A 65,872-nucleotide genomic window follows, 5' to 3' on the forward strand; every position below is an offset into this window, starting at 1 on the left:
ATCCATTATGAAGTGGACTTGTTATATACATTACCGGTAATTCAACTCGCATCAGTATACCCTTCTAGTACAGTTGGATACTCACACTAGAATAAGCCAACTTCTAAGGTTCTTTTGAGGTACACAAGAACTCTCCCAACTACCTTCTAATGTTCTACGTCGAGATTACTTGTAAATTGACTGAGTTTAGTTACTACATATGTGATATCAGGTCTAGTACAAAGCATAGAATACATCAAACTTCCTACTGTACTAATATACTCAAATTGTGCAACTGCTCTACCAGAATTTTCTACCAACTTTATATTAGAGTCATATGGTGTGTTATATTCTTTAAATCCTAAATGCTTAAATTTCTCAAGTATGCTCTCAATATAATGTGATTGGCTTAATGCATAACCCCTACTATGCTTTTTAACTTTTATTCCCAATATGGTATCTACTTCTCTTAAATCTTTCATCTTGAAGACAGAGGATAAGTAGTTTTTATTTTCACTTATGCCAACTATATTAGTACCAACAATAAGCATGTCATCAACATAAAGACATACAATCACTGGTGACTTGTTGTTACCCGTTAAATCCAACACTAATGTTTTCAATTTAGGTCAAGTTACCATTACTAGTGACTAAGTAAAGGGTTTTAGTCTCATCTCTTTAATTTTCATTGTTACTGATTCTCTAGGCAAACCTTTGGTAAGAGGATCAGCCAAGTTTTTACTTGACCCCACACAAGTTATAATAATGATTCCATCTAGAATCAGTTGTCTAACAAATCTATGTCTCAGACTTATATGTTTGGAATTACCATTGTAGGTACCACTATAGGCTCTTGACAGAGTTGCTTCACTAGCAGTATATGGGGTTAAGAAGGCTAAAGAGTTGTGCATCAATAGGCTGGTCATTGATGGAGATTCAAAAACTGTGATAAAATGGTTACAGAAATGGGAAGGGGTGGCATGACAGTTGAAGAATGATTTTAGAATATTTAAATGGATATCAAGGAACATGTCAATTCAGATGGGATGGGTAAGGAGATTTGCCAACAGTTTGGCAGATAGCTTAGAAAAGCAAGGGGTTCAAAGAACATATATGTTTTGGGCACATTTGTAATTATGTACTGGGTCAGCTTACTATGTTGATTTCTTTTGTAACTTATTGTTGTATCCTAAAATATTTTAATAAATAAAAGTTTGAAAGTTATTTATCAAACAAAAAAAGATAGAGTTGCTTCACTATTATAGTAGACGGAAATTGGAATCATAGGACTTGGCCAAAGTTTTATATTCAATAATAAATTCCTAATCCATTCAACATTTTTTTCAATAGCTACTAAGGCTATGAATTCAGATTCTATGGTCGAGTGAGATATACAAGTTTGTCTCTTGAATGCTCAAGAGATCACACCCCCATTAAAGACAAAAATCCATCTAGAAGTCGATTTGTTATCTCTATTACTGGTAATTCAACTTGCATCCATTACCAGTACTGCATATGCGAAATTAAGTCTATCAGAATTACTCAAGTTGTGCAGTTGCTCTACTAGTTTTATACTAGAGCCATATGGTGTGCTATATTTTTTAAATTCTAAATTCTTAAATTTCTTAAGTATTCTCTCAATATAATGTGATTGGATTAATGCATAACCCCTACTATATTTTTTAACTTTTATTCCCAATATAGTATCTACTTCTCCTAAATCTTTTTTTCATGCCATTGTTTGGGTGTTTGCTTTAAACCATACAATGACTTAACTAGTTTACAGACTTTCTTCTCATTTTCAAGAAGGACAAGTTGTTCCATGTAGACCTTTTCATTTAAATCATCATTTAAAGTGTCTCATTGTGCCGCACACATGCGTGCATGCGCGTTGCGTGGTAGCAAGCCTCTATACTCTCTTAGATTTCTAAGGAGTGTAAATAAGCTCCCATTTAAAAACTCAACAAATTAAGTTATTTTTTGATGTGGGACAAGTTAAAAGCTGGTTTTAATAAGAGAAAAAACTATTTTTCAAGACATGTGTGCAAGTGTGTTTTTTATATAATCGATCATCAATATCCCCATTAGATTTTAATCTCATCATTTTGTAAGCAAGATAAATTCACTAAGCACAACCAAAGAAAAATACAACATAACAGAAAACCAAACTTAAAAGCTCTCCTCAGGATTAAGACGTATCAAGGATTTGAGGAATCAAAAAAGAGAGTTTTCTTGTCTACTAGCTGTATTAACCAGAGAGTAAGCCATTCTGTTTTCAGTTCCTTTTATAAGAAACTAGTAAAAAATGAGAGGTCCTATCTGATTCCATCGATTAAGCCTTGAATGCTTCAATTTGCTGATAGGTGGTTGTGCCTTAAAAGGTTGACCGTCTAGGTTGAATCAGAGAAGACAGACAACTACAATGGTGAAATCGAGATCATGGAGCTTTTTCACCCTCTTAGCGTTTGCCCAGCATTCAACGTATGATCGGTGAAGCCGTCGTGCATGGTTCTCATGTATTTTTATCATGAGTGTAGATAACAAACCCGATACCTACATTTTTTTTGTGATTGGATCTTAGCCTCCATCGACAAAAATTTTGCTTCATAGTTATCTGATGGTACATTCCTGGGGACTCCATTTGTATTGTGTGGATTACATTTTTATGCCTACTACAGAAGTAGAGACCCCTGTATATGTCCAGGGGTGTCAACTGGACCGGGTTTTGTTCAATCCGATCCAATCCAATGCGAGTCCATTACAAATGGACCAAGTCCAATCCAATCCAATGAATCTTTTGGACCGTCCAATTCAATATATGGACCACCCGTTCTGTTCAAATTTGTTTAATTTATATTAATTCTAACCCAAACCTGATCCTTTAACACCTATATTCCTATTTTTCATTAATGGACCAGATATTGGTTCAATCCAACCCAATCCAATATAAATTTATTACGGATGGACCAAGTCCAATCCAATCCAATATAAATTCTCGTTGGGTAGTTGCAGGGGACCAGGGACCAGGGACCCTTTGCTTCCTTTCTATGTAACTACTGTTAAACAGAGAAAGAATCAACAAAGTTGCTATTCACCCAAAAGAAAAGTTAAACGGAGAAAGACATCACGTTCTGACTTCCAATGATAAAGACATGAAGTGGAAGCTGGAAACTGGAAAACAATCTGCTTTTCATGCAACTTATTATTGAATAGAATAGTGGTAGGCCAATGGGGACCGACTGTTATCTTGGTGTACCCTGCCATCCCAAGTGTCTAAAACATTCTCCAGAATTGCTGCACCAAGCTCCTTTGGTGAGGAATTTCCTGACCAATCCAATCCATTCACCATTCATGTAGCTAACCAATTTCCTGACCAGTCCAATGCATTCACCATTTATCATTGAATAAATGACATGATTAAGAAACCATGTTGCTTCACTTCAAGCTCTTCTGAAAATGCTGACAATGATATGGTAAACTTCATGGATTCTTTGTTCTCTCTCTTAATATGCTCTTAGTGCTTTATACATTAAAACTACAAAATGCATGCGGTTGATCTTGAATAACTTTTTCAATAAAATACACCTCACCTATGACAAAAATCAAATGTGCATTTCACTTAAAGGTTGTTAGGATGAATTTAGTTCCTGCATGATTAAATTCTGACCATCAAATACTTTCTTCAGTGAGGAAAATCTTTTCTCTTAGGTTGTGTTTGGTTTGATAGAAAATAAGAAGGAAACAAAATGCATAGGGAAAGCCGAAAATTCACTTACATGAGCTGAGAAATTGACTTTCCGGTGAAGCTATTTTTTGTAGCTTCTCTGTAGCAGCAGCTCAATCAATCAACACTGAAGCCATCCCAAATGGGCCCTCACAAAATGGAGATTGGCTTCCGTCAGGGCAAGCCCGTGCCTACACCGTTCCAACTGCCTTTTTCAACCTTGCATTGGGAATATCTCCCCATGAAATAAAGCACAGAAGTACGGAGATATTCTCAATGCAAGGCTATAAAGGCTGCTCGAACAGTACAGTATCAAAAAAGAATTCTTCTTGTGATCAGCATCCAACCAACAAAGAGAATAAAGAGCAATAGCATCAGACTAACGCTACCTCTTCTAATATTGGACTACAATTCAGAATATAAAAACTAGCTTCGACCACAATAACCTTTCTACTTTTGGATCGGTAAATAAGAATCTGAATTGACTTTGATTGGATCATGCAACAGAAGTTGACCATTCTCTTTCTCAATGTAGCTTAAGATAGCTTCAGGTTCTAAACAAGATGCATTTGGGTCCCTTCAGATGAGATTGAATAGTGGGGATAAGATCAAATTGTACTTGTTTAAATTCAACTAATAATTAATTACAAAAATATTGTTAAAATATAATCTCCTTTTGATCAGATCAAGAAATATAATTATAAATAAAATATAAATTAAGTATAAAACCCTTGGAAATGGCAAATATTACAGGTGCATACTGCTGATGCCAAACAAAATGCCATTTGGCATTAAGCAAAATAATAAGTAAAATATGTAGCCTTATAATCTAGCTCCATGCAAGCAAAATCATACCTCCAAGGTTGCATAAAAGGGGTGCCAAATTCACTTGGTGAATCATCTAGACATGCCAAATCTCGACATTTCAGGGCATCAAATGAAGAATGGCTACAGCATCTTGTTGGATCTCAGAGGAACAAGTGATTATGTTCTAGCTCCATTTTGATACATATTGTGCCCCTTATTTCTACTGTTTACCCGTATTCTCCTTTCCCCCTTCAGTTGTAGAGGGATTCTTATACGACTGCAGTGACTGGATAGAAAGCTCAGCATTCTAAGGCACCCTAAGGTAAATGCATGTGCCTCATCAACAGCTCCAATGACTGAACCAATACCCATATTAAAAGTTGGTCAACTTCTCGCTTGATGGGTCCATCAGTCAAGAAGTCCATAGCTAGGCTAATAGCTACTATACAAACTAGTTTTTCATCCAAAGCCCAACTGGATAAACAAAGTGAATGTTGGATATCTTGTAATCTCTGAATATAAACATGGATCCTGTATTCTGTGGTTCAAGGTTCAGCCATCAAGGAACCAGAACATCATATAGATCCACCTCTCTCAGTGTTCAAACAACACAGAAAGCTACATTCTTAAATTTATGTACCCTGCAAATAACCAAATCATTCTCCATTCACTAAGTCTGTATCACAGTATTTTCTTAATAACCAAAGAAAATCCCAGTATTTGTTCAGCATATGGTCAGTAGGCCTAATCCTGTCCCACTTCCCTGTACAGAATATTGCATAAGCATCAGCTGCATACCTGTAAGAAAAGGAAAAAAACATAAATAACTATATTGGTTTTCCTGGCAGTGGGAAAACAAGTAAAATAGGTAGAAGTGGGAACTCTCCGAGTGATGAAGTGAGGGAGAATTCAATGCAATCATGGGCTAAAGGAATACAAAAAAAAAATATAAAAGATAAAGATATAACCCCATAAAATTCAAATAAATCTAGAAAGAGCTTACTTCCCAACACCATGCAACTGGGTCACATGTGTCCAGCCTTCCTCTAAATACTCCTTAGAGAATCGTTGAATCATGATTGCCCTTTTCTTCTGCAATCCTAGAGTCTGAATCACGTTTTCTATTGCTTCAGTAGCAACCAATGTTGCAGCCTTTGCATCAGGACACAGTGCAAAGAGATCTGATATTACTCTTCTAGCCTAAAAATATACTCCCTTTATTAGATGAAGATAATGGTGTAACTAGATTAATAAGAGCAATGAAGATAATGGTGTCACTAGATTAATAAGAGCAATGAAGATAATAGTGTAACTGGATTAATAAGAGCATATAATAAATAATTAGGTTCAACCATAATGGTGCCACACATTAGGGAATTAGTATCATAGAGGTACCTACAAGTGATGGTACATAAACATGAACCAAATTTTGTCCTATATTCATTAGCCTAGTTAATTATGATCACAATGATAATGAATGGAATGATAAAACTTGGGGTGATCCTGAAGAAGCTATAGTATTAGGAATATCATGGGCACATAAAAAGGTTTCCGCTTGTTAAACAAAAGCATACTCCGTATATATGTAAACACATGGAAACATAGACAGATATGCAACTTGAGAAAATGTAGTTTAACAAGAAATAATACACAAGTTATGGCCTTAAAGGTAAATAAGAGGCTGACGACCATTTCAATGGTCCAAGAAAAGAAATGAAGTAAATATTGGAATCATTTCAGAATTATTTTTCATTGATTAATCATATAAAGATACCCTGCGGTGTGATATTTTACTTGAGCACCCAACCACCCTGTCTATAACACCATATTTGACTGACATTATTCAATCACACCCACTGTAAGAAACCACCAGCTTCTTTTATGATGCTCACAAGTTAACATAGGGCAATTAGTTCAGTTATTGATAAAAAAAAGCATAGGGCTAATAACAGCCCTTCAAGCAGCCTACAGGGGCTACTACCATTCCTTCCAACAGATCAAAAATAAAGGCAACATATCCATTGCATAGCCACTACACTGGATGGCAGATGAAAGAAATCCAAAAATAGAGGATGGCAGCAAACATGGGTAGAATATTGATCAACAAATGCTGAACTTTCACCAATCACTGTGAAAACACTTCCTAGACCTCAAACATAATATTCTAGAACAGAAACCTAAACTACCACAACAGGTGTAAAGCCCCAACCAAAAAGCAACAACCAGACATATACAAAACTGCATTTCCTTGAGCTTTGATAAGAAATCATAGAAAAAAATCATGATGAAATGTGTGCAAGATCCCATAAATAGTCTTCCATCAAGCTCTAGAAACCTCTTTTTTTTTCATGATTCCCAGTTATACAGGTCTGATATCATCTAAATATCTAACCTCCATGATTACACTAATCTACAACATCTTCAAGCAGAAAGAGAAAAGCGGGGTTCCTTCCCTGCTATGATGCCAAGGAGAAACTAAAGGTAAAAGAACTGATATAAATCAAGAAACAGAGATATGATATTATGGGGAGATGAGGAATGTGTCAATTAATACCATATTCCCATGTTTTATTACTTAAGAGAAACAGTTAAAAGAATAATAATGCCCCTGCTCCACTACAACTCAAAAACACCATGTGGAATAGACCCAATACATCAGATAACAAAAATCAAAAGATAATATATCCTCAGTCAAACATTGGCAATATCAAGAGCAATGTTTTAAAACACGGAGGCATGACACGAGGCATTCCACTACCTAGAGGAGTGAGGTGCAGTTCAGAATGCAAGAGGCGTAAGCCTCCCAAACACAAGCCTCCTTAAGAGGAGGGGGATTAGGAGGGGGATGAAGAGAAAGGGGGGATCTCATTTTTTCTTTATTTTTAATAAAAATCTTTTATATTAAGAAGAATAAAGATGCATAACATTAGTTGAAAGGGGGGGTCTTGTTGAAGCGGAATGGAGCAAGACCCCCCTAACTCAAAAAAAACAAATTGGGCTGCATCGAAAAGGGGGCGGGGTCTGGGGGGCAAAGCCCCCCAGCCAAAGGGGCAGGGGGCAAACCACTTTCTTTCCCCTTATCTTTCTTCCCTTCCCTTTCCTTTTCTCTTTTTTTCTTCTCTTTCTTTTTATTTCCCTTCCCTTTCTTTTCCTTTCCTTTTTTTTTCTTTTTTCGTTTTATTTTCTGTCTTTTTATATAAGATGTGCATGAAAAAATCGCATGAGGTGTACGCCTCAGAGGTGTCAGCACCTCTGGCATACGCCTCAGGGCATTTTGGGAGCGCCTTGCCTGGAGGCGTGCCTCCAGGCGTACGCCTCCCACGCTCCCACACCTTTTAAAACACTGATCAAGAGTACGCCAAAATCTAAGAATCTTTCAATGTCTTTTTTTTTTTTTTTGATCAATAACAGTGAAATTTTATTAAGAATCTTTCAATGTCTTCAAAATCTGGATAAACCATTAACCTGTCCAAAATGAGGTTTTCTCTTCAAATATTCTTTCATTTCTTTGTCTTCAAATTCCCCAATATATAGAAAAGCAATAAAGAGGATAGTACTTCAAAAGATTTTTGCAAGGCCACAATTCTAAAGAAATTCATGAGGATCATCATAATGGCATAAAGAAAAAGAGTTACCAAATAAAACAGTCCTACATTGGATGAGTATTATCAAAGATTTGCTTCATTCTTGTCACTCATTAAACCGAAGCTGGTTATCCTAAAAGATCTACTCTTCAAAAGATTGGTAGTCAGAATTTCCAATAACCTTGATCAGTCTATGTTATCCCAAGTACATCCAACCTGAAAATGATATTACAAAATTCCCGATTGGTGTATTATAGAAAGATTTCACTGTTCTAGTGCACTCCTTCCACAATCTAGCATCCAGAGATGAAGTATATATCTTGGATGACCAATCTTCTGAACAGATTGACATACTCCTTAGCTTCTCTATTCATGAATGATATTCTGAAAATCAGGCAACATACAACCTGTTAATTTCTGATTTCAAAAGGTGAAGTATATATATATTGTGCTTCCTCCACATCTTTTTCAGGTTTTGTGAATGGATCTGTAATGGAAATTTTCAGAACCTCTAGGGAATTGCACAAGGGGACCCATTTTCTTCATTGTTGTCTATGCTGGTTGTGGAATTCTTGAGTGGGTTAATTATTAAAGGAGAAGAGTTGGATCCCATTTAAGATCTTCGGATGAATTTGGAGGGTCCAGTTATTTCTCATTTGCATTATGCTGATTAATACATTGGTTTTTCTGAATGCATCAGTATCAGGAAGCCTTAAATTTAAATGGGTGGTTCTATAATATTCTGATGTCATTTCAGGGTTCAAGGTGAACCTTGTTAGAGTGTGATAATCAGAAATAGATGATATTGATAGTTGATAATATATGCCTAAGAAGTTTGGGGTGGACACCAAAATTGCTAGTTACTTTCTACAAAGGTTGGAGAGAGGCCTAAGAAGTTTGGCATTGCCAGATTAAGGGATTGTTTGGGGGGGGGGGGGGGGGGAGAGCACCAAGCCCTATGGAAAACTTGTAGAAAAGTGATGTGCTTACATATGATTGTATAGTCTTGTATGGGGAGCACCAGGTATTTGTAAAATGGGAATATGCTTAAAAATATCATTGTATAGTCACGTTAGAGCTGTTCTATCACCCTCCTCATCCCATACTCGACAAAGGAGTTTTTCACGCTACTACATTAATAAAATAACATTTCTTTTTCTGATAAAGAAATATATTCTTTCATTTCTATCACAAGCAAAAGATCTATGCTTTCCATGTATAGTGACTATCTGACTGAGCATTAAAGAAAACCATTTATGATATACATTGGTGATTGAGAGAGAGGATCTGTTTGGGTCCCACTTGAACCAATTTTACATGGCAGAGTGATGATTCAGACAAAAATAAAGATAAAGGCCTTTTAAGGAACTTATCTGAGTCACTAGAAGTTCCATCTGTTTAAAACCATATCCATTGTTAAAATATTGGCACTTAAATCATTTTTACTACTACTCAAGTCCGTTTTGGTCTACCCCTAGCCCTTTTATCCCCTTCAACTTGCAGCATAAGTTATTCACCTTGTCCCTGAGTGGAATAACTTGAAAATTTTCTTTTCTGTGTAGACAAAAACTAGTTGTTTTAAATACTCCAGTACAATCGACAAGTAACATATAAACTTTGTATTTCCAATGACAAGATTGAGGCTTTCCAACCAAGCTAACCACAGCATCATTTAAATTTTAAGATAAAGGTTTATCATTTAAGGATGACAAATAAGAGCACCGACTGGACAATTTAGAAAAATGGGAAAAGAAAAACAAGGGTTACCTGTACACCGGATGTGCGATTAAGGAGCATGCATATCACAACTACCCTCCAAGGATCATGGGCATGCTCTTCTTGGAGAAGTTTAAAATGCGACCGTGGAGGTTTCCATGTGTTATCTGGAGTTTTCCTTTTGTATGCTTCATCCAGTCTCTGGGAAGCAGAAAGGCTAAGTGGATTCTTGGATTTCTTCTCATCATCCGACCAGTCACTCTCTTCTTCTTTGGGAGCATCATGGAAGTAAGGAGAAACCACTGCCACCTTAGAACAAATCTTCTTACGCAGCTTTGGCGTTCTAATTTTCAAATCCTCCATATCCTTCGTCCCTGTTTCTTGCATCCCTGAGGTTTGGAAGTAAGGGGAAACCACTTCAACTCCTTTGTTTGCTCTGTTCTGACTCTTTTCTCCTTTCGAATTCCTCTTTGATGGAGAATCTTCAACTATTCCCATATTCTCCTCCAGTTGCACCCTTTCTGCTTTCGCTGTAGCATGGGAATCAGGGGGAAACATTGTTACCCTCACTGCCTCAGTAGAGACATTCTCATCAACCATCCAGTTACTACTACTCCTTGTTGAGTCAATCTCTTCCTCCTCGTCAAGTTTGCTGTCTTCTCCAGCAGGTGAAGTTGGAGAGTACTGAAATTTGCGCAGAGGATGACACACTCTCCTCCTCCTGTAGGCAGAATCTTCTATTTTATCCACCTCCTCCTCCAATTGCAATTCTTCCACCTTCACAGTTCTATAAGAATCGGATGAAGACACCTCAACTCCCTCAATCTGATTATGCAAATTCTGTTCCCCCACCCTATCCTTGCTCCTCTTACCTTGTTTCTCATCAAGCTTTCCATCTTTTCTAACCTTAGAATCTATCGACAAGCACTGGGAATTGCAAAGAACTTCATCGATCTCCATCTCCTTTCCTTTATTGGCCTTCTGGAAATAGGACGAAACCACCCGCCCTCCTTTTCTCCTCTTCTTCTTCTTCTTCTCCTGTTTCTCATCATCACTGCTTCTCCTCCTTCTCCGGGAACCAGATTTTTCTCCCTCGAGGGCCACTGCCTCTTTCCCATTCTCCTCGACTTCTTCAACGGTCTCATCAAGGCAGGAGACCTTGTTTTTTGAATGATTCTCGTCATCCGTCGGAGAACCCAACAACCGCGCCTTGGGATTTTCTAGCTTCTCAGGCGTTGACGTCTCGAAATCAAGGGAAGCCAATGACGAAGATTGTTGAGGCGGTGGCACCGTCTGCTGCGATTTCTGTCTCTTCCTCCTCTTCTTCATGTTCTGGTTCAATTCTCTGCTTTCTTCTTCTCTTTCTAATTCTACCACTTCAACGACCGTTTGGCTTTTTTCGCGTTCGTGAGAATCGGCCGATGAAATCCTCCCGCGACGGCGTCGTTTCCTCTTCTTCCCGGTTGAAGGCTGCTACTGGTTCATTGATTCTCCCTTCTCCGTCTGCTCTTCCATATTTCGTCCGTCCGGTTGCTCCGCGGATTAACAAAACTAAAGAGCCCAGTTATGCTACTCAGACATCGGTCCTCACACGGACCTCACTATGTATCAGCCACACATCACAAAATGTATCAGCCATTGTAGCCCGGCCCGAAAATTTTTCGCTCTGTGATGTACCAGCCGCACTGTATTGGGAACATCTTCTATCAATAAAATATAGGAGTACGGAAGATGTTCCCGATGTGCGGCTAGTAGATGCTGTGAGGTCGATGTGAGGAGCGCTCTATGAGAAAAGATCATCCTAATTCAATTATAAAAAATAAAAAATGTCTTGATAAAAGGTGAGTCAGGTGACCATTTGTAGCCTGGCCCAAAAAATTTTTAAGCTTGGGCCTCAAAATTTGAAACCCTAAAACCTAATAAAAATACCTGAGGTGGATTGAACTCTAAATTTCTCTTCTATATTCACATTTATCACACTAGCTTCTCACTTTATTTAACCTATGAGTTAGACTCTTTGTCTCCTTTGCCGATCACAAAAATAAATAAAGAGAAAAATAAAGAGAAAAAGAAAAAAAGGAAAAAAAAAGATTATTTCTTTTTCTCTTCTTATCTTTCTTAAATTTCTTGTTTATCCTATTTTATTTTAATATTGCATTTATTTTTATCTTTATTCGACTATTCTTGTTGACCAATCTGGTTTTAGTTGGGCATTTAGTTTGGCTCTTTTTTTCATTGTTAGGAAATGCGCACATGGAAATTTTAGATGATGATAATAGTAATGATGTGTCCAAATTTTCTTTATTTTTTTATATTTCTATGTATATAAAAATAATTCTTGTTTTTCAACACAGTTTTGTTTAATATATGAAAATATGATATTACAGATGTAGTCAAATGTTTTCTACAATATTTCTATAGTTTTCACAAATCTTTTTTGTATTTTTATCTTCTTTTATTTATATTATTTAATTATGACATCAAGTGTTTACATATTTGACCCAACAAGTTAAACTATTGGCCCACTATCAAATAGGTAAACAATTTCATTTTCCGATTGGTTTTAAATTTTGTATTTCATTATCATCAATATAAACAGTTCTTGTTCATCACACTTATTTTTCTTTAACATGATTAATAGAAAATATTAGAGACATGCTTAAATTTTGTTGTCTTTATTTCTATTTTAAGTTTTATTATTTAACTATCACATCATGGTTTGATCCATTTGACCCAAACATTTGAATTACACCACCATTTGGACTGAATAATAGTTCCGTTTTTTGGTCAATCTTAAAAACGTGTGTTTTATATTGTCAAAAGTACTTGATATAGATCTAATTAGTAAAATTTATTGGTGAGAAAAATCTCTTAAATATAGGATTTAATGAATAGTGGTAGTGGCCACAAGCCCATTTGTACTTTTAATATATACTAGCAAGTAAATCCATGCAAAATGCATGGTCTTGAATAGATATTTGATTAAGTTTGGGTTAAAAATTTTGGGTTTTAATATCAGTTTGGTCTAGGCTAGGTTCCATATTTAAGGTTGGACTGGCTCTTTACCTGAGCCAAACCCATCTAATTTATACCCCTTCTTCATTAAGAGAGTCAAAAGGGCCAGGCCAATGGAGATTAAGAGGAAATAAAAGAAGGGATTTAATGGGGGAGGAGAGATGTTATAAACATTAGCTATTGGGGGAAGAGGTTAAGAATGATTTATTAGAGAGTAATGATGGGTTTTATTAGAAAAAAAAGACCTAAGAGGTTTTCTATTGTTTCTTACATTTTTAGTAATTTAATTAAAAACAGATAACCACATGTGTGACAATTGAGAGGAATAGGAGGGTGTGAGCTTTTTTTTCTTTTGTTTTGTTTTTTTTTTTTTTTGTATCTTCTGAAGGAGATCACCCAACACCGGGATTTGATCCCAGGTCTCCACTACGACCAACAGGAGACCTTACCAACTAGCTGGTTGGCACCTTAGAGAGTGTGAGCTTTGTGGCTAGAAGACCCTTTCCACTTTCTAATAGATATAGATTAATGTAAGTTTACTTTGAAACATTTTTTAAGCACCCCACTTTGCAACTTATTGCTGCCCCCCCCCCCTCCCCTTTCCAGATAATATTGCTTTGTTTTTGCTGCTTTTAAGATTTTTTCAAAATGAAATATTTTATCTATTAGTTCTGCCACTTTTGTAACAAAAACTTTATGCAAATGGCAAGAAAAATAAAGATTATATCATAAAAAAAGCAAAAATATAGTTCAAATATTTCTGCGTGAAAAATTTTCACCCATTTTAAACAAATTGAGCCTTAAGAAATAAAAGAAATATAAATCCCTTCACTCTGCCTACCACTTGGCTAGAGATATGTTCACCAGTCCTTTTCTATGTTTTTTTTTTCTTTGCTAGGCGTTCACCAATCAATTTAGGAACCCAAATGTCAATGGTGGTTATGTGAACCGGAGAGGGCAATCTTCACCGATGATGGTGTGCTAAGATCCTTTAATCTGGATCATCCAAATGATATGCCAACTGATTGATCAAGGCCTTGTGAAGATGGTGGAGGATTTCCCAGAAAGTTAATGAAATGCATTGTGTAGTACACTTAAAGAGCTTTTAGATAAGGTTGGTTAATCATGACTGAACTGGTATATGTTTCAAGATAAGTTTGAGTATAAGCAGACATGATACTTCAACTACAATTACAGTGATTTCATGTTTGCTTAGTTTAGGATTAGACATTGAAGTTATCTGATTCTCTAATACCTGCACTGATTTTAACAAACAAACAAACAAAATGGGATTTGGAAGGTCAGTGCTGGTGGAGCTACCATAATGAAAAAGGATGTCAGTATGACCTCAACCTCAATGATATTTCTAGGATTTGCAATTGAAACAAATCCAGTTTAATTTCTATGATCAACATACTGAGCTAGAACCATTGGCTTTTACAGGAATAGACTTAAAGCTACACTTGGACATGGGTGGAAGTAGTAAGAAATGATTTAGGCGCTAATAGTTTAACAGTGGATATGACCATAAACAGAACGAATGGTGAAAAGGGATTCATGGAGTCAACCCTATATAGTTGGAATAAGGCTTGGATGATGTTGATGAGACTTGCACCACACTAGCTTTAGGGGTAAATGTCTTTATGAATCCCACCTGGGATATGGTGATTCTAACCAACTATTCCTTGAAAGGCGAACAAAATAGTGCCAATCATCTGAGGACCATATGATTACATCCATCTATAGGATCAATGTATGAAATAAATGGTGTTCAGAATTTCGCCACAAAATGATGGATTGTACTTGTCAGCATTGATATATTATGTATTTGAGTGCAATTCCATGTACAAATACACCATTTAAAGGATCTCAATGCTATAAAACTTTGAACTTTGAAGGAGACTGATGTTAACTAGGAGTTTATACTGAGAAAATAGCAAATCAAACTGAGCTAATAATTAAGATTTAAGAGCACACTATAATGTAAGAACAGTTGGGTGAAAGTTCGATGATTACAATTAAATGCTTCAAAAGCTCTCATTGAATTTACAACACATTGACATTTGAGTGCAAGAGTAGAGAAAATTACAGGGTAGGAACCCTTTCAGCTGATCCAGAAATAACAGTGAGCAAGTTGTTGCCAAAAGGATCACTAAGGTGGGCTGCCAGGTTCTCAACTGGACCTTGGCCTGTAACATAAGCCTGAAAGTAGAAACCAAGCATGGCAAACATTGCAAGTCTTCCGTTCTTAATCTCCTTAACTTTCAAAATTGCTGCCTGGTCAGGATCTTCTGCGAGCCCCAATGGATCAAATGGACCACCTGGATGAAGCTTGTCCTCCAAATTCTAGAGAAAAGGAAACACAGAAATACCACCTTAGTTGTAAATTGTAATTAATTTTATAACTACCATAAACATTTGAAGTCATACCATGATAAACTACTCTTGAGATGTTCTAGAGTTCAAAAATCCCCCAATTAACACAAATTTACATGGAAAATTCCACATAATACCGGATACGTATTTTCAGTATTATCTATTATGTTTTTGCCTTCTGTAATTCAAGGTTTTTCTTCATTGTTCCTTCTTTTCCTTCTTCTGCTCCAGCTTTCTTTCAAAGAAAAGGAAAGAGAATTCTGCTTTCAAATTCTCATTATGTCTGAGACATGGTTTGGAATAGTTGATAGTGCAAGACTCGCTAAGAAAAAATAATTCTTAGTTGTAATAATAATGGCAGCAGAAGAAGCAGAAAAATTACAATAAGAACAAGAACAAGGCTTGCATACCAGGCCATTGATGATTCTGTAGTATTCTGCACCCCCAACAAGAATAACTTCAGCAATGACAGCAACAACAAGGTTAATGGGGATGTTCTTCCCAAAGTAATTCAGAGTGTTCCCATCAAGAAGTAGAGCTCCTGTCTGTATAAATGTTCATAGGAAAGAACCTCATAAGTAAAGATTATTAACTTGTCAAAAGATTTTATGTCTAGAGATAGTTACATCTATATCGGTGGAAGAAAACCCCACCAGCCAGACAGTGAGGAAGGCACGTCCACAATAAACAATTAAAAGATCAAAGTCTTCCCTATTTTATAAATCAGTTCAGGGTAAACCGAACCAATTCACACTTTACCCTAAATACTCAATGCCACATGAGGGATGGAGGAACTAATAGGAAATGCTTGGGTTGCCTCTCTACCGATCTCATGTAGTTTAAGATGTTGATTCTGGGCTAAGTAGACTTTCTTCTTAGATGGATAGTACTATTGAGTTTCATAGAGGACAGACAGCTAAATGTATATGGTTTGGAACAGGAAAATAGTGGTAAACATGAGAACATACATGAAATTCCTGGTATGAACAATGAAAGGATTAAGGTAGAGATGCAACTTGAGCAGGCTCAGGCTGAGCATTTTTCAAATTTGGAAAATCTTCAAATCGGATAACCAAGTTGCACTTGTAGGTCAGTGGGGTTGACACAAACTAAATATGGTTTAATAATGCTTAATTCAGGTCCTATAATGATTCTAGTAATTGAGTTATAAGCCCAACCACCTGAAATGTAAAAATAAAAATGTAGGTCTATACTTCTAACATGCTTTGGTGATGCTTAATTAAACATTCATCCATACCACAAAAGAGATAAATATTCTATATCAAAGGAGTTCACTTAATGTACAGTTGAGTACCTTGAACCAAACAGCTTCAGGACCACAATTGGCACCAAACTTGTTGAAGGCCTCTGGAATGATGAAGCCTGCAGCTCCAAGCATGGCCCACCGGGCATGAATGAGTTCATATGCCTGATATCTGCAATGAAACCACAATTCTCACACATGAGTTTACCATACTGGGTTTCACTCAGGGACCATTGCTTGGTTCAATGATAAACTGTCATTTTTTTGAGTTCACACAATATTTTGTTTTCAAAGTTTGGTTCATTGGTTCTTATTATTCATGACAAAGATATTAAATTTTGTCAAAGTTTTTAAAGCCTTAAGAGTTAATCCCAATTTCGACTGTCATCAAAACAAAATATTAGTACAGTTTTGTATATTCAGGTATTGCTCTAAAAAGTAAAGGTCTGTGAACATTTGGGCAAAGATAGCAGAGAAAATAGGATTTAGACATATAAGAGGAAAACTACAAAATAAAACAGATGAAATAGTAATTTTTTTTGAACTAACAGATATTTTTTTGTTCCATTTCAAATGTAAAAATTCCATAAAAGTTTCAAAAAAGATAGTTGTTTTTGTTTTTGAGGAGGCCAAAATATATCTGAAAAACAAATTTGAAAACAACCTCTCTCTTTCTCTCTCCCCCTTACAATAAAAGTTGAGGACTCAAGAAAAGTTATAGGTTGCATTTTCTTCTCTGTAAAATGGAGGAAAATTTTTTCAGAATGAAATACTTAGGCCATGCTTTTGCCCCTTTTACAATGAAAACTCTGTATTCCTTTCCATTTGCATCAAAGAAATTAGAAGGAACACGAGAGGAGACAAACAGAACCAAATCAAAGAAAGATCAGCATTTAGACTTACTTGGCGAAGTCCTCAGGTTTCTTGCTCAGACCAAAGGGATCATAACCATAACTGCAATCACATAAACAGAACCCCAAAACATTACAAGCCTTAGCCACATGAACATGCTAAAAAAACACCCTGATCTTATGGCTCAAGTTAGCTCTTCTTACTCTCCGGGTACTTCTCCGGTGAGGTATTCAGGGATTTCTGATCTGTCCAAGAGACCGTCCGGCAAGAAAATTCTTCTGTCAGGACCTGAAATCAGATCACCCACATTGTCACTGTAAGAATAGAAGAAGAACCCCTCCTAAAAAGGAATTAACCAAGAGCACTATGCAGTCCTATCCGATGGTCGGAGTACTCACCATACCACTTGGCGAGTTCATCGTTGATGGGAGCGGCGGCAGCGGGCTTAGGCTTGGGTGGTGGGGGAGCCGCCTTCTTCCTTGAGAAGAGTGCGACAGTCTTGAAGGTAGTTGGGCTGGAAGCCGAGGGTGCAGGCCGGGCAGCACCAGTGAAGTTTAGAGGGTTGCCGAGCATTTCCTTGACGCCCAGAGAGGCGGACGCCGTGGACGCTGCGAGGGATGCCATTTGGTCTTGAGTGGTTGGCCGGAAAAGTTGGATTTTCCGGTGAGGTGGTGACAAGTGGAACGTGTGGAAGGAGAGAGGGTGAGGGAGGGATACTAAATGCTTGGTCGGGTGGATGTGAGTGTGCCAAGTGGGATGGTAATTGGTTGGTTCCTGGGATGCGCAATCTGAAGTTTTGATCTGATAGGGTGGGATTTGATGACGTGGTAGATGATGGTGCTGACGTGGATACTTCCTAACCACTTGATTCCTTCTATTTGGATAAAATGTCCCATCCCATGATCCATCTCTGTTTTTCTCATCCTAAACAAATGACGGAAATACCCTCCTGCTCAAAACTGTCAGTGTCAGGACGGTGAGCTCAGAGCTGGTGCAAAATTTGTTTGGGCCTACAAGCTGGGCCCTAGGATTTCTTGAATCGGACCATTGGGTTGGATCCATACCTACAAATTCCAAGTTTTTTTTGTTTTTGGTATTGGACAAATTCCAAGTTGGACCCTAATTACACATAGTATAAATATTAGGGCTGTAAACAGATCCAATCGAATCCAATATAGTTTGGAGTAGGGGTGATCATGGGCTGTGCTTTGCATTTATGATAAGGGCTAAAGCTTAGTCCTGGGTCCGGCTCGGCCCGGGGTTCCGGGCCTGTAACATAAGCCCTAGCCCAAGTCTACACGGGCCAGGGCCGGGCCGGGCCTGATTCCGGGCCAATGTCTTTCATTATAAAACATTATATACTTATAAAATTTTATATTAAATGACATAACATGTATATAAACTTTTATTTTATATATTATATAATATAAAATTTTACATATGATATAAATTATACATGTCATGTTATAATATTTATACATTATACACAAAATGTGTAAGTTTAAATATATATGGGCCGGGCCGAGCCAAGGCCGAGCTTGAAGTATTAAGCCCAAGCCCAACCCTAAAATTTGCGGGCCTGATATGGGCCCGGGCCCAGGCCAGGTCTGAACGCAAAACCTAAGCCCAAGCCCGAAATTTCCAAGACGGGCTTGTGTGGGCCAGGCTGAAATGATCACCCCTAGTTTGGAGTCTGGATCTCCTGCCCATAAGAACTCTACCCTCGTCTACCCACATAACATTGCAACCACAAATGTAAAACATCTCATCCTCCTACATAATATTATGCACGAGGAGATGTTCCCAATGCACGGGGGTAGTGTGTTATAGGTAAGGTTCAAAGTATCATTACGTATCAGCCCGTATCGGCCGATATGTATCATTCTATGGCCCTTTCGATATGCCCCTACAGTGGGTGTATCGGGGGTTTGACCAGTTCAGGGGATGGAGGGGTCCTAGACTGGCTCCCTTGAACTAGTTTTGAAAAAAAAAGGTAAAAAAACAAGTATTGAAACGCCCGATACACCCCTACCGGCGTATTGGGCATATCGATATTTTGAACCTTGGTTATAGGTAGACGTGGATATAGTTCTTGTGGACAGAAGATCCAAAGTCTATAGTTTGATTCATTTATATTTGAATTTGAATTGAATCTTATCCATCAGATTTATATTGGATTAAATATTTAAAAATCCAATTGGGATTGTAAATTTGTAATTAGATATTGCACACAATAAATAAATTAAATTAAAAATTATCAAAATTGTATATTAATAAAATGAACTAAAATTGAGAATGACGGTTCAGCCCAAGGTCAGAATTCATAGGCACAAGATACAGTTGGGGTAGGTGCCAGCTTGGAATTGATGCCAATTCACGGGTGGACATTGATGGATAGGGTGGGAGTAATTAACCTTTTGAAATGTTATAGATCTGCAGTGAAAATCAGAATTCTGCAATGGGCCTGTCTGCACTTCTCCATTTTTGCTTCAAGAATTAAAATTGACTTTGATATTATATTTCATTAACAAAATAAATTGAAATATAGTGAAATATTGAGGGTTAAGGTCAACGCTAGCCCAATCCAAGGTTCTATCATTCATCCAATCCAAACTTGACCTCAAGTTGGGCTGGGCTGGGCTCAACCTGAGTTCTTTACCTTTTCCTATTTTCTTATAATCTCAAAGTGTCTCAAATTCTCTTAATCTTTAATTAAGAGATTTAAATTAAACTTTTATGACTATATATTGACCATATTTTTTATTGGTATTTGTTTGTTTGATATTTTTATTGATTATTTTAGAAGAAAAGTGAATAAAAAATATTTCAAATGATTAGAGTCTATTATAAGTTATAATAAAATCTTCTATAAAAATCTAGACTTATGGAAAAGAAACCATTAATGATAACTTGTCATAGAGTTAAGCTTAAGAGTTAAAGACAAATTGATATGTATACTACACATGTACAATCAAGGTTCAAAGTATCGTTACGTATCGGCCGATACGTATCGTTCTAGGACCCTTCCGATACGCCTCTACAGTGGGTGTATCGGGGGTCTGACCGGTTCAGGAGATGGAGGGGTCCTAGACCGTCTCCCCTGAACCAGTTTTAAAAAAAAAAGGTAAAAAAACAAGTATCGAAACGCCTGATACGCCCCTACCGGTGTATCGGGCGTATCAATATTTTGAACCTTGTGAACAATAGCAATAATAGAATCGGGTTTGGATTGGGCTGGATTGCCTAAAGGCCAGCCCTAACCCAACTCGAAGTAAAGTTAAATTGGGAAAACTCAACCCCAACCCTAACCTGATCATCAATCCAATTTTTTTGGGTTGGATTCAGGTTAATCCAGCCCAAGTTGCAGTCCTTATTTGTTCGTGTAGATATTTTAAACCTTGCTTGGACAGTTAGACGCAAAATCGTAAAATTAATATAACTTTCTGAGGTAAACTGAATTCTAAATTTCTCTGTAAGTAAATAAACAAACCTCCAAAACTTCGCCTAAATAAACTCATCTTGCAACACCGATTTGGGTAGAAAGAAGAGATGCATCAGAGTGGCAATCAGCACAATGGTTTTCAAAATCGGACCAGACTGGACAATTGGACCGGAAAAACCAGGAACCAGTCTGATGACCGGTTCTGTTTTAGCGCAGAACCATTATTTTGCCAAAAAATATTGATTTAGTCAGCAAACCGTTGACCCGGGCAGTCAAACCATTCAATAGTTTGGCCATTTTTTTAATTTTTTGTCAGAACGGGCCATTCATTTGGTTCAAACAGTCGGACCATTCGACCTGAAAACCGAACCCTGACTGGTTCGTTGTCCGATTCAGTTTTAAAAACCTTGATCAACACTAAAACTTTTGCCAAACTTTCACTATCATAAATCGTAATCGATGTTGATCAAAAAAATATAACTCAAATTATATTATCACAATTAAGAACTATTAATTAGTTTTATAAGGGTCATCACCCAATTAAGAACTATTAATTAGTTTATTGAAAGTAGCATTATTTTCGTCTTTTACACAAAGTAACAGCTGTGAAGCTCAAAGCCACGTTATTACCGGTGACTAGACAATAACCCCTAAAGGATTAATTATTTCTTTATATTTCAATTAATAACATTATAAATAAGCTATAGGAAATTAAGTAGCTTTTGCAGCCAGCAGCAACAATAATAGAACTTTGAAATAAAAACAGGAAAAATAATTGTATATTTGTATATACGTATTTGTGCTTTATCAATAAAAGTACCATATTTTTTTCTTTCGGGAAAGTGGCTCTCAAAACTCGCATCTCTTTCAACGCCCCCCACACCCCCTCAAAAAAAAAAAAAGAAAGAAAACAAAAAAGAAAAAATACTAGTAGTAATAATAGAATTCATTTTTGTAAACAATTATAGTAAATATGAAAAATCAATTATAAGTTGGACTTGAGTAGTCATTTGATACCATTATTTAGTTTTTTTTTTCAAATTTCGGTTTTTGGGGACTTTTTTATGCATATTTTTTATTAAATAAGAGAGGGGTCCCAAAAAGCCAAGACACCTGTAAATAGGTGTATCATATTGAAATTTTGAACTTTGAGAAGAAATAGGGGTTTGGAATCTGAAACTGTTTGGGTAGGCTGGATCAAAGTTCAAAGTATCGATACAATACGTGTTTCGGCCGTATCGTATCATTTTTTTTTGCTTTTTTTTCAAACTTTGATTATTTGGAAAGCTTATGTTTTTTATTATTAAAAAATTGGAGGTCTGAAACACCTGGAAACAGGCGTTTTGAATCGTATCATTTTTAAAAGATACGATACGATAAACCCATATCGAATGGATACCTCCCCCCCACCCCCCACCCCCCACCCCTTTGGAAATCAGAATCTATTCTAACTGATTCCAAATTTCCGATTCCCATCTGAACCAAACAGACGGGGAATAGATCATTCTAATTCTGATTCCAATTGATTGATTCTGATTACAACTCTGACTGTGAACCAAACAGACCCTTAATTCTTAAGGGTGGGCTCTAATACCTAATCGGCTAATCCAATAGTCCAACTCATATGCACTTTAATTTTCATAGGCAACCAATTCACACAACCTAAGAGCTCCTAGAAGATGGCACTAGTAGAGACCATAAACATGCAAAAAGAATGATATAAATAAATAAAGGCATGAACAGGAAATATGCTATTAAACACGTTGATCTGCTAATATCATTCACTGAAATGATAAGTATCATATGATTCAACATCTGAGACAGAACTATCTCTCATCTTCTCCACTTATCTATCTCTTTTGAAGTTGCTCTAATTAGCTTCTTGGTATTTATGACCACCTCATCAATGAGAGCACTGATCTCGTCCCTGGAACCAAAAAAAAAAAAAGAATAAAGAACTAACTTAGAAGTTCTTTGCTAGCTATGCAACCTGGATCTAATAATATCAGAATGGTGAAGCTGTGATAAAGCATAATAAACTTGAATAGTGGTGGATGATTAGTTATGGTTCTCAAAATATCATGGGATATTAACACAACATGATTTATTATGAAATGAAGCTTTGATCTGATGCTCCACCTTCACAGTTTCCAATGACGAAACTAACCAAAGAGATAATCATTAGCTATCCGTCTCAAATTCCATTAGGTGGATCAAAGAATATGATAAAATGTATTTAGAAGATGTAGAATAGATAACCATTAGAAATGTTCAATTGTATAACTGGTAGACATAACAAATTATCTGCTTGAACCAACTGATGGTGGGCTCAGTTGGTAAGTTCTCTGGCTAGTTGTAGCTGAGTCTTAGTCTGTAGTACCCATGAAGCAAAAATCCAAAGAAAAGAAACCTGTGATTGCTTGAAAGGGTCCTTAGATTTGCAATTACAAGATCACCTGATATCAGCTCTCTTAGCTGACCCCATATGGTTGGGACAAGGCTTAGATGATGATGATGATGATGATGATGATGACCCTGTGAGTTCTCTATTAAGTGTTCTCCAGTTTAGAAATACTAGATTCTAAAACTCATTGTCATATTACCAATATATAATAGGTTCTATTTGGGGTGCTAGAATTCGTCAAACCTATCATTGTTGATACAAATTACAAATAATACATGTACTAGTATTAGAAACCCAACTCTAGAATTTCCGTTCTATTCCTGTTTTTTTTTTTTTATCTTCTTCCTTTCATTTGGATGAAAAGAAGTCATTAGAAAAGAAAAACAAAGATGTGGAGAATAAAAAGAGCAGGATGTAATTAGAATCCAACATATTGTAAATAGATACTTACTGAGGGAGATTTCCAGATCCATGAAAAAGCTTCCCTACATTTGTATATCTTCGGTTCTCATCATATGCAATACCCTTCCCAATTCCATAACCAAATCCTAATCCAACCCCACATCCAGCACCAAACCCAAACCCCAACTGTAGCCCTGGAAATCCAGGACCAATGCCTGCACCTGCAGTAGAAAGGAAAGCTCAACTCAGCATCCTCGCTAATTTCATAGAACAGAATAGCAGAAGAGGAAAAACCAGCAAGTTTTAAGGCAAGAAGAACAAATAAAGTACAACGAATTCCAAAAGCATGAGGTGCAACTTAAGGCACCACTCTGAAAAGGACTAAAATACCTTATTAATGTAGGAGACAAATGGTCAGGTATGGAATTTTTTGAAATTCCCGTGTATTTTATATCATTAAGCAGTAGGGGTATTTTTATATTTCAGAAGGTTGTCTGGTTGAGCATAATAGTTTGATTTGTTTAATCATAGTTTGGTTGTGTTTAAAATTTCAGAGCTTTTGGTTAAGTAGTCCAGGAGTAATATTCTGTGTTGGAGTATGGATAGTAGATTTGTAATTGAGTTGTCATAATTTAGTGAGGAGTTTGAACCTTGTAAGTGTGTGTCTATTGCTGCAAAAACGTGGATTATGATATTTAAGTGATTCTTTTCGGTTTTGCATATTATGCCTCTGGTGAGTGATCCCCATATTACAGTAATTCTAAGCTCCCCATTGAGTGATTTGAGGTTCTCTCTCTATCTTCGTTGTAGCTATACAAACAAGCATTACAGCCATCCACAACCTAAAAGTTATAACCAAAAGAGATCATTCAAGACAGAAAATGCATGTTCAATGGGAAGCATTAGACCAAGAAAAATAAAATTGAACTTTGATGGGTGTTGTTTAGGCAATCTGGGACCCTTTGGCATTTGAGGTCAGAGATGATAAGAAACATAGGTTTCTAACTTTCTATCACTCATTGGTGTAGGTATCTCACTAAAAGCACGAATTATTAGCTCTAATGCAGTGACTAAAATTGGCTTCAACAGAAGGCCAAAACAGATTTACAGGATGAAAGAGACTACCAAGTGATCATAAAGTGCTGTTAATGGAGAAAGTGCCTTCGTGTATAAGGTATTTGATGAGGAAAGGGCTGGGTTTGTACATTGAATTCCTCATTCAGAGGGGGTCCCCAGAATACCACATAGTATAGTAGACTCTGGCAGGATCAGGTGTTGCCAAGGATCTTCTGTTATAGGGTAAACCAGGGCCATGGGAGAGTAGTAATGAATTGACATATAAAGAAAAAGGAGGCTCAGATATATGATGTTTCTTTTGTATCCTGCCATCCATCCTTCCTCTGAAGAGTATGGAGCTACTTATTTTTTTATCAGCAAAAGAGATTTCATTTATAAATTCAAAAAGATGATTACATGTACTTTAGCTACTCTGCAGTCCAGAGTATAGCAATATACAATTTGTCCCAGATTACAAGGATCATCATCTCTCTGTTTTAAAACAGCCAGCTACAGTTTTGCCCAAAATAGAGTAGACCCATCAACTCCCTGTTTTGCTAGAGTACCTGCCAATCCATTTTCTGTCCTTTTAACCCACCCAAATGTAGAGTTAAGACTCTTAGCAAGAAGGTCAATCTCCCCGAATGCAAATCAATACTTCCAGGGTGCTGAGTTTACTAGCTTAGCCCAAGAGATGACCAATAGTGAGTCCCCTTCCACTTCCAACTATCTAGCTTCTAATTGTACTGCTAATTTCAAACCTCGTAATAGTGCCATTATTAGGGGTGCAAGTCGGGCAGGTTGGGCCGAGTTTATGGTAACCAGAGCCCAGCCCTAAAATTTGGGCTTAAGGCCCGAGCCCGAGGTCAAGCCCAAATTTTCAAATCTGAGCACAGCCCGCACTGTAATTTGATGCACTTGGGTTGAGCTTGGGCCCAGGCCGGGCTCGAGTTGGTCAATGAACTCACTCTAAAATTATACATATATAAATGTATTTATGCAAATATGTATAAATATATTTGTGTATATATGTAAATATGTATAAAAATGTTATATATACAAATATGTATGTATATATATATATATGTAAATATGTATGCAACATTTACATATATACACATGTATGTATAGATGTATATAGTTGGGCCAGGCTCGGGCCAGGTTCGAGCTACCTAAGGGCCGAAAAATAAAAAAGCCGGACTTCTTGGGCCCGAGCCCAGCCTGTGTAAAATTTTGGGCTGGACCTGCCCAAGTTGCACCCCTAGCCATTATCTTTGCCTGAACCGAGTCATTGTACCCAATTGGTCCTAAGAACAAAGCCACAACTTCTCCATGATGATTTCTAAAGACTCCCCCTATTCCTACCCTCCCAGGGTTACCAAAGTAGCTACCATCAAAGTTCAGCTTCAATTTATTTGGCTCTGGAGGTTTCAATCCATCTTGATAATTTTTTAAGCATTTCCATTTGTGCAACTTCCTTCCATTTTTTTATTATTTCATTTATTGAGGCATCTTTGAAGATATCAACAACTTATCTGATTTTTATGGTTTCAATTACTTCCTCCTTAGGTCCGCTCTTCTCATTGAAAATCCTATGATTTCTTTATTTCCAAATCGTCCATATCACAGCTGTTGTTGTTACTCTCCATAAGCACTTTGCCCTTTTTTCTGTTGCCGCAAGAAGTTGGAGCTGAATAAGCTGATCATATCTTGTGGGGGATCCCATTTGCAACCAAAGAGTGACGAGAAGTATTCCCAAATGCAAGACACAAAAGACCAAGAGATTAGTAAATGAGGAAGGGTCTCACCACTAGCCAAACAAAGGATACAAACGTGAGGAGAGAGGCATTTAACTAGCCTTCTTTTCTATAGCATGTCGCAGGTGTTAACCTTTCCAAGGAACATTTCCCAATAAAGAGTTTGCACTTTAGGGGGATTGGTTTACACCAAATTTCTTTCACCAGAAATTCTCTCCCACAGGTTCTGAGAGGGTAAGAATGTTGAAAAAGGAAGCACAAGAGAAGAGGCCACCAAGGAGGGAGACCAAACTCTACCATCCACAGAGTTTTGATCCAAGAAGACCTTTACCAATTTTGAAAGTAGGAGAACAAGGGATTCACATTCATTATCCCTTAAACCCCTTCTAAAACTAAAGTCCTAGTTTAAACCAAGCCCTAAGGGTAAGCCAAACCTGACAACAAGCTCAACCTTATAGTTTGATGAAGCATAAAGTACAGGGAATTGCAGTTTAAGGGGTAATTCCCCCAGCCAGAGGTCTTCCCAGAAAAAAGACTTTGTTTCCACACCCCACATCACAACGGATAAAATTAAGAAATGTTGGAAGTACCTCAAAATTTTCTTTCTAAGGGGAGTTTGAAGCTACTTGAGGTGCCAGTTTTGTGTCCCAGCCATTATCCGCTACATCATGGATGCTTCCAATGACCTTATGCCACAACCTTTCTCCTTCTAGGGGAAATCTTCAAAGCCATTTTCCTAGGAGAGTTGTATTTCTCTTAACCAGATTCCTTAAGCCTAATCCTTAATCCTTAGCTTTATACACTTGTTCCCATTTTACTAGATGATCTTTCTTTTCATCTCCCAGCTCCCATAAGAAATTTCTCATTATTTTTTTTCTAATTGCCTTGAAATTTTTACCAAAATTCTAAAGGTGGACAGGTAATAATAGGTGGGTAAGTTGGCTAGAGTGGATCTGATCAAGGTGATTCTTCTCCCCATAGAGATGTATAGAGCTATGGCTCATGGAGTTTTTTGAGTTACTTTGGCTTCAATCCCTGATAGAGGAATTAGGTGTTGAGTATGACAGACCACTAATGTTGTGTTGTGACAATTAGGCTGCCATTAACATTGCCTATAATCCTGTGCAACACGATAGAACTAAACACATTGAAGTTGACAGGCATTTCATTAGAGAAAAAGAGTGGCTTTTGGAGAAGTTTGGATATCTTTCATTGCATCTGAAGAACAGTTAGCTGGCATTCTTACCAAAGGAATCTCCAAGGCCAAGACATCATGATACAAGCAAGTTGGGCATGATTGACATAATTCTGTCCTGGGTCAGCTTCTATGCTGATTTCTTTGCAACTTCTTGTTGTATCCTAAAGCATCTTAATTAATGAAAATTTTCAGAGTTATTGATAAAAAAAAGAGGGGGAGTGTAGAGAAGATGGGTCGAATGGCCCATAGCCCATAGTTGTTATTTCTTTTTTATTCTTCTGTTCTGTTCTGTTAATGGGCCTTCTCTTATGGGCCTGTTAACATCAGTTTTATTTTGTTTAATTAGTTGGCCACCCAATTAAGGGCTTACTTGTAATTTCTGAAAATTAGTGATTAATTTTTTAATGAAAGGATTAGGGGAAGGAGGGATAGTACGAACAACTCTACTCCTCACCCTTCTCACAACTGGACTCTTCTTCTTCTTCTTCTTCTTGCTGCTGCTATCACCTTTGTTTTTTTTCCTTCTTTTAATCAATTTTCTTATTCTTTTGGGACTGTTTTTCTTCTGTGAGAAAATAGGGAGAGAAAGAAAAGAGAAAATACCTGGAATCACTCAGGGTGTCTAGAATCACTCTAAGGCATTAGGAATTACTCACCATAGCTAGCATAAGCTGAAGAAACTCAATAAACTTCATTGCCTTTTCTGTAAAAGGTCCATACATATTTATAGACTCTAAACTCATAATAATCCTAGGAGTCAAACTATTGGACTCATAACAGTCTTAGGAGTCAAACTGTTAGACTCAAAAATCCTAGTAGGACTCAAACTAAGTTGTCATATCCTATTTCAATTCAAAGAAGACTCAATAACTCTAATCCTACTTATGCAATGACTCTAAAATTTTAAACATAAACAAACTATAAATAGAAAACTGAACCCTATTATTAGGCCTGTAAACGGATCAAATTCGAAGAATCAGGCTAGATTCAAATTCGAAACTGATTATAAAGAACAATATTCGAATTCGAATTCGATTTGATATCCGTCGGATATCGAATGTTTCAATTCAAATTCAAATCCGATTATTAAATCGAATATTCAATTCGATTCAAATTCAACCGACATGAGGCCTAGAATCCTAAATGACTGAGTTTGCAAAGAAAAAAAAGTGATTCCCTTGAGAAAAGAGGCAGGGGATTGATGGCGGCAGTCATGGGTTCCTGGCGATGGGCCAAGTGTGAGTATGTGATGGCGGAAATCGTGGGTTCCCAGCAGTGCAAATGCGATGGTAGTGACTAGTGAGCAATGTTGGTCGGTGATGCTGGACTATTACAGCACAATGGCCAGTGATGTTGGACGGTTGAGGGCCTTGAGGCGTTGAGCTTGAGCTTGAGCTTGAGTAGCGGCGAAGGAGATGGCGTTGAGCTTGAGATTGAGATATGGCCGGTGACCAGTGCTCGACCGCTATCACCGACATTGCTGGTAGTGATGGTGGTTGCTTGGGCGGCGGGTCATTGTCTCACTGAGGCTTTAAGAGAATAGAGATAGAGGAAAGATGACTAGATGAGCGATAACGGCATCCGACAAAGGGCTGGTGGTTGCTTGGAGGACGATGAGGGGCGGTGTCCGACGACGATGAAGGGAGTGGCGGAGGGTTAGGGTTTTGAAACTTGGGAGAGAGAGCTAGAGAGGTAAGGTTCGACTTCAACAAAAGACTAAAAAGAATGAAAGAATTCGGTTTTCGAACTCATTTCTCATTTTCTTTTTTCTTCTTTTTTTAACCTTTATATTATATTATATATATATATAATCGGTTCGGATATTTATCGGATCAGATCAATGTATATCCAATGCCGATCTGATAATTCATTCGGTAAAAAAATAATATCCGAATTCGATTCAATTATACCGAATCTCGGATTCGAATTCAGATTTTCGAATACCGTTTACAGGACTACCTATTATTGGACCCTACAGAAAAATTATAAAATGGCAAAATATCCTTGGTGTTCAATTCAGTCCAAATCCCAAGTACCATCACTATGCCATATCAGGACCTGTTGTAAGGCCTTCTTCTTTCTAGGATAAGTCTTCAAGGGTGCTGATCCATTCCTATCACTCCCCTCTTTTAAATCCACTCCCAAGCTTACCAGTTCTCTCTCTTTCCCCCTCCCACTTTGATTCTTCTTGTCTCCTTGAATGATAGGTCTCTTTTTTCTATTGTAAATTTTTCTCTGTTGTCCACTGCCTCCTTCCAAGTCTTGATTCGTTCTCTTTTTTTTCCCCCTCTCTCTCCTCCCCCACTCCTATTTCTTTCTCCTCCCTTGTCTTGCTATCTTCTTCCAAAGGTTTTTATTTTTGAAAGGTAAAATGAAAATTTTATTAAAAATAAAAAGAACAAGCTGAATACAAGCACCTTCTAGGTGTTAAGATAACACCTGCCCAACAAACAACAAACAACAAAACAAGAGCTCAAAACTCAAAAGCAAGAGGGAACAACAGAAAGTCCCGAACACAACATTTTAAAAGTCTTCTTCAAGAAAATCATCTTGTCCATTTCCTTCCTCATTCCATGCCTCTCCTCCTTCCCCAATAGCAATCTTCCTTAATCTCTCTTCCCTCTTGTTTTTTTTTTTCAAATGCTTCAAAAGACCTTCTAGGAAACTCCTCTCCGCACCAAAAAAACAGACCTAAGCTCTTGCCCACCTTAACATCCCTATCAACCAAACATTTAATCTCCGCTTCCCCCCCTTCTCACCTACAATGGCTGAAGAAGACACAAGCGAGTTTTCCTCACTAGCTCGATCGCCCCTTTCCTTCTTATCCTCAGTCTTTGACCTCGGATCCAAACCTTCCTCAGAAGCCAACATCCTCTGCAGCTTCACTCCTAGATCTTGACCTTTAACTCCCCGAAGCTCAATAATCTTCATTTTCGAAACTTTACCTTTTGAACATACCTCAGTAGTATTCAAGTAAGCAATGATTTCTAAAACTCTTGATCGAGCCTCATCATTCTTCCTATTACCTATCATTGTTGATAGCTCCAACTTGCCAGTTTCACTTCCTCCTTAAGTTTGATCACTTTACTCCTCCGCCCTCCACCTCCACTAACATTATTATGCTTTGACTCTATGCCACTTCCAAAAAAGAATTTTGGCTTGGATCTGAAACCTCCAACCCTTGATTGAGGTTGTATTATTGCAATTTCACCTCCTCAGTAATCTCCAATAGTCCTTTCGTCTCAGCATTCAAATAGGCCTCACTCTCCACGGATCTTGAGCCAATCACAACAGATTCTTTTCCCCCTAACGTCACCGAACAATCTACCTGGTTGACACTACCACCTTCCTTGTCTTCAGCTTTTGCGATCTTCAAAACTTTACCCCACTAAAAATAAGATCCAGATATTGTCTCATAGGCGATGACGTGATCTGAATCACAGATAAACCTACCTAACCTTGGTTGATATTGCATTCTTGAGAGAACACACCTTCTTCAAGTGTTTCCTTGCCTCTTAGCTTCTAATCAACTATTTGTAAGGTGAACTTCCCAATTTGCCTTGCTTCGTCGCCGTTAAATGATATGACCTTTCAACCTCCCTCATATCTTACAACCAGCTAGATACAGCATTCGTTGTTTTCTTTTGACTTTTTACCTTCTCTCCATCTCTCTATTTTTTCCAACCATTTGGGTTCACCCTTATGTTACCCAAAAAACCTTTTAGCACTTGTAGCCACTTGCGTCAGTTCTAATTTTTAAAGCTCTTACTAAATTTCTTGAGTCGGTGGTCCCCACCGCTCTCTTCCTTCTTTTTAAAACCTACTAACATCTGTTTTTAAATTCCTTCCCTCCTTTCATTACCCGACCCTTGGTCTTCTACCTCCTTTAAATTATCCTCCTCCACATGGATATCTACCATCTATCCACTCAATCTCAAACCTTCCACATGACCCTCTCTTACTAAATCCCTTGCAACCTCATCCTCTTCTTCTTCTTCCTCTCCTCTCCTAGCCCAACTTTTTGGCTTCCTCCCTTCCTTTGTCTCCTCCACCCTGCCTCTTGAGAATTCCACATCTCTATCATCATCTCCCTTCCCCTCAATTCCTTCCTCTTCTCCTTTCTTCTGTTCTTCTGCCATTCCCTTCTCCTTTGCTCTTAAAATGCTTCATCTTCTCCATACACAATAACTCTCAACCCATAATATTTCCCTGCAAGGATGCAAAGTTAAGCACCATCCTATATGGAATGGCAAAGATGTCCTCCATACTCCATGCATGCAAAGGTATTCCAATCACCTCAATCCATGCTACCTATTTCCTTCTACCTCCAAGCACTTCCCCCGCCACCAAGAACCACCATTTGAGACGTAGATCAAGATCTCTCTTTCTTGATCTCTCGAACTTCAAAACCCACTCTACTGCTTGTCTACAATAAACATGAAAACCATCAACCACCTTTCAACTTCCTCGCCCCCAAAACCCTCTCTCTTACCCACTCTAGATTTGCCCGAGCTTCAACCTTTTCCATCTCCATTTCTCTCTCAACAACTCTTCCCACCAAACTAGCGTACAACACCCTCATTTTCTTTTGAAAAGTAAAATAAAAAGAGAATACAGAACAAATGTGATAAGATATCACCCAAGAGAGAAGAAGACTAACTGAGACTTTCAAAAAACATCAACCAACTTCAACACCCCCATTCTCTCCCGCAACTTACTAACCTTACTGACATCAACAAAAATTTCTGCTACCTCCCCCATTCTCTCCTAGAAACAGAGCCCTAGTGTTCCCTCATGCTTCATTTGCAACTACTCCAGATAACCAGGCTTTTTCCTTCCATACCTTAGTGCTCCCTTGGCTATGTTGCCACCTAGTTTGGAATTTGTTCTAGACCATTCTCTCTTGTAAATTTCTATAGCACCTTGCCCCTTTTCTTAGAAGCAGAAAAGAAAGAGGTAATGAACAAACTCTTTAAGTCGACCCATTAGAGCAGTCAATCCTACACCACTAGCCTTTGGGAGCCCTAAATAATTCATCGACCACTCACCACACACACTCCCCAAAGATGCTGCTCCTGACCTCAAGGTCCAAGGTTTCAATATGATACACATAATCATATTGTATCTTTTAGGTGTTGATACACCTATTTCAAGGGTTTATGAAGAAACCTTCTTTTAATAAATGATACACTTAAAAATAAGCCCAAACCCAAATTTTGAACAAAAAAGTTTAAAAAAATAGAGTGATGTTCAAGTACCAATATACCCCTTCCTCTGTATCAGGGTGTATCGATATTCTGAACCATGCTTAACCTTAGATCATCTTCCCCTCAGTTTACTCCTGAAATCTGCTTTCATTCTAGTTAATCGTCATATTGGACATTTTTTCAAATAACCTGACCACTAATTTTATATTCTCAATCCATTGTCTATTCTCCTCATCACAAAAATTAATGATATCGTTTGCAAATTGTAAAAGTGTAAACCTTTCACCACAATTTCATCTCTACCCACACTCCACCCCTTGATTAGCTGTACTCTTTCTGCCCTTGATATAAGTCTGCTCAAAGCATCAGCCACAAGAGTGAACAGAAAAGAGGATAAAGGATCACCTTGCCTCAAACCCCTAATGGCCCCATAGAAATCCTCGACAACTCCATTGACTATCATTGAATAGTGACAAGTTTTTAAACTACCAATCCATTTACACCACTTCTCCCCAAATCCACATCTCCTCAAGACTTAAAATAAAAAATTCCCAATACACAGAATCATAAGCTTTTTCCAAATCCAACATAACCAAAACACCTTTTCTCCCCAACCTTCTTTGTTCCTCAACACATTCATTTGCTATAAGAATCCGGCATGTTATTTTTCGTCCTTGAACATAGGCCCCTTGAAATCTAGTCTGTTATTTGTCTTCCTCCACTAGATTTAGTACTGTTACTAATAGTAACAAAAGACGACTAATGTTTTGGCATTTTATACTTGGTCATGTGTCATTTTTCTTATTTAAAGTGCTTATTCTTTATTTGTTTAGGTCTGGTTCTTTAGATTTTCAATGTTAAGTTTGTGGATTTGCTACAGACTGTTGTGTTTCCTATCCTTTAAGTACTAATAGAAGTTATGTTCCTTTTACTATTGTTCATTTTGATATTCGGGGTCCCATCCTATTTCAAATACTTCTCTCTTTGGACATTGTTATTATGTTTCTTTTATTGATGCTTGTATTTGTTGCACTTAGGTTTATTTGATGACATGTAAATATGAAGTTTATAATATATGAGAAAAGTATGATCAATACATATACAGTGCCCTGCTCAATAAGAAACTGCACAGGGACCAGCATGCTCTGTAACTATACTGTGTGCATAGATACAAAAAGATTACTAAGATAAGAGAGAGAGAGAGAGAGCTTTAAGATGTATTCTTGAACTGTTTGTGTACTGCTTCCCATGAGTATATTCTGCCTCATAATCCCTTCATTACTGTATCTTATGTACTATTTGTAGTAATTTTATATGCTGACATCCATAGCAAATAGCTAGCAATATTTGAAGAGGGCATTCATGTGGAGTTGGACAGAGGATAGAAACATAAACACTACCTAGATTGTTGGACAAAGTTGATAATATTATCCAGATTGTCAGATATGCTACACAGGGTGAATGTTGAGATCATTTCCAGTGAACTTAGCCTTAGCTAAATTTTCATTGCGCACAACTGGAGTTTAAGAGTCAAGGAATGGAACTGGATCTCATAGAAAACTTTGCCCCCACAGACTGAAAACTTAAAAGTTTGTATAGTCTAAAAATGTAATTCTCAAGTCTCAAAATCCAATGAAAATTAAGTTACAGAAGCATGGGGCACTTTGAAACAAGGACCATCAACATGAAACTAAGAAAATAGTATACGGACACCTCTAAGTGATTTGATATAAGGTCTGCCGTGTCATGCAAATAGGAATTGCACCACCAAAAATCAGGGTGAATGTTGGAACATAAAGTTTCTAAAGAATGGCGACCCTAATTCCAGATGCATCTATGAACCCCAAATGAATGGTACCGAGAAGCTAAAAATGGCACATTTCTCCCTTGGGTTGAACCGTTGAAGGAAAAAGAAAAGTTGTATAATGAGGCAACTCATTCACAAATGTGTATTGACTATAATTTGTGATCCAAATTTGTCTTGACTACAGTTTGGTCATTCAAAAAATATCACTTGTCACATAATTCAAGCAGAGTTTTGACCAATCTCATGAACCTATTTCAGAGAATTTTCGTATACAACAAGAATTACATGATCCAATTATATAATTTAAACATAAACAATAGCGTACACTTGGAAGGAAATCGCAAACCAATTTCTCTTTCTTCTATCATTGTAGCCACCGTATTGAGTAACAGAAGGGTGGATTAGAAAAATGACAAACCTTACCAGCTCAAGTGGGTTAAGGCTTCAAAATCGATTACAGAGAACACAAAATAAGAAGTAGAAAACAATATAAAGAAAAAGAGAGAAAGATAGAGGTGGATGACGATTGAATATGATATACCCCCGAGAAGGCCGATGCCGAAACCGAAACCACAGCCAGCGCCAAGGCCGAAAGCAGGGCCGAGTTTCCCCAGTTGCTTCGATTTCAATACCGGAAGCCTCCATAGAAGACCCTTCTCTCCATCGCCATACGGACCTTCACCGCTCATCTCTTCTTTCTTTCTGAGTTTCTTCACACTTCCACCCTCTACTTCTCCTTCCGTGCTGTTTTTGCCTCTCCTTTCCGGTGTTTGAGTGCTTCACTGATGGTCAGAGACTGAGAAGACCCGTGAAACGGTTTACTCTCTTAACTTGCCACGTGTTAAACAATCAGAGGATCAGGAGCTGCTAAAGGTAATCAGATCAGATGATCCAATGCCTTGATTTTCGGGCTATAGGTTTGACCAATTTCACTTTAACTCAAGTTAAGTATGCTTGAGTATTTTATATATAACGGGGAAAGAGAAAGATATGAAAGTGATTGGATATATGAGTGAAATTTATTTTCTTCTTGGTAAAATATAGGCCACGAAATAAAAAAAAAATAGTTAAATACTTTAATAATATTAAATTTGGGGTTGAAATATTTATGAATAAATTATAAATATATGATAAATGCACACTTTAATAGGTTATAGGAAGATAAATATTATAATTAACAATTTGGGGCTCTAGAATTTGTAAACATCATACAACAATTATCACTCTATTTCAGTTTTATAGTTATGATTTTCAATTTTTATTAATTTTTGTGAAATTTTATTTATTATTTAGTGTTTTTTATATATATAATAATTTATTTTTTCAAATAATAAATATACTTTCATTTTTAGCATATAATTATTTTATTTTATCTACATATAAATCATTTAAGGATAAAATAAATTACTTTATAATTTTTATATTTACTATTTTTTTGGAAAAACTAAATATTAAATCATTTGTTTTAGTTGTCATAATTATAATTTTCAATCTTTACTGATTTTGTTAGAAAATTTTATTTATTTAGTATTTATATATAAAAAGTAACTTATATTTTTTATTCAAATAACAATTGTGTTTTCATTTTTAACGTATAATTTATATGTAAAATAAGACATATAAATCATTTAAGGTAAATAAAATCAATTATTTTTATAGTTTTCAATTTTTATTACAATTTATGAAAAAATTAAATCTTAAATGTGATATTTGATTTTTATTATTATAACTTTACTTTAGTTTTTACAATTACAATTTCTTACTTTTATTAAAGTTCAAAAATAGTCCAAAGGTGGTCAATATACAAATTTGCCAAACCAAGTACCAATACGCTTCCATATTAGGCATATCATGCTCACACACACGACTTGTGGGATGCATACTCAATCACGATGTAACCACCAATACAACACAATATAATCCAATATGAAGGCATATATCAGGCTGATACACACGACTTGTGGGATGCATACTCAACCACGATGTATTCCATATCCAAGGCCATAGATGCTAGGGATGCAAACGGGTCGGATTGGATTCAAATAAGAGTACATTTGAATCTGATCCGAGACACTATAGATCCGATCTAACTCATAAATATTGATTCAAATTTGAATTCGATCAAAATGTCAGATGTCTGAATCTCAGTGTTTTCGAACTGCCATTGATCCGGACGATCGGACCATTCGGCCCGGGAATCGTCCAGGCAACCGGTTCCGTTTTTGCATAAACCCAGAATCTGGTCAAAACCCGTCAAAAAAGTCAACAAAACATTGACCCTGGCGGTTGAACCGTCGACCCGTTCAACGGTTTTTGACCATTTTTTTTATTTTTTAAATTTTCTTGTCAGAACGAACCATCCGTTCGAATCGGACGGTCGGGCTGTTGACCCGGAAACCAGTGGCCAAAACGGTTCTATTTTCGGGTTGTTTTTTAAAACATTGTTGAATCTGATTCGATATGATCTCATTTTTTAAAATAATAAATTATTAAAAGGAAAAGAAAATATAACAGTTTAAGTAAAGAAAACAAAAAGTACAAGTATTTTTTCAACTATTTTCATCATATATATACATGTTTTTATAAAAAAAAATAATATAAAAATTTATAAAAATGCAAAATAAATAAATTGCACATTATATATATAGGAGGTGAATAATATAAAAATTTATAAAAATGCAAAATAAATAAATTGCACATTATATATATAGGAGGTGATAGGGGTGATATATATTCGGATCTGATAGGGGTAATCTAAATATGATTTTCTAACCGAATCCGATTATCGAATTGATCCAACCCAAAAATCCAAAATGGGGGATCTTTGAATTTAACAAAATAGGATAAGACTTTGGATTGGATCAGATCATGATATGATCCATTTGCACCCATAATGGATACAAATACCATATGCCCTGTATCACGTGTAGGTAGGGTAAGGCTTGGTTGGGGAATGGTCTCTTTAAAAGATAGAGAGAGTCTAGTGAGTGTTAGGGATAAGGAATCTGGAAGTGAGGTGTGCTTGAGTACTGGGTGTTGGGTATCGAATGTCGAATGCTGAGTGAATCCTAATACGAGGAGTGATGTAGGGTGATTTGGTCCGATCTAATAATGAAGGGACACATGGACACGACCTAGCCGACAAGATTACAGCTCATCCCAAGTCTACCCAAGTCTTCGATGGACCAAGCTTTGATTCAGATAATCGAACCACCTCAGGACGGGCCCACCTCGAAAGCGAATCCACCTCGGGACAAGTTCACTTCGGGGCTCGATTGCGTTAAGATCACCTCGGTTACCAGACACCTCGACATTCGTAATAGGTCGGACCCAGAGGGCATCAGTTCGGGTAGTATTGACCGACCTCTACATGATAACCCCAAAGATCTCATAATCGGATTCCGTGTTCCACGAGATCACACCTTGTAACAATTGGCCTTATCTCCTCCAACCGATTCGGACAGCAACGATATGCCTTATCGGCTAGCGACGTTATCTCCTATTAATTCGGTGATAGGCCACATTACGTCGAGAATCCCGAAACCACTCCAAAAAACCCGCGAGGACTCCAATATATAAAGACCCCAACCCTTCGGGGGCAGAGGTACGCACAATTACTGCTTACTAGCTCTCTTGCTCTCTAATTACTTTCAGCTCGCACACTTAAGCATCGGAGTGACCTCGCCGGCTAAGCACCCCAGGGTTCTCTGATCCTTTCTGTGTAGACTCTCCACGTCCGTCGTCAACTGGAAGCCAAGCCACCTCCAGCTAGGAGCAGCTGGATTGCGCAACATCAATTGGCGTCATCTGTTGGAACTGTTTCAAAAAGCCTTTTCCACCAAGCATCCTAAACTCATTTTCAATGGCATCTTCCAGCAACGCCGAACAAAACGTTGATATGAACACCTTCGGGGGGCAACTTCAAGTCCTAACCGTTTGTATCGGACAGTTTACCGTGCCTCTCTCTACGGACGGGATCCCCACACTCAATATGCCTCAGGTCCTTGCACCAGTGAATGCCCCACTCCCCTCAACGGTGGGTGCAACCTTCGCCGAATCATCTATCATCCCCGGCGGTCGGACAGAATCAATTGGATGACCTGATGCACTGCATGTGGGCTATGCAGGCCCAAATGCAACAGGTCCAACAATTTCAACTGTATCAACAACAAGTCCTACACCACGTCTATCAGCAGCAGTACCAACAGCAGTTTCCCCCACTATCGCAGAATCAACAGACCCAGTAGCCGGTTCCACCTCAGCACCCGACCATACAGCAAGTCAAGCCTCGCCGCCAGAGCGAGCGACCTCCTCACTGGGGAGAGACCTCCCAAGCCCAAAACCCCCTCGGAAGCTAGGCCTTGTCCCGCGGCAGGAGGGAAAGACAGGTTACTCCTCCCGCCTCCCAACAGGTGAACAGGTCGGGAGATACCCAACCGGCCAGGGCCGTATCACCTCGGCCCTCCCAGTTTGAAGTACCGCTCGTGGAGAACCGATTTGGGCTTCTGGCCGTGGATTCCAGACCAGGCCCCTCAGTTCACAACAACCACCGCCAACAGTCTGAGCAGCTCCCCGTAAGAACCGTGCTTGATAACACTGAAGCCAGTAGCACTAACGCGGAGCCAGTGAAGAAGCAACAGAAGCGGCGTCTCAAGGCTCGCCAAGCTGTAGCCCAAAGCCAGCCCGACCAGCCCAAGGGAAAGGAAGAAGCGAGCTCGGGAACAGTGAAGACTGCCCCACTCCTCTCTGTACCATCTCCCCTATCTCCTGAGCTCTTGGCAGTTTTAATGCCCAAGGACTTCAAGGTACCTCCCCTGGACAAGTACGACAGGTCGTTCAATCCGAATGACCACATAGATTCATTTCAATCACAGATGCACCTAGCTAGTGCGGATGAACCTTGTATGTGTGTGGCTTTCTCCACCACCTTTAAAGGGGTAGCTCGCACATGGTATAGCGCCCAGGACAATCAAGAGTTGGGTGCAGTTCATGCAGATTTTCATCTCGCACTTCATTACAAGCAAGAGGTGTTCGAGGTCCCAGGAAAGCCTTCTCGGCATAGTCCAGAGGGAGGGGGAATCTATCTGGAGCTACATCAAGAGATTCAACGATGCATGCTTACAGATTCCCAATTTAGACCCCGCAGTAAGACTCACAGCAGTCAAAAGAGGTATCACCCACAAAGAATTCAAGTGGCACGTGGTCGCCAACAAACCTAAAGACGTTACTGAGTTCCTCAAGCTTGCTGACTAGTTCATCAGAACAGAGGAAGAGATGAACCAGAAGAGCGAGAACCCACCAGAGAAGAGGAAAAGAGAAGGTGAGGCCTCAACAAACGGGGGCAACAAGAGGAAGAAGGATGAGCCATCTCGAGGAGGAGGAAAACCGGATCAGTCTTTCCGAGCTCCTCCAGTTGAAAGAACAAATTGCACGCCCTTGAACGTGAAACGAGCAGAAATCCTCATGGTGATCAAGGACGCTTCTTACGTGAAGTGGCCACCTCAGATGAGAGGGGATCCAAACACCCGAAACAAAAATGTATATTGCCACTTTCATAGAGATCATGGTCATAGCACCGAAAATTGTAAGAACCTTCGCGATGAGATAGAAGAGCTCATCTGTCGCGAATATTTGAAAAATTTTGTACTGAATGATAATAAAAACCAAACAGGTCGGCAAAGGGAGCAAGGTAGAGATGCTTTCGAGTCCAGTAATAGATAGAACGAGTAGCCATAGAGACAGTTGCCCGAAGAGAGGCCGGTTCGAGGGGTAATACACATGATCACTGGTGGATCAATTATCGCGGGTTGCACTTCAGCCGCGGCAACGACATCAGCTCACGAGATTGAAAGAGAAGAACAGAATCCTCCGAAGCGGCTAAGGATAGAAGAACCCATCTTCTTCACTAAAGATGACGCGCGCGGAATCCAGTACCCCCACGATGACGCACTTGTCATAAAGATGAGAATTAATGATTTTGAGGTGAAGCGTGTCCTAGTCGACTTCGGCAGCTCGGCAGACATACTCTTCAAGGATGCATTCGATAAGCTATAGCTTCAGGAGAGGGACATTAAGCCCGCAAACACTCCCTTGGTAGGCTTCAGCGGAGAGGAAGTCAGGCCCCTGGTAGCATAGCGAGATTCGACCACACTTTCTTAGTAGTTGCAACTCTCTCCCTGTACAACGCCATAATAGGTTGGCCTATCACCCACGCTCTACGCGCAGTGGTGTCCACCTATTATCTGGCCATGAAGTTCCCCACAGACTTCGGAGTAGGGGTAGCGCGAGGCAACCAGCTTGAGTCTCGCAAATGCTACGTCGCCGCCCTCAAAGGGAAAGCCAAGGCAACAAACAACCTCGATTTGGAGCGACCTACGGAGTATCATGAGGAGCAAGCTTCACCAATAGAAGTGACAGTTCTTATACCTGTTTCAGCGGAAGATCCAACCAGGACTCTCCAAATCGGCGCATCAATTGAGGAGCCTCTACGTTCTCAGCTGGTAAGTTTCTTACTTCAAAATTTAAATGTATTTGCATGGTCCGCGACAGGGATGCCCGACATAGACCCTAGATTAATCACTCACAAACTAAACACTGATCCTGTAGTTAGGCCCGTTAGACAGAAGAAACGCAACCTAGCCCCAAAGTGTTGGAGAGCAGTCGACGAGGAAGTCGGGAAGTTTCTCGCAGCCAATTTCATCAGGGAGGTCCATTACCCGAGCTGGGTGGCTAACCCCATTTTGGTAAAAAAGGCCAACGGCAAGTGGCGCATGTGCGTCGACTATACCGACCTGAATCGAGCTTGCCCGAAGGACTATTTCCCACTTCCCAAAATTGACCGTCTGGTGGACGCGACCTTAGGGCACGAGTTGCTGAGCTTCCTGGATGCTAATTCGGGCTACAACAAGATCAGGATGGACCCTGCCGATGAGGAAAAAATGACCTTTATAACCGAGCTAGGTCTGTACTGCTACAAGGTCATGCCCTTTGGACTGAAAAATTTCGGGGCAACATTTCAAAGACTTGTAAACCGATTATTTGAGCCGTTAATCGACAAAAAAGTAGAATGTTATGTAGACGACATGGTTGTCAAAACTCAAATTTCAAACGATTTAATAAAAGATTTACATTTTGTTTTCAAAATTTTATGCCAGTTTAATATGAAGTTAAACCCTAACAAGTGCGTCTTCGGTGTCACCTCGGGCAAATTCTTGGGATACCTTGTTAATTGACGAGGGATTGAAGCCAATCCCGACAAAATCAAGGCTATCTTAGATATGAGACCGCCTCGCAAATTGAAGGAGGTTCAGAGGTTGAACGGCCGTATAGCCGCTTTGAGCCGTTTCATGTCTAAGTCGGCAGACCGCTGCCTGCCTTTCTTTAAGGCAATTAAAAGGAGCAGAGACTTCGAGTGGACCAAAGAATGTCAGCTCGCCTTCGACGATCTCAAAAGGTATCTGATCAGTATCTCGGTTCTAACCCGACCCGAGGAGGGAGACATTTTGAAGTTGTACCTCTCGGCGAGTGACGAGGTGGTCTGCTCGGTATTGATAAAAGAAGTAGATCAGGTTCAGTGTCCCATCTACTATGTTAGTAAAGTTTTGTAGGATGTAGAGACAAGATATCCAGAAATCGAAAAGTTGGCATTCGCGCTAGTCACTGCAGCTCGGAAGCTTCGACCGTACTTCCAAGCTCATATCGTCATCGTCCTCACCAATAGACCCCTGAGACAAGTCTTACTCAAGTCCAAGGTCTCCGGTGGGCTGACGAAATGGGCCATTGAACTCAACGAGTACGACATCCGATACGAGCCCCGAACAGCAATCAAGGCCCAAGCCTTAGCTGATTTCGTCGCGGAATGTACTTTCAACACCGCCATTCCTGAACCGATTGAGCCCGAGCTCAGAGGACAAGCTTCAACCAGTGCGGCACCTCCCCTGGTCAGAGCAGCACCAACCTGGGAGAAGGAGCCCTGGATCCTCCATGTGGACGGCTCGTCAAATCAGCAAGGTAGCGGAGCTGGTATCGTTTTGTATGGGCCAAGCGGGGTAAAGTTGGAGTACGTGCTCCACTTTGAGTTCGTCGCATCCAACAATGAGGCGGAGTATGAAGCGTTGATAGTCGGGCTTGCCCTAGCAAATGAAATAAGAGCCAAGCACATCGTCATCTGCAGCAACTCCCAACTCGTGGTCGACCAGGTCACCGGCGAGTACGAAGCTCGCGAGCAAACTATGGTCGCTTACTTAGCCAAAGTTAGAGAAGCTCTATGTGATTTCCAGTCGTACTTCATCAGATAGATCCCAAGATCTGAGAACGCTGAGGCCGATGCTTTGTCCTAGTTAGCCAGAACAAGTGACAACACCACGAGGACCGTGTACATAAGGAACCTGCATTGGCCTAGCATTCTCGGGGGGGCAAAAGAGGTCGCTCCTGTTGCACAAGCAGAGCCAAGCTGGATCAATCTGCTTGCGAGCTACCTACTTCACGGGACCCTCCCTGTAGATTGTAACGTAGCTAGAAGGGTAGAGCGATAGGCGGCCAAGTACGTCATGATAGACGGACGACTGTACTGAAGATCCTACACGCCCCCTACCTGCGTTGCTTGCGACCCTCAGAAGTTGAGCTCATTCTCTGTGATACTCATGAAGGTTTGTGTGGAAGACACTTGGGGGGCAGGGCTCTTGCCCAGAAAGCGCTTCGACAGGGTTACTACTAGCCAACGATAAAGGCAGATGCATTGGAACTCGTCAAAAAATGTGACAAATGTCAGAGGCACACCAACGTCTACCACCGGCCTACTACTGACTTGAAGTATCTCACTAGCCCATGGCCCTTCGCACAATGGGGAATCGACATCCTTGGACCATTCCCGCCAGCGACAGGACAGAGGAGATTCTTAGTGGTAGTAGTAGACTACTTCACAAAGTGGGTGGAGGCCAAACCGCTGGCGACAATCACCACCCAAAGTGTCCAAAACTTCTTCTGGAGAAGTATAGTGTGCCACTTCAGACTACCTCGAGTGCTTATCTCCGATAACGGCAAACAATTTGAAGACATCAAGTTTTAGAATTGGTGCAGCCAGATGGGGATATAGCAAAATTTCACCTCGGTGGCACACCCCTAGGAGAACGGTCAAGTTGAAGTTACGAACAGGGCCATCCTCCGTGGATTGAAAGCACGCCTAGCCCAAGCTAAAAGACTATGGGTAGACGAGCTGCCCAGTGTATTGTGGGCCTATCGAACCACTGTGAAGACCACCATGGGTGAAACCCCTTTCAACCTCACCTACGGCACGGAGGCAGTCATCCCAGCTAAAATTGAGGTGCCCACGCTACGACTGGAGGCATATGACAAAGAGACAAATGATGACAAGCTATGCACCAACCTCGACCTAGTTGAAGAGGTACGGGACCTCGCATACATCCAGACTACGGCCTACTAGCAGAGAGTGGCTCAGTACTACAACACCAGAGTCAAGAAGTGGAATTTCCGCGTCGGAGACCTAGTACTTCGTAAAGTCAAGGTGCCTGAGCCCGGTCTTGGTAAGCTTGGACCGAATTGGGAGGGACCCTACCGAGTGAAATGGGTGCTCAGGGAAGGTACGTACGAGCTCGAAACCCTAGAAGGGAAACAGGTGCCCCGGGCGTGGAATGTTTGCAACTTGAGGCGGTATTATTTGTAATCGCCTAACTGGAGAGCGGACCACAAGTCACTCCTAGAAGTCTAAGGACTAAAAGTGCCGAACTGATAAAAGACCTCGGCACCATATAAGACCCAGTCTCCTCTTCGGCATGGGTAGAGTCGAGAAGGGTGGACAATAAGTCACCCCCAAGGCCTAAGGGCTAAGGTATCGAGCAGATGGATTCGGCATTATATAAGTCCCAGTCGCCTCTTCGGCATGGGCACCCAAAACCTAGTCACCTCCTCGGCATGGGCATATAAGTCTTAGTCGCCTCTTCGGCATAGGCAAAACACCTCTAAATTCCTAAGGCACAGACAGCTCAGGTGTAAGCCCTACAATGTCTAGCCCACTTCGGCATAAAACAACAGGTTGGACCCGCTAAGGGGCAACCAACATTTATATGGGTAGCGCGAGTGCGAGTTACTCCTACCAGTTTGGGCAGGTAGTTTGGGGCAATCCACACTTAAAAAATTCTTATGGTTGGTTACCCTTACTTATCATCTAGCTCGGTAGCCTAGCAACTCGGGTAACCTATGCGTTAGCTACTCATATCGGAAGACACTCACACTTAGAATATTTTTTACAAAAAGAGGATGTATTTCATTGATAAAGTAATTGTAAGTACAGAAGATTTCTTTTTGACCCAAACTCAATAGCTTCGGGGTATACATTCATAACTCAAAGGAAAGCAGAAAAGGAGAAAAAACTCTCAAGGAGGAGGACTACCAGCCATGTCTGAGGGGCCTACTACTTCGACCTCGTCATCGCTCTCTTCCTCTGACGAGTCAGGTTCCTCATCCGCTGCCGTAGCCACTTCGGGAGCTAAACCTGCCATTATGATAGCGCTGAGGTCAAGACCAGGGAACTTTTGTCAGACCAGATATCTGCACAGCTTGAACTCGGAGCAGTAGGAGCTTGAGCCATACTCGACATGAAGGGCGTGGAATTCCGGGGACTCCTTGAAGCGTTCAACAACCTTAGCTCTCTCTTCTGACATCGCCTCCTCAATGGCAGTCTTAAAGACCTGAGTTCGCTCTTGGATCATTGCTTCAAGGTTCTCAATCTCTCATTGAAACCGTGTCCTCTCCTCGGTCATCTTTGCGATCAGCTCCTTCTCCTTTGCGGCCATCGCATAAATCTGCTCCTTGTACTTGGTGTTCTCCTCGGTGAGCGATGAGATCTGCCCCTCCTGATCCAGAATCATTTGCTTCTAGCATTCAGCTCCTTTCTTTGCCTGAAGTACCTCACCCCGGGCTAAATCCAGGTCGTGATGAAGCTTTCGCGCCTCCACCTTGGCGTCCTGAGCTTGCTTTGACTAGATCGCGGACTGGAAAGCCAATGCATGAAGGGCGGAGTTAACCTATCAGAAGCGAATCGAGGTCAGTAAAAAAAAGAAAAGGAGAGGGCCGAAGGTAGGAGGCTTACCACCATGCAGTGGGTAGAAGCTAGTCCCAGAAGTCGTTTCGGGACCATATCAGCAAATTGCGCGACCTCCTTCGGGAAGACAACGTCCCGACTCTTCCGCACCGCGAGCACATGGTTCGTGATACTCTCCTCCTCGACAGTAGGAGCGAGCACTGGCATTTCATTAGGCTCTTATGGAGTAGATCCATCCTCTGGTTCCTGAGGATCGACCTCCTCCTCGCAACCCTCCATCGCAACCTCCTCAGGGTCCGCGGGTTGGGCCTCTTTTCTTAGGGGTTCGGCGGAGATCGGTTCAGCAACTTGGACCTCGGTCGCTTCAGATACTTGGACCTCAGGTGGTTCAGATGTTGAAGTCTCCTCCCGACGGAGTCTCTTTGTCGCCTTTTTTTTCCCCTTCCGGGAGCTCATCAGGAGGCTTCTTGCATCAACCTCTGGCATTGTAGCTGCAAAAAAAAAAAAAAATAGACAGTTAGTCAAAGAAACCTAAAGGATGCTTTGAGCAAAAATTTGAAAAGAAACCTACCAGGAGGACTCAAAACAGCTCGCATCAGCGCTTCCTTAGCCAAGAAGCTCTTCATCTCGAGGCCGAGGTCCCTCCAAGAGTTAATCACTACCCTGGTTTCCGCGTCCAAGATCACCCCGGGGTCCTAGGTAGCAACCCTTCAGTGGATTGGAAAAGACCACCCTATCGGGTTACGGACGATGAGGTACCGTCTTTTTCAGGCCGGAACCTTGTTCGAGCAGCCAGACAAGATTTTAAATCCAGGCCTGGGGGAGATGTAGTAGCTTTGTCATACGTCCCCGTGCAGATAGGCTGAATTTCGCTTGATCGCGCAGATAGGCTGAATTTCGCTTGATCACGTAGATCAAGCTAAAGACGTCAAGAGACAGAGGTCGGTTGTAGGCGTGGAACAAAGAGATGGTACCAACTATGTTCCGAATAGAGTCCGGATGAAGCTGGTCGATGGTGATGTTATAGAATTTGACTACTTCTATCAGAAAGGGGTGAAGAGGGAAGCGCTGCCCTGCCGTGAGCTGCTCCTCCAAAACAACGAGCTCGCTATGGTCATGATCCTAAGGATACTGACCTAGGGGAAGACTGAAAGTCAAGTTGTCAGGAAAGCGATGCTGAGACGCCAAGTACAACAACCTATCCGAAGATAGTTTAGAAGGCCTGAAGTCGTCAGCCTTCTGACCTCGAGAAGAAGTCTGGGCTTTGGTCTCCCCGAGCTGAGATGGCCCAGCTTCGGGGATAGAGGTTCCCTCTACAGACCGATGAAGGGGGGCACCCTGCTGTGGACTGACTTCCCCAGCAAGAACAACGACACCCTCCCCACTGACACTATCTACAAGCCTATCTATGCTAGAGCTCGACATAATTGGAAACAAGAAAAGCTAAGAGACTCACCAAGATCGAAGAATGAAGTGGGAAGCGGAAAGAAAACCGAGCTGGGAGACCTTGACGCAACCTCGGGAGAGCTCAATTGCAAAATTTGTGGCGAGGAATGAGTCATGGACCCTCCTATTTATAGCCGCCATGTCCGAGAACTAACGGTCGGGATTAAAGCAATCCTACGGTTCCTAGGAAAACTGACTGCGCGACCCGTGAGGGTAAATTCGGTTTAGCGCATTTTTTGACATCCGCGGAGTTTATAATTCCTGTAACGTCCGCGCGTAAACCAGACGCGACCTGCGTTTTCCTGGTTGAGACGGGTGACCAAACGAGTCCGACCTGTGAGTTATTTGACTAGCTGCCCGGTCCTCGGACCAAATCCACTTGGCTCGTCATAAACTCCCCGCACCATGTCAGGACCCCTGGCCCGAGGAGTGGGGGGCAATTGATGTAGGGTGATTTGGCCCAACCTAATAATGGAGGGACACGTGGAAACGACCTAGCCAAGAAGATGACAGCTCATCCCAAGTCTACCAAAGTCTTCGACGGACCAAGCTCGGATTTGGATAACCGAACCACCTCGAGACAGGCCCACCTCAGAAGCGAATCCACCTCAGGACAAGTTCACTTTGGGACTCGATTGCGTTAAGATCACCTCGGCATTCGTAACAGGTCGGACCCAGAAGGCATCAGTTCGGGTAGTATTGACCAACCTCTAGATGATAACCCTGAAGATCTCATAACCAGATTCCGTGTTTCACAGGATCACACCTCATAACAACTGGCCTTATCTCCTCTGACTGATTCGGACGACAACGATATGCCTTATCGGTTGGCGACGTTATCTCCTATTAATTCGGTGATAGGCCACATTACGGCGAGAATCCCGGAACCACTCCAAAAAACCCGCAAGGACTCCAGTATATAAAGACCCCAACCCTTCGGGGGCAGAGGTACGCGCAATTACTACTTACTAGCTCACTTGCTCTCTAATTACTTTCTTCTCGCACATACCGACTTAAGCATCGGAGCGACCTCGCCGGGTAAGCACCCCTGGGTTCTCTGATCCTTTCTGTGCAGATTCTCCACGTCCGTCGTCTACTGGAAGCCAAGCCACCTCCAGCTAGGAGTAGCTGGATTGCGCAACATCAAGGAGGATTTCTACTTGTAGGGGAAGACATGAAATCCTAAAAGGTACTTATGTCGTATAAGGAAAGGGAATATTGGATTTGCTGTCAATCATTAAGTGTGCCACTGGGGTTTTGCCACGTGTCTCATGAGGATTTTCCTGAGAATCGGCTTTCCTTCTCCTCAAGATCTCTTATTACTCACGTGTGCTACTACCTCTTGCACATTTTATTTTAATTGACATGGTGTTTAATGATGTCACCCCTTCACAAGCAGTGTCTTGTTAACCCTACGTGGCATTTTGCCACATCTTTTGATGGTGTAGGTTCCACATGGCTCTGGGCACGCACGGGCCTTGCCATGGGCTCAACCTGGGCTTCTCTTGGTTTGGGTCACAAGGGGGCTCGTAAGTCATGGGTTTACCACATGATTTAGCGAGTCATGAGTTTATCACACACTCGAACAGGCGTTGAGCCTTTGAATGGGTTTGGTCATGATTTCCTTTGGTTTGGGCATCAAGTGGGCTCAGTGAACCATTGGTTTATCATGGTTTTGCGATACGTGTTGTGAGTTCATCGCAAAACTTGTGATGCGTTGCGGTTTCATTGCAGCACTGTGGATTGCTCGCGTGTAACCTTGTGATGTTAGTTTTGGTGTTTGGTGTTCTCTGAGGGTTTGAGCGATCACTATATACCTACGTCAGGTGTATCGTATCAATACTTTAATCCTTGTATTTACCAAAAAAAGATTAATGATATGTACCAATAACCTATTCATGGGCTAGGCCAAGCTAGGCTTAAGCCAGATTTTGCTCTTTATTAACATAACACGTCTAGGCCCAAGCTTGAGCTTAACCCAACCATCAGGCTAGATCTTGAGCCCAAGCCTAGCCCACATATAATGTCTAAAACCTAGGCCAAGCTAGAGCCCGACCTAGAAATTGGTCAAATTTTTATATTTTACTTAAAAACAAAATTGATTCATTTATAATAAACTACCTCAAAATCCAAAAATACTTAAAGATGTCACTATGGCTTGAGAAAAGAGAAGAACAAATAAAAATATAAAATATTTTTTTTTGTTATATAAAATATTATGGCGCCAAGCTTTTTTTAGAAAGTCCAAGTCTGGCCCCAAAAAGGTTGGACCAAGTGTTTTGGGCCTAAGATGCCTAGGGCCTAAAATTCATGTCCAAGAAAAAAAAATGGCTAGGTTGGGCCAACCCATCAAGCTACTTGGCCCATAAATAGGTTTATATACCAAGGTTCAAAGTATCGGAACACAAGATGTATCAATAAGGCAATTTTAAGAGACATATTGGATATGTAAAAAAATCAAGATATGCATGGATACACTAATAAACTCAAATAAATTATATATATATATATATATATATATATATATTAACAACAAAAGATATAAGTTTTATATAATTATAAATGAGTACTTAAACATAAAATACCATACTTAAAGGGTTTGTATAAATTGTGAGATATCAGGATGCAATTGGCAACCATTGAAGAATAATGGAAGAACTAAAATTTATGTTGTATATCTTAATTTTCATAAATCAATATAATTTGTGTTAATATTTATTAGTATATAAATTTTAATAATCAATCTTAGTATATATTGCCAATAAAATCCTTAAGAATAAAAATGCATGTGTTTATGACAAGCAAGTATAGCATGGTTTAATGGTGCATTTGTGGTTGTTACACACTAATAACTAGGGAATGCTCTTATCTGTAGCTTTTATAGCTAGTTTAAAGCTTTAAGCAAGGCTTAAAATTTTGACATGGTACATAGGGCGTATTGCATCATATCTTTAAAGGTTCCATATGGGGTGCAGTGTGAAATAGGTGGTATATAACATTTTTTTCCACCATATTGTACCATATTGTACCTGTATCACAATATTGGTCATATTGATAGCTATCAATCAATACAATATGAAAGATACAAGCAAAAAAAAAAATAAAAAGCCTTCTTTCACCCCCAAACAACTTTAAAATTCCAAACCACATTCATAGGGTGCTAGATTTGTTAAAAAAACATAAGAAACAAGTGCAAATCATTAAGGATTTTGAAGATTTTTCAAGTTTTAGAAAATATTGCAAAAACTGGCAAGTTTTTCATTTTTTCTCATAATATCTTATGATTTCTCTTCTTCTTCTTCTTCTTCTTCCTCTTCTCCTTTTTTTTTTTTTGCTTGAATGCTTGAAAATGTTTAAATCTATGATGTTCTACATTTCTTGTATTGAAAACCACAAGTTTGTGTGTGTGTGTCTGTGTTTTGAGTAAGCTCTATGGAAATTTTATGAAGAAATTTAAGAAAAAAATATAAAATAACAAAAAATTAAAAATGTGTTTTTTTATCTATTTATAAAGACTTAATATGTTTTAGATCTGTAGATGGTCTATCAATCCATAGGGCAATTGGAATTTCTTGTATAATATTTTTTGGGAAAATTCTAGAATAGTACCCCATACTTTAGGGGTTGTGGCAAGTTAGTACTTGAACTTCAAAGTGTACCACTGCAGTACCTAAACTCCTGAAAACTATCACATGCGATTTATAACATTCTATAATTCCAAAATTATCCATTTGAAGAAGACATTGTTCATTGTCTTCTTCCTTGTGACAAAATCAGAACAACAATGAACAGTCCCAAATCTAGTGAAAAATACTTGGAACAAACCATTCATTCATCCCACTCCCCTTGCTTGCTAGCTACTGTTACTGATCTCTACTGACTCCAGTTTCAGACACATTGGCTTCTGTGTTACTCAACGATTGCAAGTGGCACCACTTTGTACATGCCAATAAGTGATTTACTTGTAAATTTACATGTTAGATTTGGAAATATTTTTGAAAATAACCTCAATCGTTCAGGTCTCCCTCCTGGGCAATGAAGAAATGGCGAAAGAAGCGAGTGCAGTTCCTGCCAGGACCAAGAAGTCGAAGTCTAAATCTTCAAAGCTCCCTTCACCTCTCCATCCCCCTTACTTTCAAACAATTACCGAAGCCATATCTTCACTGAAAGATAGAACGGTTCGAACCAATACGCCATTGCCAAGTTCATCAAGGACAAGTAGAAAACAAGGCTTCCCCCAAATTTCAAGAAGGTTTTATCTGTGCAGCTAAAGAAATTGTCCAAATTGAAGCAGTTGGTAAAGGTCAAAAACTCCTTTAAGACTTCTCCAATCAAAAAGGAAAGTCCTTTTCCTTTGAGATCAAATAAAAGCAAAAGGAGAGCAATGTGGAGGGGAAAAATGGAGCAGAGAGGATAGAAAAGAAGAATTAAGAGGGTGGAAACAATGAAGATGAGGGTGTCAAAGAAGCCATTGATTCCCAAGACCTTAACGCCAAAGTCGGGGAAGAATCCGATGAAATTGGTGAAGACATAGAGGCTAAGTTAGGTTAAGACTCCTGATGGTTGAAAGAAGGTCTCGATGCCTAGGTAAAGGCTTCCATCTCCACATCTAGTAAGTCTTCGATGCTCGCTCCCAAGAAAGCTCGGAAATCCTAAAGTTTTGTATATCCTTTATTTTGATTCCTTTGTTGTAAATGGTTTAAGTGGTGGAATTGAAATTCATATTTTATTAGGAAAGGGTGATATGGTTGGTTACTCAACTAATGCAACTTTTTTTTTGAAAGAGATAATGCATTTTCTGAACCGAATATTAAGAAAGAGGTTGTTCTTGTAGTTCACTTATTGAATCATGGTATACTCCAATATGAACTTCAAATAAATCCAAAAAATAGGGTCCTTTTAAAACAGATACACATGCAAAAATGAGAAACCAATACTTGTAAATTTGACTATTAGATTTGTAATCAGATGCTAGAAGAACCTGTTCCACCCGAATTTCAAAAGCAATATGCATCTCACTCTCTTCTCTTGATTTTTGTAGTGAGTTTTGGGCCATAAAACTTTCTGCATCTTTTCTTCTTTTTCATTTTTCATGAATTTCAAGAGGGTGGTGTAAAGAAAATTAGATGACATTTAAAGGGCATGTGTATCATTTCACATGCCACTTAATGTTTGTTAACGGTTTTCGACTAAATTGGCAATTTTCGGGAGTTCAGATATTGCAGTGGCACGTTTTGAAGTTCGAGTACTAACTTGTGACAACCCCTAAAGTACAAAGTACTAATCTAGAATTTTCCATTTTAATTTTTTTTGTAATTTTTGGAATTAAATAATAATTTTTAATAATTTATATTTTCTTGTAATTTTCCCATAAAGATATATGAATGATCTATGTTGTAGATCTATGAATGATCTTTGACATTCATAGAACAATTGAAATTTCTTCTTCAATAATTATCTTTTTTTGAATATATTGTATAATGTTTATTTAATTTTTGATTTTTTATATTTTTTGGAATTAAAAAATAGATAATAATTATTTAAGTAAGAAATAATTCTTAATTATATTTTCACTTAAAAGTTGTGCTAATGCACGTTTTCTGATTGGATAAGATAGTTGGACTTTTCCCTCCCTGAAAACTTAATAGTTATAATTTATAAAGTATAGTTAAGTATAGGGATTTTTAATGGAATTATAATTGATGATTTATTTCTTTGTAAAACCCCTAAAAATATATAAATTTAATGTATGCCCTAAATTTAATATTATTGATGTATATATAATTTATTGAAGTATGTATATTCATGCATATCTTAATTTTTCTCCAATATACATGCATATTCAAAGTGTATCCGAATATGTGTCTTAAAATTGCCTTTCCAATACACTTGGTGTTTCCCAATACTTTGAGCCTTCGCTTTAAGGTGTGTTTAATGGTATTCTTTAAATCCGAATTTGAATTTTAATATTAGTTAAATAAATTAAATGTAGCGTTAAATATAAGAGTTATTGAAAGAGTGAAAGTAATTATTAGTAGGGATGTCAATGGTATTTGGAAATCTGATTTCAAATTCGAGATTCGATATAATCCAATCAAATTCAGATAATTCAAATATTTAATCGGTCAAATTCACATATCCTATTCATATCGAATAGCTAATTGGATTAGAATTCGAATATGACTTGATTCGATTCGATAAATATTTGAATTTAACCAATTATTTAATTCCTATATATAATATATAAAATATTTAAATGTTTTATATAATTTATATATATAATAATTAAATTATATAAAAAATATTTATTTTATATATTTATTAATTACCTTGGTCTAATTCGAATCAAATTGAATATTCAAATATTTAATTGAATTCAGATATTAGATTCAAATTTGGAAATTGCATGATTTGATTCGAATTTGTGTGTGTGTGTGTTCTACATGCATGAAATGGAATCTATTCCCACGTGAGAGCAACCCATTTCCTATTAATAGATGGGTAAATCTCTTAAACTACTCTTACTGTTTAATGTAATGACACGCGTACCCTATTGTTTAGCTATTGTCTTGCAATACCCTTAAGTTTTCTGACAATTGTCATTGTTGTTAAGTGCTAATGAAAGCTAAATGTCAAATTTGCCCTCTTCTTCCTCTTCCCCAAAGGCCTGCACCGGTGATGCCTTCTTTCCCTAAGGCTTCGAGTTTCACTGTGAGGCGAGGCAATCGAAGGGTAGCAAAGCCAGCCGGTCTGTTTCATTTCCATCGAGACCGGTGCCGGTACCGGCAGCAGCAGCGGCAACTTAGAAGATTTTTTTTTTTCAAGTACCCTGATTTCTGTTGGTTTTGCCGCTGGAATCTCTCAAAAAATGTCTATAACCGCTGCGGTGGTTCATAAAATAGCACCGGCACTATATAAATCCCTGAACCAAGCCGAAATGGCAGCGGCACTATTTCTGGAGAAAGCCGAAACGTGGGTGAAACCAACGTTCAGCCTTTACTGTCTGCCACGAAAATCACCTGTGTCACCGTCGGTCGGAGCACCTCCTCCCCGCAATGCAGAGTGTTCATACAGCTTGGTGAACCTAGGTTTGGACAAGAACATAAGCGTCACTACTGCCCACTCTGAGACAGGTTGGCCGTCAAAAGGGGACGAAGTGAGTTTGGTAACTAGAAAGCCAAAGGACGCAAGTTCTTCTTTTTTCTGGGTTTTGACTTTCTCCCCTCGCTGCTGCAATTTGCAACAGTGGCAGCGGCAAGGTGGCTGTGTTTAAATCTCCTGTTATCGGATCTGAAATCGGGGTTGCAGCAGTTTCAGTGGCAGCGGCAAGGGTGGCTGTGGTGACATATCCGGTTGTTGGATCTGAAACAGGGGTTGCAGCAGCGGCAGTGCAATCTCCAGTTGTCGAATCTGAAACAGGGAATGGGGAGGAGAGAGAGAGAGAAGGGGACGAAGAGAGAGAGAGAGAGGCAGTGCAATCACATTCCATTCGATGGTGGTGTCGAGCAGCCCATGGCAGCGCCGAATCCAGCTCAGGAGAACATTGCGGGAGAGGTCTCCCTTGACCTCTGGAGTTTCGATGATGTTCCGGCCGCTTCTTCCGCCATGGTCTCAACAGCTATGTAATGCTGTGCCTCCTCAGTACCTACATCAAAACGGCGGATGGCAACTGTAACTCAGATCTGAGTATTTCTCAGATTTCGGATCTGGGTTCCTTCTGGGATCTGGCCTTGCCAAATCTGGGAGATACTCAGATCTGGGTTCCTTCTGGGATCTAGGCTTGTTGTTTAGATCTGGGCTTGCTGAACATTATTTCTGCTTTGCTTCTTAGACCCGTTTTATTTTGAAAATTTGAAGAAGTCGTCACTATAGTTCACTGTACTTGCCGCCGGGGAGAGGGATGGTGAAGAAGGGAGAGGGATGAAGGGCAAAATTGGATTTTGAAAAAAATTCATACATCAGGTGGTATCACGTGTATATGAATTTCAACGAAACATTAACGGATATTAAGAAAGGGGTAGAGCTAATCAATTGTCAAAAAAACTTAAGGGTACGGAAGACAATAGCTAAAGAGTAGGGATACCTCGTCTCATTATGCTAAATAGTAGGGGCAGTTTAAGAGATTTACCCTTAATAGATATATATAAGATAATTAGATATATATAATTATATAAATATTGTTAGATATATATAATTATATAAATATTATTAGATAATTAGGTATATATAATTATCTAATTATATAAATATAAAATAGTTATTATAAATATTATTAATAATTAGATATTGAATCATTCAAACTGTTCGAATGGTTTTGACTATATTTTATTTTTTTGTCAAAACGGGCTGACCGTTTGACCTAGTAATCGGACCCTTGACTGGTTTGGTCTTCGGGTTGGTTTTAAAAATCATGATGTTATGTCATTTGAGCGTGTCACTCATATGACCCGAAAATGGAATCGTTCTGGCCATCGGTTTTTGGGTCGACGGTTCGACCATCTGGTTCGAACGGATGGCCCATTCTGACAACAAAAATTAAAAAAAATAAAAAAATGGCCAAAAACTATTGAACGGGTTAACGTGTTGATGGTTCGACCACTCGAGTCAATGTGTCATTGACCGATTCAGGGGTTTTTGGCAAGGACCGGGATTGGAGTAAAACAGAATTGGTCGTCTGGACGGTTCTCAATTAAAAAAATAAAAAAATGGATGACTTGTTTTGACAACAAAAATTACAGGGAAAAATTTGAGTTTCTGAGGTCCATTAAGCAGTACGTGTTATATCATTCGAGCGTGTGACTCATATGACTTGAAAATAGAACCGTTCTGGCCACCAGTTTTCGGGTCAATGGTTCGACTATTCGGTTCAAATGGATGGCCCATTTTAGAAAAATGATAAAAAACCATTGAACGGGTCAATGGTTCGACCTCCCAAGTCAATGTATCGTTGACCGATTCAACGATTTTTGGCTAGGGACTGAAATTAGGATAAAACGGAATCGCTTGCCTGAATGATTCTTAATTAAAAAAATAAAAAATAGCCAAAAACAATTAAATGAGTCAAGAGGTTGATGATTTGATCACTCGGATCAATGAATAATTGATTGATTCAACAATTTTTCGCCAAAAAATCAACGATTTCATTTCAGCCCCTTTCGCAAGGACCCTCCGCTAGTTATTAGAATTATTAAAGAATGAAGCAACTATAGACGTTATAGGGAGTAATTATTAGAGAGATAAGGAATGACATTAAATAATATTAAATATTTGAATGTATTGGTCAATACATACATAGTATTGATCTATATTGGGCATGTATCAATCGATACAAACCCGAAACGACCCAAAATGGGCTCGTGTCGGTCTGATACAAATGAAAAGAAACGAAACCGAAGGTTTTATAGCTTTCCATGTGTTGAACCTTCATTGGAATGATATGTTATGGAATTTAAAACCTTGCTATATACTAAAAACACATATATCATGTGCACGCTATCTTTTTTTTTTTCTACTGAAATGTAATTTGTTGATAACGTTTAGTTTATCCATTGAAAAAGACAAATTGCTTAACCTTTCCTTGTGTTTTGCACATTGCAAAATACACCCTAGGGGTTAGGGGTGGCTCAACCCAAGCCTAGACTAATCTAGCCAACAACTTTACATGGGCTAGGCTTAGGTCCAAGACTTTGGTCTTTTTTTTTTTTTTTTTACTTTTTGAGTTATGCTTGAACCTAGCCTTTACGTAACCCAAACTCAATTTGACTTTATCCCAACCCGAGCCTAGCCAATTATACACATGTATACATACATATATAGATATATATTTACATACATACATATTTGCATATATATAAAATGTATGTCAAATTTTAGAGAGAGCTCATTAACCAACCTAAGCCCCGCCTAGACCCAAGCCCAAGTTGAATACATCAAATTTGAATGAAGTCTAGCTCCAAGTTAGAAAGATCAACCTTGACCATTAACTTAGTTTTGCCTTAAGCCCAATTCTTAGGGATGGGCTTGGGCTTACCAAAACCTAGCCTAACTCACCTGACTTGCACCATTACCTAAAGTTCAAGCCATAATGGCATTTACACCCCTTCCATTAGGTTGACATTAGAAACTTAATAAAATATGATGATCTCATGCTCTTCAAAATTTTAAAATATCTACTTTGCCCCCAAATGACAAGGTTAAATTATTTAAGGACCAAAATACCCCCTAAAAGGATTAGTTTCCATCCATTTAGAAATTTGGCTTTGTAAATAGAGGGAGACATTATGTAGTTGATTGAGTGCTCTAACCATCCTTGCAACGATTTTTACTTTGAACTCCCAAGCAAATTGCATTATTAGCTTCTACCAGCGTCATTAAAGCAGTGGTCAACTAGATTCCAAAGGCAAGAGGGGTTTTACATTCTAGCGGCTTTACGAATCCTATCCTCTTTGCAAAATATGTTGAAGCCAAAGTTCAAAATATCGATGGCGTATTGGGTGATATCGGTATTTTTTTTATTTTTTTATTTAGTTTTTTTCAAAACCAGTTCAGGAGGGCCGATTTAACGTTTACATCCACTGTAAGGGCGTATCGGAGAGGTCCTAAAACGATATATATCGGCCGATACATGTCAATACTTTGAACCTTGGTTGAAGCAATCATCCTCTATTTATAATGGATGTTCCTACATTAGGTACAAAGAATAAACGATGTTATTATGGTAAGAAAGTTATAATAAAAGCTTCTGAATCAAGTGAAAACCTTGAAGGATTGTATTTCTTTTGTTTAGAGAAACAAGTGCATTCAAGAATCACTTTTATTTTCTTCTTACATTTTACTCTTACATTTTATTCAATTATTTTATAGGAAATTATTCTTGTAATTAATCCCGTCATAGCTTAATTTGATTTTGGTTCTTTTTGTGTTTTCATGGTTTATTTGTCTTCATTTAGTGTTGGTTCTTAATTTCTATGCATATTTACTTCATGATTCAAGTTTTATACATATCATAGATCTTTACCTTAATAAAGGCATTATTAAATACACAAAGGACCCCCTAAAGATAGTGTCTTTGCAAATTGAAAAGTAACATGAATGATCATTAACTTGAATATATGGGCAATTAATAATGACAATACAATATAATGCTACCTTAGGATCAAGGATTAAAGTATAGAGATGATGCACTCAATATGGGGCATATTGTATTTGTATCCATGCTCACTGGCACATGATACACTAAAACTCTATGCGTATCTTGCCAGTCGTGCGTATTAACACAATACATCACTGTTTTGGTGGGTATAGCCTGATACTTACTGATAAGGAAGCATATTAAACCATAATTTGACAACATATTCAAACTTGTATTTAAAATTTAATTTTCCCCCAAAATTTAATAACAACTAAAAATTATAAAATTAATTAATTTTATTTATCTTAAATGATTTATATGTTTTATTTTACATATAAATTATATGTTAAAAATGAAAACATATTTATTACTTGAAAAACTAGAGTTATTATTTATATATAAATACTAAATAAATAATTTTTTTTCAAAAAATTTAATAAAAATTGTAAATTATTGTTATAAAAATTTAAGTAAATAATTTAAGAGTTAATTTCCCCAAATTAAAAAAACTAAAATTTATAAAAATAACTTATTTTATCTACCTTAAATGATTTACATGTTTTATTTTAAAATTATATGCAAAGTAAACAATTATACATTAAAAATAAAAATATATTTATTATTTAAAATATAGGTTATTTATATAAAATACTAAATAAACAAATTTCCCAAAAAATTAATAAAAATTGAAAATTATAATTATAAAAACTGAAATAGATTGGTAATTATTGTATGATATGTACATCTTCCAAAGTCTCGGTATTGTTGATTGTAATGTTTCTCTTTATATAACCTATTAAAATGTGCATTTCTCATGTATTTATACCTCATTCATAGTTAACTCACCTTTAGATTTAGTGTTATTAACATATTTATGTGATTTGTGTAGGTACATGTTGATCACCATAACTATAATAATGCTGAAGGTGCTAAACCGATACCACTTACACCCATAATGAGTTAACAATTTGGCACAAATTTGCGATGAGCTTCGATCTTGAACAAACTTGCGATGAGCTCAAAGCCTATATGAGCTTGCGATAAGCTCAAGGTCAACACGAACCTGCAACAGACCCAAAACTGCAACACCGTTTCGAAGTGGTCTAGGATTTGTGATGAAATCAGAGTTATCGCGAATTTACAATGAGCTCACAACCGTCGCGGATCAGCAACAAAGGAATAAACACGATGACTGACCAATGTCACTTGTGATAGGACACCTAGTAGGACTAAGAGAGACACATAAGATTAGTATTGACATAACCCACGCCACGTCAGCTTTGGAGACTCGCAAAAGGAAGTAGCAATGTAGCATACGTGTATTATAAGAAACCTCAGACGAAAGGAAACCTCGTCTTGGAGAGATCTTATAAGACACATGGTGAAACCCTAGCAGTGTCCTCCTGACGACTGACACCGAATCAAAGATTCCAAGTGGGAATTAAATCCTTTCAGCTCCTTCCTTTCAAGACCTTGGGATCTCTCCCTATAACAAGAACAACATTCTGTCAATCAGAGCCCTTAGCCTACCATTTGCCTTTTGCCTTCCTTTGTCTTTCTAGGAGACCCCGTACGCAGCCTTACCACACCACTCACAATTTGTATGCCTTTCCCTAGTGTATCTAAGCATTTTCATATCTTTTGTTCATATCCATGCATTTCCAAAGTATATCCGTATCCATACCTGAACTGTCCGATACGATATTCGATATCGATACTTTAATCCTTGCTTAGGATCCATATGAATATATGGACAAATTGATAGGAGATTAGATGCATCTTTTGATCCAAAAGTTGTAGTTAAATTTAAAAGAATGTCAATCTTGCAATATTATCCAAGTATTTTCATATCTTTTGTTCGTATCCATGCATTTTCAAAGTGTATCCATATTCATATCCAAGCTGTCTAATACGATATTCAATATCAATACTTTAATCCTTGCTTTGGAGCTATATGAATAAATGGACAAATTAATAGGAGATTAAATGCATCTTTCGAGCCAAAAGTTGTAGTTAAATTTGAAAGAACGTTAATCTTGGAATTGTTTAGAAAATCATATAATAATAAAAGCAATTCTAATGCTTGATTAGAATACACCTTAACAGGATAACATAGAAAACGAGGGAGGCCATCACAAAAAAAAAAAAAAACAAAAAAACAAAAAAAGGAAGGAGACCATCCAAAGCAATCTTGTGACTTAATTTAGTAGTATTTTGTGTTTTGGGCTCTTACTAAAAACAAAATTATGCACACTGTGCTGGACTACCTATTACGACTGAAGCACACCACCATTTAGTACAAATGGGGTCCACAGTGGTTATTGGTGTATTCATCCGTGATAGGTAACCTAGTTCGACTATGTATGTAGCCAATTCGAGCTCCAATTTGAGAAGAGTGCAAATACAAATATATACTCACTTTAAAATTTTAATTATAATAAAAGGTTAATTACTTAACTATACCCTATGATTCAGTCAAAATACTTAAATATATGTTTTATATACCATATGGTTTGCAAAATTACTTTAGATATACCTTGTAAGATGGCCCTACATACCACAAATAGTGTGAGTCATGTGCCCTAAACTCAATGTTGTCATAATCTTATACTATTCATGTCTTTTTCTATTTATAGTTTAGATGAATAATCCAGAAAAATCTTTGTCAAGATGGTTTATTATATAAAGAATTTAAGGCATGCTTACCTCAAGTGGGGTTCTCTTCTCATCTCTTCAATGAGGGCCCCCCTCTTAACACTAGGATTGGGGATGGCCAGACCTATGCTACTATTGCCGAAAAATGCAAACAGAAAACTAAATAGAGAGACAATGTATGTGTTTGATTCCATCTGTGTTTTTTCATTCAACATTTGTACTTTATTTGTTTGTAAAACTGAGAAAGATAATAATTACAATCGTTTATGACAAATAGGTGCCACTAGACACCATATCAACATAACAGTGAAAAAACACCTAACCGTTTGGGAGAAGCTTTAAAAAATAACTTTCCCAAATGGTAGATGTGCACAGAAACCAAAGTCACCTTTTGCTATTCTCGATACATACAAAAGAGCATGAGAAGGGAACTGCACGTGGCACCGATGTGGTAGTGTTTATTGAATAAACGCCCACCGTTCCAAACACCCTCAATGCTGAAAAAGAAGTTAAAAAATAGGGTAAAAGACTTAAACATCCCATGGTTTTTCATTTAAATATAAAACTTCCCCTCATTTTTTAAATTGGACTATAACAGTCCTTATTAGCTGATGTCATCAGACAAAGATCCTTTAGTAACGACTGAAATCCAAGAAATAGTGATATCTGAATGGATAGGGAGATGCAATAGCTATTCTCTATAGATTAAATACAAGAAAAAAAAGGCTACTCTTTTATGATTTTTGTTTCTTGTAGAATTGGTGTTGTTAGGCAGGATTCGTCAACATTTTTGACCTAGCTCGTTCCAAGTACAACTTAGAAATTAAATTTTGCCGGGTTCCTTGTATACATATGTTAAAGTCTAAACAAACAAACAACTATAGTTTGTTTAGACAACTGCCAAATTGTTAAATTAGTTAAGGTCAAGTTGTTAGATTAGTTAAACAATCAAAACTGTTTAACTGTTTTGTAACTCATCGCGATGGAAGGACGTCACCTCATCGCAAGAACCCCCACCTTATTGCAGCCTGTATTTTTTGTCTACATATACCTTTTGTCTCAAATCAATACACACACGTATTTTTTCTCTCATTTCAAATCTCCTTTTTCACATGGTATCAGAGCCCTAGGCGGTAAAACCCTGGTTTCCCATTCTTGACCATCAATCTTCTTTCTGTCCTCCTCTCTCTTGTTCGTAATTAACCTACGATCTTCTCTTTCTTGGTTTTTTGATCTATGGCCAAAATGACTACAAAATTGAGTTACGGTGGCGACATCAATTCTTTCACAGATCTGTCGTCACCGTATTTCCTTCATCCATTGGATAACCCAGGTGCAGTACCGGTATCATTTTTGCTGAACGAAGAAAATTATCTGACTTGGAGACATGTAATGACCAACGCTCTTAGTGCCAAAAATAAGATCGGATTCGTGGACGGAATGATAAGTAAGTTGGACCTCACCAGATCGACGAAATTGAGAGTTTGGTCGAAATGCAAACTGCATGGTGGTCTCATGGTTGTTTAATGCCCTGGCATGAGAACTACACCAAAGTGTTGCCTACATTGAAACCGCACAAGAAATCTGGATGGACCTGGAGCAGAGATTTTCTTAGGGAAATGCTCCACAGATTTTTCATTTGAAGCACGAATTGGCCGTTCTGCACCAAGAAAACCTCTTAGTTGCATCATACTACAACAAGATGAAAGGGATTTGTGATGAACTCTCTGTTTATACCCCAATCTCAGTTTGCGCTAGCTATGGAGCAAATGATCTCATTGCAGAAAAGGAAAAAGAAAAGGTCTATTAGTTCTTGATGGGCCTCAGAGATCGTTTCAATATTATACGATCAAATATTCTGAGCATGAAACCATTACCACCAGTCACCAAGGTCTATGCATTGATTTCCCAAGAAGAGAACCATCAATTTTTCTCCACTTCTTGCTCTACAACCTCTGAAGTTGTTGCTTTCTTTTCTTCTAGTTCAAAGAATTCATCCACAAGACAGAAAGAAAGGTCCAAGATTCACTGTGACCATTGCAAGAAACAAGGTCATAGCAAGGATCGGTGTTATGAATTGGTCGGGTACCCTCCAGGATGGGAAAAAGGCAAATCATAGACAAATAGAGCTAACAACAACCAGAACATCAAACACACTATGAATTAGACATCCTCTATCTCCATTGGTAATGGCGTTTCCCTTGTTCCTAGACTGTCACTTGAACAATACCACTAGCTCATCACCTTCTTAGGTGCGAGTAAGTAGGCAACCTCTACCTCCAATTTTGCTGGTAAGTCTTCGGATCCCTGCTTAATCTTGAATGTTGAACACTAGCTACTAGACAGTGGTGCCTCAGATCACATGGCTTCGGCTACAAACATTTTTGACCAAAACCAATCTAGAATGATTGGAAGGGAATTTCACCTACCTGATGGCACAAAATTAATCACTAAGTCTCATGGCTTTGTGAACATAACACCTGAGATTCAATTGAAGGATGCTTTGTTCATCCCTGGCTTTAAGTGCACCTTACTGTCAATCAACAAGATTACTTCACAACTGAACTATGTGGCAATATTTTTTTTAACCTTCTGTGTATTATAGGACCTGAACTCGAAGAAACTGATTGGAATCGACAAGATGTGTGACAGTCTTTATCACTTTATACTGGTCACACAATCAACAACCTTACACTCCTCAGGTTCAAATCCTAATGCCTCTTCCAGCCTTTGGCACTCAAGATTGGGACATGCGTCTTACGAACGACTAGCCTTGATTCCTACAATACAACTGTCGGCACATATTGATGAACAGTGTTGTGACACTTGCTTAAAGGCTAAACAACATCATTTACAATTTCCTATTAGTACTACTAAGTCTAATAATTGTTTTGAGATAATACATGTAGACATTTGGGGTAATTATTGAACTACTTCCTTGTCAGGTGCCAGATACTTTCTCACAATTGTAGACAATCATTCTCATGCTACTTGGGTTTATTTGATGAATTGCAAATCTGATGCATACATGTATTTAGCTATGTTTTGCAATCTTGTTTAAACACAATTCTAATCTCATGTGAAGTGTATATGAACAAACAATGGACAAGAATTCCATTCAGGGCCTATGCAATGTTTTTTTTTAATGAGCATGGAATTCTCCATCAAGCCAATCTCCCTATACGATTCTGGGGAGAATGCATTCTCATTACCGTCTACATTATCAATTACCTCCCTAGTCCAGTCTTGAAGGGCAAGACACCATATGAACTGTTGTATCACCAGGCACCTACCTATGATCACTTCAGAACATTTGGCTACCTCTGTTATACCAACACACTTCAGCAAGGTAGAGACAAATTTGCTCCACGTGTTAAAAAATGTGTGTTTTCCTTGGTTACCCTCATGGACAAAAGGGATATCGTGTATATAGTTTGGAAGAAAACATATTGCTTGTCTGGAAATACATGCACTTCTTTGAAGATCAGTTTCCATATCAGAATTCTACCACTAATGACACACAAAGCCCGGTTATGCCATTGCCAACATCTGATGATGTTACATCCAAAATGCTACAGTCCCATGATCATCCACCTACAGACAATCACAATACAACTCAGTCTACCATTGATCATCCATCTGAAATGCCAACATCTGATGATGTTACATCCAAAATGCTACAGTCCCATGATCGTCCACCTACAGACAATCACAATACAACCCAATCTACCATTGATCATCCATCTAAAATGCCAACTGGTGATAGCATTGCCAACATCTGATGATGTTACATCCAAAATGCTACAGTCCCATGAGCACCCACCTACAGACAATCACGATACAACTTAGTCTATCATTGATCATTCATCTGAAATGCCAACTAATGATAGAATTTCTATTAATATTCCCTCTCAACCCAGGAAGGTGCGCTGGCCTCCAGCACATTTATCTATCTATGATTGTCCAATAATCCATGCTTCAAAGGTTCATTTAGTCACTCCTCACCCACCTAAGGTCACCAGTAGTATTCCCACGTATTTTTGGATGTCACCTCATCACAAGAACCCCACCTTATCGCAACTTGTATTTTTGTCTATATATACCTTTTGTCTCAAATCAATACACACGTATTTTTTATCTCATTTTGAATCTCCTTTTTCACAAAATACGACAATGAATTTCTAAACCAGCAGTCAGTGTTTGATTTGAAGGAATATGGAGGGAAAGGATGGGAAAGGTAAGGAAGCCTTTACAAACCTTGTACAAGTTTCCCTATCTTTCCCATCTTTTCCCTACTTTTTGTAACCAAACATAGCCTAAAGGTTCCTTGTCAATATTATATAGTAGCTGTTCATCTATGCCAAGGCCATGATGATGCATAACAGAAGAAATTGGAATCCCAGGAGAGGCAACAACCTACCAAAATTTTATGTGAATTCAAAAATCTTGAAAACCCTTTTAAGTTTGGATTTATGTGAGAATCTTTTCTCTAAAGACCTTAAATCCATTTGGAGTGGGCCCCATTCACTATATTGTAATGAATAATGGGTATGGTATCTCTCTATTATCTTGCTTGAATGTGTTATTCAAGTGGCCGGATTCTGCTATTTTGAAAATTTAAAGATTTAGCAAGGGTAAAAGGGACTTTCTGGTGATTCCATTAGACATAATCTTGGCTGGTGAGGATTTAGTCCAATTTGAAAAGAGAGGAAAGGTTTCATTATTTACGTGAAATATTAGGTGAGCTGGTGAGGTTTAAGTCTTTTATACTAAACAATAACAATAATACTGCTATTTGTTCTGATGAACCATCACCTAAAATGGGTTTTCTCGTCTTTAAAATATGGTTTTCAAAACTGGATTGGATCAGAGAACCATGGAACTGGTTAGGTAATTAGTTCCGTTTCACCCTAACACCGCTTCTTGGCAAAAAACTACCGATTTTGGTCAATGACCTACTGATCCAGGTGATCAAAGCGTTGATCTGGACA

At 38.7% G+C, this 65,872-nt stretch overlaps 3 protein-coding genes and 1 pseudogene across 8 annotated transcripts; 1 reads left to right on the forward strand and 3 right to left on the reverse strand.

The window, feature by feature from the left end:
* Positions 1-3,038: 3,038 nt before the first annotated feature.
* Positions 3,039-11,467, reverse strand: LOC104593926 (uncharacterized). 6 transcript variants are annotated; one of them, XR_016076753.1, is made up of 6 exons: positions 9,862-11,467; positions 5,514-5,710; positions 4,559-5,308; positions 3,756-3,996; positions 3,570-3,626; positions 3,039-3,348 (listed from the first exon to the last, which is right to left on the reverse strand). XR_016076753.1 is itself a non-coding variant. In XM_010254021.3 (3 exons), the coding sequence occupies exons 1-3, from the start codon at positions 11,137-11,139 to the stop codon at positions 5,167-5,169; spliced, it is 1,617 nt and encodes a 538-aa protein (XP_010252323.1). In that variant the 5' UTR covers positions 11,140-11,467; the 3' UTR covers positions 4,307-5,166. The 6 variants fall into 6 exon arrangements, 1 of the variants encoding a protein (XP_010252323.1); XR_016076756.1 differs by lacking the exon at positions 3,570-3,626 and having other exon boundaries at positions 3,756-3,830; XR_016076755.1 differs by having other exon boundaries at positions 3,039-3,626; positions 3,756-3,830.
* A 3,292-nt stretch (positions 11,468-14,759) lies between these two features.
* LHCB5 (light harvesting complex of photosystem II 5) lies at positions 14,760-18,046 on the reverse strand. Its single transcript, XM_010254019.3, has 6 exons — positions 17,716-18,046; positions 17,521-17,605; positions 17,369-17,419; positions 16,517-16,637; positions 15,612-15,746; positions 14,760-15,171 (listed from the first exon to the last, which is right to left on the reverse strand). The coding sequence occupies exons 1-6, from the start codon at positions 17,939-17,941 to the stop codon at positions 14,911-14,913; spliced, it is 879 nt and encodes a 292-aa protein (XP_010252321.1). The 5' UTR covers positions 17,942-18,046; the 3' UTR covers positions 14,760-14,910.
* Positions 18,047-22,463: 4,417 nt separating this feature from the next.
* LOC104593924 (glycine-rich protein) lies at positions 22,464-35,378 on the reverse strand. Its single transcript, XM_010254018.2, has 3 exons — positions 35,132-35,378; positions 23,615-23,786; positions 22,464-22,686 (listed from the first exon to the last, which is right to left on the reverse strand). The coding sequence occupies exons 1-3, from the start codon at positions 35,277-35,279 to the stop codon at positions 22,593-22,595; spliced, it is 414 nt and encodes a 137-aa protein (XP_010252320.1). The 5' UTR covers positions 35,280-35,378; the 3' UTR covers positions 22,464-22,592.
* A 15,675-nt stretch (positions 35,379-51,053) lies between these two features.
* LOC148791912 (uncharacterized) lies at positions 51,054-51,751 on the forward strand (annotated as a pseudogene).
* The last annotated feature ends 14,121 nt before the right edge of the window (positions 51,752-65,872 follow it).

This window comes from Nelumbo nucifera, chromosome 5 (assembly GCF_055504915.1).
Source record: "Nelumbo nucifera cultivar China Antique chromosome 5, China Antique-T2T, whole genome shotgun sequence".
In the NCBI taxonomy this organism is placed as follows: Eukaryota; Viridiplantae; Streptophyta; class Magnoliopsida; order Proteales; family Nelumbonaceae; genus Nelumbo; species Nelumbo nucifera.

What these genes read in the sequence shown, in the direction of transcription:
- LOC104593926 (XM_010254021.3), bottom strand. Translation starts at nt 11,139, where the DNA reads ATGAAGAAGAGGAGGAAGAGACAGAAATCGCAGCAGACGGTGCCACCG. An exon ending in ATCGCACATCCGGTGTACAG is followed by an intron (nt 5,711 to 9,861) that starts GTAACCCTTGTT and finishes GTATATTTTTAG; the next exon opens with GCTAGAAGAGTAATATCAGA. An exon ending in CAGTTGCATGGTGTTGGGAA is followed by an intron (nt 5,309 to 5,513) that starts GTAAGCTCTTTC and finishes CTTTTCTTACAG; the next exon opens with GTATGCAGCTGATGCTTATG.
- LHCB5 (XM_010254019.3), bottom strand. Translation starts at nt 17,941, where the DNA reads ATGGCATCCCTCGCAGCGTCCACGGCGTCCGCCTCTCTGGGCGTCAAG. An exon ending in TGAACTCGCCAAGTGGTATG is followed by an intron (nt 17,606 to 17,715) that starts GTGAGTACTCCG and finishes ATCTGATTTCAG; the next exon opens with GTCCTGACAGAAGAATTTTC. An exon ending in CTGAAGCTGTTTGGTTCAAG is followed by an intron (nt 15,747 to 16,516) that starts GTACTCAACTGT and finishes ACATTTATACAG; the next exon opens with ACAGGAGCTCTACTTCTTGA.
- LOC104593924 (XM_010254018.2), bottom strand. Translation starts at nt 35,279, where the DNA reads ATGAGCGGTGAAGGTCCGTATGGCGATGGAGAGAAGGGTCTTCTATGG. An exon ending in CGGCATCGGCCTTCTCGGGG is followed by an intron (nt 23,787 to 35,131) that starts GTATATCATATT and finishes TTTCTACTGCAG; the next exon opens with GTGCAGGCATTGGTCCTGGA. An exon ending in GGATCTGGAAATCTCCCTCA is followed by an intron (nt 22,687 to 23,614) that starts GTAAGTATCTAT and finishes TTTTGGTTCCAG; the next exon opens with GGACGAGATCAGTGCTCTCA.